Consider the following 72,089-nt stretch of genomic DNA (forward strand, 5'->3'; position numbering starts at 1 on the left):
TATCATCATCTATGGGCTGATAATAAATATCCGTTATATATAGGGTTGGTTCCCAAGGGTTTAAGAAATCATCTTGACCTAATTTCTTGTTCCCATTGACAAGAAGTTTTATGGTGCCGTCATCCCCTAAGCCCCTTAGAACTCTCCATTTGCTTCCATTTTTCTCCCTCAAGATTTTTTAGAGGACTTTAAAGGATAAAGACATGACTCTTCAATTTGATTCTTTATCATTATATTTATGTATTTACTTTCTTATATCATGTTTAATTGATAAAACTAAATCTTCTTATTCTTGTATTTTCTATATATGAGCTCTTTATATTTTAGAATTTATGCAACTTAGAATTTTACAAGAGCTAACACAAGTTTCATAATCAGCCAATAAATCCAATGGCAACACTAGAAGCATTTCATCTGATGGCTATAGGACAAAGACATGCTTCTCTCTTCAAATTACAAAATGAAAGAAGACTCATGAACACAAAAGAGTCCTCCTTTTATAATTTAGATCAATTTAAGTAAATATATTAATTTTAATTAAAATTATTATATTAATTTAAGTCAATCTAAATTGAACAAGAAAGGTGCTCTAAAGTAGTGTTTATTTGTGAAGTTCGAGTAATTTTGATTCATATAACATTTTTGACCAAATTTGTTACATGAACATAAATTAACTTAAATTGAAAAAGAAGACCATTAAATTTCTCCAAACGTCTAAGGAACATAACAGATATTATTTGTGATATCTGAATCTATATAATTTTTTTTTATCAAAAAGTTATATAAATGTAAACTAGTCTATTTTTTTTTTTAAAAAAACAAAACATAAAATGATCTTTGGACTCCAAAGAGTAGGAGTGTGTTTTGTGAAATTTCAATAATATATGTTTACGTGATAGTTTTGAGTAAAATTATTACATTAATTTAAATTTATAAAATTTAAAAAAGAAAGAGAGTTTAGTGACAAGATATGGGTTTATATTTGAGATTTGAAAATTTGAGTCCATGCAATAATTTTACTAAAATTGTTATATGAACTCTAAAATGTTCAAAATTGCAAAAGCAAAGAATGTAATGTCCAATGAATATAAGAACGCAATATTTAATATTTGAGTAATTTGAGACAAGCTAACAATTTTGACAAAATTATTATATAAACTAGTCTAGTGGGTTCATGAAATAAAGCACAAGAAGTCCATATTTAAGATTTGGGTATCTAAATTTTAAATACGAGCAAAAGTTTTTGAAAGTGGCGGTAATGATCAAGTTAAGCACGTTGCTAACATGCACTTTCGATCCAATTATTTTAAGTGGTTTGGTGAGGGTGTGATAGTTGAATGAGTTTAAAAATGTAAGTTGATAGATAAAAAAAAATAAAAAAAAAAATCAAAGCATCCTCTTTTCCAATGAGAGCATCTTCTTTTCTAATGATAAATAAATAAAAAACTCCACACGCTTTTAACTTTTCGTCCAATTTTTTTTAATGGAGACCAAAGAATATGAGGTTGGTGGACTGCTCGTTACGAGTATTTTTTAATTTATCCTGATGATCGATAAAATTTTTTTATGAGGTCGAGTTGATCATCCTAAGATTAGTCAGTGTAAGATAGATACCTAGTAATAACTTAAAAAAAAGATGTATGGCTAAATTAAAATTTTATATGAATTTCTTCTTGTTTCTCCTAACTCTAATTCCTAATAGGTGCAAAATGTCTCATTGGGTGTCTGACTTCTTTATGCAAAGGGTCATTATACTAAGAATTTTTTTTTATATGATTTATCTGTCTATATCTTATCATGAGTCTGGTGATATTAAACCGTTTAAGATGAATGATATCATCTTTTTCTCTAATAGAATAATAATAGAAAGACTTAACATAGAAATAGGATATTGATTTTAATTATTGAAGAATTATCATATTTGAACATCCACCATATTTGTCATTGATTAAGATCACATATCATATCTATAATTATCATATTAATTATAGTATTTTTCATATATTATTTTACCTATAACAATTTATTAATAAAACAAACAATTATTTTATCTGTACTTTTCTTGTTCTCTATTCTTTGCCTTTATGTTTTAATAGATAATGCATTAAGGGTGACAACAATTCCGTTTTACGTGTGGCATTGTAGAGTCATTTGTCATATGTCGCCAACGTAGATTGCCTCTACTAGGGTCGGTCTCATATCAAAGAACATCGGAGATTGAGGCTGAAGAGAGCCCGATAGGGATCCTTTGTAGTCTGGGCACTGTGACTATGTGGATAGAAGAGGCTGGGGCTTGGTGGGATTCGATGATTTAAAGGGCATTGACTGACATATGATCGAGATGCGGGCGACAACTTGAGCGGGCAATCTTGCATCAGAGAATGTTGGAGGTTAGGCCGAAGTGAGCCCACTCTATAGCTAGGATCCTTTAGAGTCTGGGCACTTTTATGACCATGCAGATATAAGAGGTTGGGCTTGATGGGGGTCGATAATTTAGAGGGCATGAAGCGACATATGAGACTGAGGTGTGGGCAACTATCTGACTAAGTATACTTGGGCTGCTTCAGAAATCCTAAAAGAAACTTGTAGATGATAAATAATAAATCATCATTAAACATTAGCAAAATCTAATAATTAATAATGGGAATAAGACAATAAATTATAGTAAAAAATGATTATATTTATTCAGATATTTTTCATAATTCGTCTTAAAATTATGTGAAGGAAGATAAATTATAAGATTAATTTATAATTGATTGTCAAATTAAGAGTTAGAAAAAGGTTTTTTTCCAATAACATATGTCTATTAAAAACTGAACTTTTATCTCATTGTTTAATCCACAACACAATATAATAACATGAGCCAAAGTCATTGAAACTGACTGTAATGATCAAATTAGGCAACTTGCTAACATGTTGGTCCAATTATTTTAAGCGGTTAGGTGAGGGTGCGATAGTTGAATGAGTTTCAAGATGTAAGTTGATATATAAAAAAAATAAAAGCATCCTCTTTTCTAAAGAAAAATTAATAAAAAAAAAATCAGAGCATCCTCTTTTCTAAAGATAAATAAATAAAAAAATGTCACGCCATGTCAACACTTGCGCAATTTAAGGCATGTGGCTAAATTGAAATTTTATATGAATTTTCTCTTTTTTTCCACTAACTCTAATTTAAGAATATGTTTTGGAGAAGTAATCGACATGAAATTTTCTCAAATGATTTTTAAGAGATCATAGTTTTCCTATTATTGATAGATAAATTATAATTTTTAATGTATTTATAGGGTTTCTAAATTGTCAATTTGTAACTAAAATCAAATTAAAAATAAAAAAGTTCTATTAAGTAGCATTTGTTACAAAAAAAAAAGGATCGAATTTTATTCATTTTTATACTGAATTTAATAATTTTAACAATATTTGCATTTTTTTTAAAAATAAAATATTTGTTTTTGGTTACAGTTTGCAAAAATATAAAATCTAATTTTATTTGTTAATGCATCAAAAAATGTCTTTAAAAAAATTATTAAGTCAATATCAAATATAAATCTAAAAATAACTGAGTTAAAACTTCATTTATACTCCATTTTTTAAATATATATTTTCAATAAATTTAATTAATCTATTTTCTCAAATCTATATATCTAAATAAAGGAAACCGTAAAATGTAGTTCTACAGAAAGATTGTAATCGAGATGAATTTTTATGACAAGAAAAAAATCTGATAGAATTAGGAGATTTTTTTTCTACGTCATTAATGCGTAAGCAGAACTTTAATTTCTACTTTTGGCGTTCGAACTGTATGACATTTAACGTGAATTTTCCAATAACAGAATATTCCTTTTTCACATTCCTAGGTTTTTATATTATATAATATAATATAATATATTATATAAACATGGTCCATTTTACATATTTAACTTAGAAATATTAAAATAATAATATAAACATGTGGATCTCGTAAGGTGGCGGAGATAAACGGGAATTCGCGACTTAAATCGTGCCCGGTCGAAGACCCTAGCGTAGACGCGTGCGCCTGGCCGTCCGTTGTTCCATCGACGGTGCAGCGCCAAGTAAGGGCGGCCTTGATGGTGACGTCACCCGAACTGTCGGCGTTGACAACTTCTTTTTCGGCCAGTCTTTGAAAAACAACCAGCGGAACCTCCCTGGCTTCTCTCGCTCTCAATTCGACCGCGCTTCTTATTCGCTCTCATCTCTCTCACGCTTCGGCGAATGGCGATCGCGATGGAGATCGAGGGTTTTCTGAAGGAATGCGAGAGGTCGGGCGACGCCGCCTACGCCGCCTTGAAGTCGCTCTTGGAGAAGCTGGAGAACCCCGGTACGCGATCCGACGCCCGCGTCTTCTTCGCCCGACTTCAGCAGCGCTTCGACTCTGAGGACGCTGGCGAACAATGCTTCCGCACCTACCACTTCCGCATCCACGACGTTCTCCTACACGATTTCCAAGGTGGCATTCGGCATTCCCTGTCGATTTAGCTTTTGATTTCTGATCTGTTTGCCTCATTCGCGATTGAAGCTTGATGCTAGAGAAATCCTTTTGTTTCGTTGTTTTGTTTGCCGTACCAAGCTAGATCCTTTTTAAGTTTGTTTTCGATTTGTGTGCTTTATAGTCTTTATGATGATTTCGATCGTTCCTTCGAATCAACATGAGGGTCATGATTTTATGGTCGCATGTGTAGGAATTAGGATGGAGTCGATAGGAAGTACAACTTTCTGAACTAGTTCGATAGCGGGTGGTGAATAAACCTTTTCCCTCCTTCGGAAGCCATCTAACCGAGGGGATGGGAGGAAAAAGACAGAAATAGGAGAATGGATGATTCGGCCAATTTGGTGGAAAGACACCCTAGATGGGGTGGGGCTTGGTGTCCCTTGCAGTAGCCATCACTAGAGGTGTCAATTGGACGCATCTTAGAAAATGTGCCGGGACCTCAACCTGTCTTGTGGTGGACAGGCTCTGTTAGTTTTTAAAATCAAAATGTGAAAAATCCTAAAAATAAAACAATCTTATTTCTGCAAAATTGAACTTCAAATATCAAAAAATATTTTAAAAATCTAAAATAAAATTAATTTTGTTAAAAATTAAGAGGAAAATATAAAAAATAAGATTGGGAAAAATATAGGGTAATAGATAGTTCAAATTTCACTTATGACCAGACACTCCACTTTGATCTCCATAATCCATGCTCAGCCATGGGGCATCCTCGTTGGTGAGGTACAAATGCATAAGAATGCTGATTTCACAAAGGAAAGCGTCATTTAATGAATTGAGTACAAATATAGAGATGAAAGTTGAGTGTTGCTTGGAAAATAATGGGAGAAATTTCAATTTTGACAAATCTCTCTACTTTGATCTTTATAGTTTATGCACAACTCTATCTGTCAACACAGCTCAGCGTGAAGCTTATGGAGATCAAAGTGGATCATATGAAGATTAACTCTAGATAAGGGATGAGGTGCAAGACATTAATCAAGAAATTTTAAAACTTTTTACAGATTTTTAGGGAATTTTAATAATTTTAGGGCCCAAACCCCAAAATACACTTCCTAATTTTAGTGTTTTGGACTATCATAAAGACAATTGGCCATTTGGTACCTATTTGATAGGGGTAGGTGAGGAAAAATATTAGTGGGTTGGGTACTAGGTCCTGCTTGGTTTGACCAACGTGCTAGCAGGCTTGCCATGCTAGGCTAGGCTTAGCTAGGTCTGTGCCTACAAACATAACGCTTGACAAAAACCTAGTTGTTGCTCAAGCATGACCCAAATGCACAGGACCCATCTATGTTTGGGTTATGCCTAGTCTGCACCTTGACTCAATTTCCATCTATGGCTTTTGATAGGTGCTACGAGGAGAATCTTCGGTAGAAGTTTAGTTCAAGGGTGCAGACTGAATGCTAAGAACAACAAGGTTTCCTTTGAAGAGAAATTGCGGCTTGAGGGAGCAACAATAGCGATGTGTAGATAGTGAGCAAAGACAATGACAATTGCTATGGGCCCATCTCTGTAGAGAGATCATGACTAGGGAAGTAATGACGATGATGCCTCTACAGAGGGGATCATAACAAGAGAAGGAACAACAATAATGACATAGTATAGATGATGGATAACATAGAGAAAAATAATAGAGAGAAAGGGTAGAAGGTGGCAAATTTATTTCTCAGTGATTCTTTGCATGACATGCTTTCCTCCTTTTATAAATTCAATTATAATCCTATAAAATGTGATTGTAAAGTTTTTATTCTTTTGGTTGCCGTGGTTATCTAGTCTTACCATTTTCTTTGTCTTATTGTGTTTGTCCTCCACTAGATTCAGGTACTGGTGTCAATCACTAGTTTTAGCTTTTTGTATGTGATTTATTAATGAATGATCCTTTGGGTTCTTGGTATAGGTGACCATATTTTGTCATGGATGCCCTTATTTGGTGTGCTAATATGTGTTCCTCTTTTAGGGATTTTATCTTTGATTGTTGTCAAATTTCTTGCATATTTACTTGTGATCCAACATGATAATAGGACCCAACACGAATGATAACACAGTAGAGACAGTGAGCAACAAAGAGAAATAAGGGACAAAGACGAAGGGGTACAAGAAGATCAAGTTGTTTCTAAATCAGTGCTTTGGAAGACATGTTTTCCTATTTTTGTAGATCCAATCACAACCTTGTCAAATTCATTTGCAAATTTCTTGCTCTTCTTGTTGCCATAGTCTTCAGATCTTACCACATTGTTGATTGTCTCATTCTTCCTCTGGACCTATTCCTCCACTTGATCTATTTGCACTCATTGCTTGGTCAGGCTCATATCAAAGGTCATACCAAATTTATATATGGAACTATTGAGATGTTACATTAGTTTTGACCCAAATGAACTGATCTTTCCTCATTCATTCTTTATTTGGTTGATTCATAAATTGAGCACTGCACACACAATGCCATTTAAAGATTGGTTTTTCAACCACGATGGATGCCTAACATGATATATTCATTTTCTTTTAACTCAACAGTCTGTCTTTAACTCTTTCAAGTTTTGTTTACAAAGATGGATGTTTTGAGTACCAAATATTTTACAGCTTTAAGGTTGCAAGGTTTCTGGTCACTGTCTGCTTTTCTTTGATTCAAAAGTTGAATTGACCTTTGTTTTGAGGGAAAAGGAATGGAACAGAACAAATTGATAATACTCCCATTAGATGATCAAATGCCTCACATAGGAAGTAACATTCTTCTTCAAGTTTACCTTTCTTGAGAAATTTGCGGAGAGCTAAGTACTGTTCAGGATCCTTAATCTTTTTGTTTAAAGCCAAGAAGGTGTAAGATATTTCTGATAAGGCGGATTGTCAAATTTTGAATGATTTGGCATGATGGACTTTCCATCATTTCCTCTTGGATTTTCAACACTAGATAAAACCAAGGAAGGAATAAAGAGAGACTAGGAGGCTTCATAATCTTGACATGAAATCAAGTCAAATACCTTGTCAAGCAAGGTAACAGAGGTGCCAAGGTAACAAAGGCGCCACTGCTTATTGTGCAAATGAGCTACCCCTTTCCAAGTATTTTTATTATTCTGTTTCTTACTTTCTGTTTTATAATTATATTTACTTTTCATTCTTCCAGTTTGCTACTTGGAATCATATATTTTTCTAGTATATTACGATCATTTGCACAATCTATGTACACTAATGCATTATAAATATATGTGCATATATATTTACAAACCTCTCTTCTGTTTTCATAAAAAATAGTTTAATGCTGTTTTTATAAAAAAAAAAACTCAGTAAACATAGTCTAATATATGTGCACAATCCTCTGTTTTTGCAAAAGCCTCTCTCTTCTGTGCATACTTATACGTGAGTTTTTTCCCTCATAGCTAGCATGATTTATTGTATTTTCTACCCTTCAGGCAACCAGAAGAGAAAGAAATTGACCATGGTGGAGATCCCTAGCATTTTTGTTCCAGAAGATTGGTCTTTTACATTCTATGAAGGCATTAATCGTCATCCTGATTCCATGTTCAAGGACAAGACTGTTACTGAGCTTGGTTGTGGGAATGGATGGATATCCATTGCACTTGCTCAGAGATGGTCTCCTTTAAAGGTTTGATCTTTTTTTCCCCATACATCACTGAGTGTTCAGCTCTGCTTCTTTATGAAAGATTTAAAGCTCCTTCCACGCTCTTGTTATCCTAGATGCTTTCTAAATTCATTGATATAATTTAATGTTTAACATCAAGCATACCTTGTTAGAATGGGAAGCCTACAGGTACTAAATTGCAATCATGTAATTTGGCATCTTTTAGTTTGAACTTCAAACATGCGTTCTTTGTGCATCTAGATTATTGTCAAGGTTGGAAACATCTAATCTGGAATATTATCCTTGCTAGTTGCAACCATGGTGGACCTTTGGTAGCCCCCGCGGGCTGGATCAACCGGTTAAGGCATGGCATCCTTGCACAATGAGTTGTAGGGTCGAAGGTCCACGGACGCGCACTGGATGAATAATCTGGGCCGGCTGTGTTAAATTCCGGAGACACCACGCTTTACCCGGGCCAGCATTCACCGCTGATTTACCTCCTCCTAGGATCCCTGTGGGGCAAGGCCTAGGGGGCCGCTCGGCGGCAGGACCCGCCTTTGCACAATGGTGGACCTTTGGTATCCATAAAGGGGAAACTCTTTCGCATGTCATATGCTTATAAGCATACGCTAGCAGACAAATATGAAATAAGCTACTATGGAAAATGTTTCCACTCTAAAAAGATTGCTTAGATATTGATAGTTGTAAGCACATGAAATTTTCCCTCGGTGTGCCTCAATAAGAAGTAATAGCTAGTAAATGAGAAGTTTGGCATTTTTTACCGTTCTCCTTGTGCGTGCTTCAACTATCGTATTTTCCTTATAGTCTGATTAATTTTCTTCATGAAAACCACCTACATAAGTAATATATCCTCCTACAGGTTTATGGTCTTGATATTAATCCGAGAGCTGTCAAAATATCATGGATAAATTTGTTCTTAAATGCACTAGATGACAATGGAGTCCCTCTCTATGATGCTGAAGGAAAGACTCTACTTGACAGAGTGGAATTTCATGAATCGGATCTTCTAGGTTACTGCAGGCAAAATAAGCTACAACTAGAGCGTATTATTGGGTGCATTCCTCAGGTACTGAGCAAAGTTTCTATGATATAAAACAAATATTTTGGATGTTTCTAGTTGCAACTGATGTAATGACGCACAATTACACTATTACATAGAACATGAATTATGTCCACATTCCTTATGTGCTAGTCATTATTCCAAAGGCTAGTAGCCGCCCGTGATTTACCTCCTCCGTGTTGGTCCTAGGACGGGTTGGCGGGGTCGCTGGGGGCGAGCGTATTCGCCTTTTGCCACCATGAATTATGCCCACATTTATATTTTTATAGTTAATGGTACTAATTTTCATGCGATCATTTAAGATACTATAAACTAATTTAAACAAGAACTCCCAAGATCTTAGATTAGTCCATAATTCTTTGTGATTCTAACTTTAAAATTATCATCAACATTTTCACTCGAAATGGTAACATCACATAACTCACTTTAGCATGCACTCTGGAACTACTACATACTGCATTTATCTGATTTTTTTTTTTTTTATTCTATATAGATGTTTTGAGGCTCTTATTATCTGTAGTCTTGTTTATATTTCTTAACAGATTCTAAATCCAAATCCAGAGGCCATGTCAAAGATGATCACTGAAAATGCAAGCGAGGAATTCCTGTTCTCATTAAGTAACTACTGTGCTCTGCAGGTCAGAATCCATCTTTTTTTCCCTTCTCATTAAGTAACTACATGGCAATGCTACGCTTCTTTGCAGGCTCACTATTTTTTAATGTGATATTAATTTTAACCTTAAAGTGATGAAAATGGAATTGTCGTTAACCCTTTCCAACATCTCATTCACTAGAGATTTAAGAGACATAAATGGCACCATCCTTGTGTTATTCAATATTGAAAGGGAACTTTATGTAATTCTATTTGACAATATAAACGATGTCGTGTTAGATAAAAGTTTAGACTACTCTTTGTCTATGTTATTGTCCTAATTATAAATACTAGTGGTGTTATTGTAAATACCATTAATTATATGGTTCGAAGTGTAAATTTACATTAATAAATAGTAAACATAGGTAGAAGGAACAATTATGGGTAAGAAACCCTAATTTCCTTCATTATTCTAACATGCATTTAGAGCCAATATAGTTTCTCATTTGTGCAAACCACCCGACTAGAGCCTTTTCAAGAGCTTTTTCTTCCTTCACTCTTCTAACAACCTTCACACCCCTACATGCACACCTATGTGATCCTTGCGCGTATGCTCAAATTATGCCTCGTAAGTATGCTCATGAATAGATCTATGCGAGCGTTATGCATTAATGACACCCACATCGCGTTGTAGATGTTCCCCTTTTGATGTAGGATCAGCAGGAGCATCCCATCTTCTGGAGGACATAACTTTTGACTCGGGACTCGGAATCAGACTCTGTTAGTGGCCACACATACAAAATTAAAAAATCTATGTTTATTACTTGGAATTCATAACCGCCAATTTTCGGGCTCAAATTCTACCATTTAGGCCCCTTTTTGAGCCATTTTACTATTTTTAGTAATTTCTGTTTTATGATATTTAGGGTATTTTTTGGTATTTCTAATATTTAGGGGTTAGCAGCATTCTGTTTTATTAATTTCTATCTATTACGAAATTTTGTTTTCTGGTAAGCTTGCTTTCCTTTCTCTACAAGATTGGAATTGAGCTCTAAAATTTACGATTTCTTTCATTTTGAGTCTTAGGATCCAGGATCTATATAATAACTATCAGCCCGCCAATATTAGCAAAGTTTCTTTTTTTTTGAGTTTCTCTTTGTTCTAGGTGATTTCTCTTCTTGCTTTCTCCTCAAATTTCACCTTTTCATCAGCCTGTAGTCCAATGTCACCTTTCCATGTGATCTTCTCCACAAGCCTCCTCACTACCAAATTTATCAAGTGTTGTCCCGATGAGTATGATGTTTGCTGTATCCCTCATCACTGCCAGATTTAGTAAAGTTCTTCCTTGATGTTGAATCTTGTGGACTTACTCTTGATTGAATCTATTGCCTTTTCCTGTTGTAATATTCCTTCATTCTTCTTCAGCGAGTCACCAAACTTGGACAGTTAGCAACACTTTCCTTTGTTTTTGGAAAAACTTGCTTATTTCTATTCAGCATTGTGTAGTACTCTTCTAACTGCTCACGATGCCAGAATTCTGGTATATCAGAGCTTGTAAGGACTAAGGAGTGGGTTGATGCTTAATTGCTTGCTCTTCTTTGGAGGTCCATCGATCCTAGCCTCATAAACATCTTCCGATGCTTCTTCAACTGCAAGACTTGCACTAAGCTAGGGGTATGTACTGAGGGGACATCTCTTTAGCCTGCAATTCTATTGTTGTCTCTTCCAACTAGGGAAGTCTAATATTGACATGACCACTTATGTGTTTGGATCTAGGCCATTGCTGTCAATTTCCAATCTATCTTCCTCTTCATATTATATTTTAAGGATATGTAGGATCATTTCGACAAGTCACCATTATGTTTTTCATAAAGTTCATTGTAAGTTAGACCCTATGAAGACTATGATCTTTGGAGGCACCTTTTTAATGATTTTCGCTTCTATTTAAATGTTTATATGATGATGCTTAGGGTGTCTACTACGTTTCCACTACTATTCGGCACCTCAGTAGACACTTCTTTGGTAACTCAGTTTCCATCCAGAGTTACTTATGGCAATGGAAGAAGATTCCAGTGAAGCAGCAAATGGTCTTGGTAGATAATAGAAGTCATATTAGTGGATAGGATAAGCTCAAATCAATTGATTGTAGGGAATTTGTGCGTGTCAAAGAGGTCCTCTCCTACGCCTTCCATGACTGTCCACTAGGCCATCCTCATACACTGCTCATGTGCAACAGTTTAAGTCACAGTTTCAAAGAATTTCTTCTACTGATATCTCCTTTGGCTCTAGTTCTACTTCTACTATAGAAATTCTTGGAAGAGTATCCCTGCCTTCTTTAGTTCCAAGTGATTATAGATGTCTCCTCTTAGTCGATTGTTGCCTTATCTTATTGCGGTACTCTTGCTGCATTTGTGGCACATTCCACTAGGATTTTATTTAGATCCTTGACTTAGGTGTAATAATGTATGGGAATATCAGGTTGCCTACTAGTGTCATGCTTGCCAATCAAGCTTTCATATTGCTAAAAAGCATTGGGCAGTTTTCTGTTTCTACACTTGGCATTTTTCTCTATTCTTTAATGATTTAATTTCTTTTTAAATTTATTGTCGATCAAGAGACAACTTCTCACACCCAAGGGCATAGCTACATGGTCAGTAATTTAGCGAGTAATTTAGCGACAAAAATTAAATTTCGTTGTCAATTCCATCTCTATACTTATTTAACCTATTTAATTAGCTAAAAAAACTTAATTCCCTCGCTATTTTAGCAACAAAATAATTTTTCGTCACTATTTTAGCGACTCAATTAAGTTTCCGTCACTAATTAACTTTCTAATTAATGTTTTTATTCTCGATTTTTCTTCCCAGTGCCCTAAAATCTTCCTCTCTGATCGACCTCCTCTCCAATCTCTGGCATGCTCCTCTCCTCTCCTCTTCGATCTCCGGCACTGGCATGCATCTCGTCGGTATGCACGATCTTCTCCCCTTCTCTCTCCTCTCTTAGTGATTGCTTGGTGGTGGCCTCACAATGAGGTCTCACTTTGGCCACAACCTCGCAGTGAGGCCTTTCCTTGGTTGTGGTCTTGCAGTGAGGTGGCGAGGTTGGGCGTGACCTCAGTAGTGTGCCATAGTCATCTTGAATTCACCCCCCTAATGCAAATTCTGGCTACGCCTCTGATCACACCCTAGGGGTGATTTCCACTTACCAGGAGATACCCTACTTAATGACGGTTAATCAAAGATACCAAGAGTCATATGAACAAATAACTCAAGATAATTAAGAATTTTCACAAATTTTATATATGTACAAAAATAAATCTCTACAATACAATGAAAACTGTACAATAGATAAAATACTCAAGAAATAAATAAAAATATACCAAAATGAAAATCAAATCAGCTGAGCAACTCTATGTACCAGTTGAAACCGATTGATATTAAAAGGATACTTGTGCCTAAGAAATTAGAGATCAAAGAAAACAGACAATAAACACAAATTGCTAAGTGAATAAATAGAAAAGATGGACATGAATTTAATCTCGTTTATGAGGTCAAGGAACTACAATAGGTAATAATTTCATATTACAACTTTAAATTCTTTAGCTTATACATATATAGTAAATATGTCTATATTCATCTATTATTTTCATTTTATTTGTTTATTGATATTTAGAGTTACAACTATTATTTCTTAATTATTATCATCTTCTATGTTCAATTAAAATAATTTTCAATTATTATTATCTAATTAGGATCAAGGTTTAAAATCTCGACATGTGCATGGACCGAAACGATACAGTTTCGGTATTATATCGTGCCATGCCGATATAATTTTGATATTTTTAAAATATATAATATATTAATTAAAAAATAAAATATGTAACATAAATATTTAAAATATAAAAATAATCTTTTAAAAAAGGGAATAAATATGAAAATAGATAAATAAAAAATTATTATATTTTTTTAGAATTAAAATAAATAAAATATATAATTAATTAGATAATTTTATTAGGGTTAATAAAATCTCTTTATATTATTCCAATCTTAGCTAGAAGTTGATTAAAGTAATCAACCCACATTTAATTAAAAAAACACCCAATCCACTCGCGACGTGAGAAACATCGCTCGACTGTAGCACGACGCTGAGTTCGTGTGACTCCATCACGACCATGGGATCACGCGACTCCGCTAGTGCGGTTGTAGGGTCGCGCGATGCCTCTCTTCTACCGTGGGGCCTAGTGCTTGGGTTGTGCCGGTGTTGGTGCCGGTCGGTGAACGGAATGAGATGTTTCACTTGTTTCAATCGGTACGACACAGTATTTTAATCTATGATCAGGATATATAAATGTCACTAATGATATAAGTATTAGTCGTGGCAAAAGGCGAATACGCTCACCCCCAGCGACTCCGCCAACCTGTCCCAGGGCAAACACGGAGGAGGTAAATCACGGCCGAAGTATTAGTGTATATAGATGACATTAATGATAAAAGTCTAGTAAATCCATTATCAACAAATCCACTAAGAAGTGGTACACAATAATATAGCACTAGCTCGCAAATAAATACGCGATTGCTCTCTACCACATGTTGGTATTATGAGTTTTCACTTTTTAATATTTTCTTTTCTCCATTTTACATTTTTTTTATTGTGCTTTAATTTTTTTTTACCACAATTATTCTATTTGGAGTTCACATCTTATCGATTAGTCTAAATGGTCAGCCTAAATTAATATTTTAATATAAATTATGTTAATTTAATTAGGTATCATCGTATGATTTGCAAATAAGATTTACACAATATGAAAATACAAGAATACATCTAAAACATTAAGTTGTATGGAAGGTTAATTAAGTAGATTTAAATATACCTATGCATAAGATAATTTTGAATAATCTATTTTGAATTTTAAACTAACCCTTCACGCATTGATTCCCGTATAAACCCATATGTGGATATGAAAGACTACAACAACAACCAAGACTTTATCCCACTAAGCGTGATCAACTATATGGATCCTCCTATGCCATTGGATCACCATTGGATCTGATCCCCTATTATATCCTCCACTGATTTAATTATTTTAAACCCATTTCATTATTTGTAAATATTATTTTAGTTATCTTTTTTTTAAAAATAATTATATAAGCATATATAATCTCATTTTATTTATTTATTCATATATAATTGTTGCGAAAGATGATTACGCTCACCCAGATGCCCATCTCAGCTCGGTCTCAGATTATTTATTCATACATAATGGTGGCAAAAGGCGACTACGCTCGCTCCTAGCACCCTCGCCAACCCATCTCAGGGCCAACATGGAGGAGGTAAATCACGGGTGACTATTAGCCTTTGGAATAGTGATTGACACATGAGAGAGACATTTACCTCGGCTATGTCGAGATTCGAACCCCAGACCTCATGGTGGCAGCATCTCATGCGCTAGCCACTAGACTGTCCTGAGGGGACAGATTTTTTTTTAAAAGTTATTTATTCATATAAAAAAGAATGATTAATCAGGCTTGGTAACGTCAAGCTTGGGGTGACAGACCCGACCCCACGGAAGTTTTCCACTGACCACCAGGATAAATCGGGAAGCGCTTGTAGTGGACAACCCAGGAGCCCAACATCCTTTAGTTGCGTGTCCTATTTGGAGGAAAAATTCCTCCAAATACTCCATAGCTAGGGCTCAAACCGCAGGTGCTTAGGTGACAACCTGGATGTCCTACCGCTGCACCATAGCCCCGGGGGGTCAGACGATGTTTCTTTTAGGGTTCAGACTTCCCTCTTGGGTTATAGTGTTCAAAATTAAAAATTTTAGATGCTCACATTATATGTATTTAGTGTTTAAAATTTTAGCATTTAGGAGTTGGGTTATCATGGGTTTAAGTCAATAAGATTTTTCCTCTAGGGTTCAGACTTCCCTCTTGAGTTATATAGTATTCAAAATTAAAAATTTTAGATGCTCACGGGGTATATTATATATATTTAGCGTTTAAGATTTTAGGATTTAAGGGTTGGATTAGTAGGGTTTAAGCCAATAAGATTTTTCCTAAAGGGTTCAGGCTTCCCTTTTGATTTATAGTATTCAAGATAAAAAATTTTATATTTCACGGGGTATAATGTTATTTTGAGGAGTAATGCTATTTTTTAAAAAGAAATATTGATGTATATATAAAAAAATTGGAATCCAAGCGCTTGGATCAATGGGTGCGCACGAGCATGCAGTGAAACGTTCGCGACTGATCAATGCTCTCTCTCTCTCTCTCTTCTCTCTCTCTCTCTCTATATATATATAAGATTAAAATTTTAAAATTTGGGTTGTGGATTATATGGGTTTAGGGCTCATGACTTTCATGGAATCGTAATTAAGTAGGCTTTTGTGTGTTAGATTCCTTTCCATAAAGAAATATAGAATGTCGTTCCGTGCTGCCCGACATAGACGATTTTTATTGTTCCGCTGGCCGGGTGAAACCTGCACACGAGGAGTTCTCGTCTCGGCGACGTCGGAGGAGTCATGGACGCCTCTGGCGGCGTCGGAGGAGTCGCGCGACACCTCCGGTGGTGCCGAAAGTGTCGAGATGCTTCTGGAGGCGTCTCGCGACGTCTCCTGCGACGCTGGACGCGCCCTGCGATCCTTTCAGCGCCGTTGGACGCGTTCGGTGACCCTTTCGGTGTCGCCAGACGCGTCTGGCGACTTTTCGCGAACACGTTCGGTAACACTTCCGGCGCCGTCGGACGCCCTGGCTACAGACTGCGGGCAGCGCGGGCCATGGTTTTGGGAAACAATTAATTATTTTATTTAATTAATTTAAACAACTCCTAACGATGTGTGATATTTCAAACGAACTTTTATAACTCCTAATTAAATTATCCTAATAAAATATATATAAAAAATATATTTAAAATTAAAATAAATTTAATCAATTTTATTAATTATATCCTGAAAATTTATTTTTTAATATTTTTAAATTTCATTTAAAAATTTAAACAAATATAATAATTCTTATTTATATTCTAATATATTTTTTAATTATTTTGTATTATTTTAAATTTCATTTAAAAATTTTAAAAAATTCTTTAAGAATTCTAAATTTTTTTAAAAAATGCTATTTTTTTAAAATTCTAATAAATTAGATTTATATTCTGATAATTTTTTATTATTTTATATTCTTTTACTTGATATTTTTTTACTATTTAAAATATATATTATTTAATTAATAGTTAATTTATATAATTATCTCAATTTTGGTAATTCGAGTTATTGAGATATCAATTTTATTTAAATAAAACTATTTTTTATTATTTTTTTCTAACAATATTAAGTTGTTCAATAATTGAGAACTTATACAAAATCAATATACAACTTATTTTTATATATACCATAAACATATTTATCTTATAATTACTATATATAAATAAAAAAAATACCAAAATCATATCGGCATGACATGATACGATACCGAAATCATATTGTTCCGGTTTGAGGTCGAAACCTCGGCACGGGTCAAAATTTTAAACCTTGATTTGGAGTACTTGTTTGGTTATGGTTTATTAATTTTTTCCTCAATGAAGAGTAGAACTCATATTTATTTTTTCTAAAATTTAATTCTACAAAAGGAGCACCACTAAATCTCTTGTTCTTACTTATTCGGCTTATTTGAGAAAAGAATTCTTTGGAGAATTTTTCTTTCTCAAACCATGGGCCAACCCAAGTCCGTGCCAACCCGTGGGTTGGCCCACCTAAATGGGTGATAAAATTCTAACCCAATCCGATTAAATTATTTAGAGGGGTGGGCCAATCCGACGGGTCCAACCCAAATTGATGGCTCTACTTCAAATCTACAATCGAGGTGCTTCTAGTTATACCTTTGTCTATTTTATCACCTCTTAGCCTTAACTGATGTGGATCTATATTAAATAATTCTCCTAGGGACTCCATTGCTCACTCAATATCACCTCTTGATCTAGATCCAACATATGGTTTGGGTCTTTTTTTTGTTCAGTGGAAAAGTACTCACTTTTGTGCTACTTTTCATCTTATATATTATTCCTATATTTTTTACATTATCACCTAGCTATTTGACCTTCATTTCTTCTTTGGCTTCTTACTCTGTTATTAAGGCTTATTAGGGGACCCTCACATCTAAGGTAGAAACGAGCTTAAGGTTGAGGAGCGACATTATAATGTTACTTTATGGAAAGTCTACAATAGGTTGCATTTACAATGAATACATCACCTCCTGTAATTATAGATCTCTAAAGTCTCAATTGGTGGCTAAGGGATACAACAGATTAGATTGTCACTTTTTTCTTGTGGTTAACATTGCTTTAGATTGACTCTTCCTTATCTTGACAACCATTTATTGTAAACCTTCATTTGTTGCTCATACGGTTATTGTTATAAGCTGAAGTCATCCTTGTAGCATTTGAAGCAATCCCTAGAGCATCTTTTGATAAATTATTATTCTCCTTTAGGTTGGGATGATGAGAAGGGACTCATATCACTTAATATTTCATTTTAGCACTCCATTTGAGAAGGCTGTCCTTCATATCATTAATCTGAATGATATCGTATCATTATAACTTGTGATGCCTCTATTCACTAGGTCAGAAGCCTATTTGTATTAACACTTTCAAACCAATGATCCAGGTCATTTGAGATATTTTATTAGCATATAGATGACCCACTAAGGGGAGACATTTATAGCTCCTAACAAAGATATACATTTAATATACTGGAGGAGACTAATATGCTAGAAAATAATCCATATAATACTTCAATGACTCCAAATGTCAAATTGATAGTAGGTAGTCATTAACTTATCTAAAAGATATTGAAAACTAAACTATCTTATAGTTACAAAACAACTACCATTTGTAGTGAGCATGATTAGTTAATTTCTTATGGCTTTATGTTATGATCATTTAGAGGATGTATTTAGAATTCTATAGTAGTTGAAGAATGCTGTAGGGAAAGATAAAGGCTTTCCATATTTGGACAATGACCGTCTTTAGATTGCTGGGAACACTATGTTGTCCAGAGAAATGTTTCCATAGGTGGAAGATCTATATTGGGTTGTCGCATCATTCTCAGAGGAAATTTTATATCCTGAAAGACCAAGAAGAATTTTTTTTATAATAGATCAAGTGCAGAGGTGGAGGGTTACAACCCTAGCTACATATGGGCTAATTTGGGTTAAACAACTAATGCTTGAATTAGGATATGCTCTTAAAGAGTCAATCAAGTTGTACTATGAAAACCAAGCTATCATGCACATGACCTCTAATTGAACGTTTCATGAGATGTCAAAGTACATAGAGATTAATTGCAAATTCATTGGAGAGAAGGTGTAATCTAATGAATTAACCGACTTTTTGTTAGCTCCTTGGATTAAAATCTCCGAAACATCTCATTTCGCCAGCGGACAGGCACTGGCACCGACACAAGCACGCCTCCGGTGTTGACGCTCGGTGACGAATCCGGACATGTTGCGTGGGTCCAACCATGCCTCCGAACCTATTGTGCATGCCCATTGATGCGTCCGGATGTGTCACTAGGGCCTAGCAAGCGTCGTGCGAGCCACGCGAGCCTGTGATCGTGGTGGCACGAAACAGGGAGCAAGGGCGTAAAATTTTAACTTAGGTTAATTAAATAACTTAGATTATTAACTCCTAGCTGATTAAGATAATTTAAATATGCTTAATTAAAGCATAATAAAATTATCCTATTAATTTAATACATATATTTTACAAAAATTATTTTATTTTTATTTTTAAATATTTAGATTAAATTTTTTATTTTTAGTTAATATATTTTATAACTAAAAAAATATCGAAACTATATCGGCACGATATGGTACCAAAACTGTATTGTTCAGGTTCGAGAATGAAACCTCGGTACAGCTCGAAATTTTAAACCATGATTAGCTCTAGAGACTTTGCTAACTGTGTTCTTGAGACATACTAGGATCAAGTATATGATATATCCATGATAAAATGGTTTTTTTTTAGGATATCTTTGAGACAACTTGAGGAAGGGTGTTAGAGTCATATAATTGTAAACACTAGTCTCCTTTATTACAAGGTTTAAAGTATAATTTGATATTGATTAATAAACATAGGTAGAGGGACTATCATGCGTAAGAAATCCTGTTTTTTCTGTATGCCATTCATTGAAAGGATTTTTTTTTATTATTATTAGAAGTACACTAATGGAAGTTGGGGGCATGATTGGGAACTAAATTTAAGACAGGAAGAAAAAATATATATAATTGGAGCATTTCAACAATCTATGGTGTGCATATAGCTATGTTATTGTGGATTCATTGTTTACACAAGCTATGGGTGTGTATACATGAAGCCATTTGTGTTAATTGGGAGAATGGATCTCTGATAATGAATTATATTAAGTTGGTTGAATTTTGAACCAATTTGCCTATTGTAGCTTACATAAGGATTATGCCTATTGTGGCCTTTATTCACTTAGTTGGACTAAGGCTTAGTTGTTGTTGTCTCGTCTTAAATATGCTTCATATTTCATGCAAACAGACGTTGAACTTAATGTTCTCAGATGTGTAAATAAGATTGGACATAAAATAAGTACAATATATCTTCCTTTACTTTTTTTTTTAATATTGAGAAATATTTCCACAAGTCCTCTCATCTTGTACGTACTCAATGCCAAGAAGTCCCTTCTTATTGCAGATATTTTGATTTTACAACCTTACAATTAAACTCTTAATTAATTGATTAGAAATTGGTATAGATATGCCCATGTGTCAGACAACTCAGTATTTTTTTTTCCTTTCTATGATTCATATTTGAGTATGCATATTATTTGCTGAAGTTAACATGATATACATTTATGTATTTATTCACAAGATTTCATTTATTTGGTTCATGAGGAATGATATACCTGATAGAAAACTTCCATAAATGGTAAGACATCAGTCTTCTAGAATCCTTGACTTCTTCTCAGCACTAGTTATGTCTGTAAGATGTTATCTTCAGAAAGTTCTGGAACTATTGATATGTAGCCTCCACTCCAATGTACTTTGAGAGGCTTGAAAAGAGATGGGGGCTGTCTGTATAATTGTGCATTATATGCAGATGTTTAATTCAGCATTTTTAACTACATACAGCATGCATAAAAGCATTATAACTCAAAGTAGATCTCGTTTCTTCTTGCTTTAAGTTCTTGTGCTGGTTGAACTTTTTTTTGTATTTATTTCCTTGTATATTAACTCTTAACACAACCTAATTCATTAGGGAGTCCTTGAAGACCAATTTGGCCTGGGTTTAATTGCACGAGCTGTTGAGGAAGGAATCGAGGTCATAAAACCTAATGGCATCATGATATTCAATATCGGAGGGCGTCCAGGGCAAGTTGTTTGTAAACGCTTGTTTGAACGTCGGGGTTTCTCCATAACAAAACTCTGGCAGACAAAAATTATGCAGGTATAAGCAATTGAAAATTCCTATCATGCCTTGTTGATTGTAGTTATGAAATACAGACACCTAGAGCTATCCTTTGAGACATGCTTTCTACAGTTTATATCCACTTTTTTTTTCCATGGTTTACTTTAGGTAGTAAGTATTCATTCTGAAAACTCAACTTTTTTTAGGCTGCTGATACAGATATTTCAGCTTTAGTTGAAATTGAGAAGAACAGCCATCATCGTTTCGAATTTTTTATGGGCCTTGTTGGTGATCAGCCAATTTGCGCACGCACAGCTTTTGCGTATGCAAAGTCTGGCGGTCGCATTTCACATGCTTTGTCAGTTTATAGTTGTAATCTCCGTCAACCAAATCAGGTGCACAATTTGTTCATATTTTATGAGAGAAATTTGTACTGCACATGTAACTGCAATCTGATTCTGAAGTGTGTTGGCAGGTGAAAATCATATTCGATTTTATAAAAAATGGATTCCAGGAACTCAGCAGCTCCTTGGATTTGTCATTTGACAATGATTCTGTTGCTGATGAAAAGATACCATTTCTAGCTTATCTTGCTAGTGTACTAAAAGAAAATACATTTCTACCATATCAACCTCCAGCAGGAAGTACAGATTTTAGGAACCTTATAGCTGGATTCATGAAAGTCTACCATCGTATTCCAATAACTGCAGATGTAAGAACTAATTTTCTACTTAAGTTTCACAGATTGTTCTTATTATGGTCATATTAATGTGTAATTTTGCAATTCAACAATATGAATGGAATGCTGCACTTGGGTAGCGTGGAATCATACCTTAGAATATGACAGCAACAAGAACCATGAATCTCAAATGCTCAGGATCAACTATATCAATATTATCCCACTATTGGACAACAATATATTCATTTCTCCTCCTTTTTTGAATTATAGAGGAAATGTAGTTTGCTCTATGACATTAATAATTGATCTATACGTTTTGGAGGTCTTTCTCAATTTTTTTATGTTATGAATTGTGAAACCTTTTGTCAAGGACAAGTATCCAACGCCAAATATCTTCTCACGGATTTTGAAAGGACTCAAACTATGGCCACAATGATTGCAACCCATGTGAAACAGAGAAAAAACATTCTTAGGGAGTTATACATGTCATTTCTCATAAATTTTATGGGAAAAGTCTGATGTCTTGAACAACGTAAAACATTGTGGATGACTATTATGTCTTTATATGTTATGTTAGTGCTTTCCAAGATTCATTGACTATGTTTTCACCACAAACACATGTCAAGATCAACATCAAACAAAGCAATTTTATTCTTGACATGTCCCAAGCATTGCCTCTTTCCAATTTGTTATATATTGTAGGTGTTCCTTCTCCTGAGAAGCTTTCAGTGGAGAATCCAGTTTTACCGAACTGGCATTGCCACATTACAATTGAGGATCATGTGATCAATTTCCTTCTCTTCTTCTCCATGATGGTCACCTTTATCTTGAATTAGAATCCTTCCTCAACAAGTTGGATTTCATGTTAAGAGAGAGAAGCCAACCAGAAAGAAAAGGATTTCATTGATAGTTTACATTTCCTTGGTGGTATAGGCCATACATTTAGTACCCCTATAGTATTGTTAGCCGACATAGCAGTATAGGTACTTGATTTAGAGAAACACCATATAATCTCATCCTTAATGTTTGTGAGTTCCATCTTCAATTAATGTAACTAGAAAATGCAGACTGAATGATAGTATTGATACTATAAAGACGACATTCCTGTTTGCAGTTGCATCCATTTTTGATATCCTTGCAAATGGAAAATAGTGGCTAACTGGATGAATTCTGGAAAGATGAAAGTTAAGTAGGATGAGTTAGCCCAAGTCTCTTCCAAAAACTTGATTATCTCCATTTGACTCTATAAGGAAGGCAAGTGGGAAAAAGATTAGAGGCCAGTATGGTGGCTTACCAATTATGGTAATGCTTGTATAAAGCCCCTTGTCCATCCCACTTTTGCCTAGGCCATTAGGAGGCTAGTTGGCAATTTGACTATGTTTCATCCAAGGCACAGTGTATTTATGGTGTCTTTTATCCAAGTCTTTAAAATGCATATGCAGACTCACTGCACAAACACATGCAAATGACTAACATATATACAATAAAGTGTATGATTGGCACATCATATTCATATTTCCATAGAAAAATCTATAAGTCAATCATACAATCCAAACCCCTTAAAATATAACAATCAATATTGATCAACAATGTAGAATATATATATATATATATGGCATTTAACTTTTTTAAGCTACAAACTAATAAATAGAATAACTTAGGATTTCAAGTCAATTTGGTACGATCTAAATTGGTTCAAATGAAAACGAGATTTTCTTTCTCAATTGCACATCTAGGTAGCATATACCATGTGCAGTCCCTTTCAGAATCTACCTAGGTGGCCACATATGTGGACTTGGTGAAGGCTTTTTATAACTGTGCATTCCATCATTGCCTGGAATAACACATCAAATCATTTGTAAATGCAGTCCTGCTAACCACCTTTGCCAGAACCTATTGAAATAGCTATGATTAAACCACTTCCATTTGCTTCCATAGCTATCATGAATTCATCGATTGCCAATATCATTTGCAAATTCAGTCCTGCTAACCACCTTTGCCAGATGGCCTATTGAAATACCTATGATTAAATCATTTTCATCTGTCTTTTGCATAGCTATCATGAATACATCAATTTCCAGAATCAATATAAAGGGAGAAAGTGGGTCTCTCTCTGCAGCAGTTAATTGTTGTGAGAACCATTTTCCATGGATGTTATTCATAATAGTTGTTGATATACCAGAATGCAAGATAAAAGTTATTGGATGCAAGGAAAAGTTTCCAATTTCCCTGAATGCTTTAATTGTATTCTCTCTTAGCTCCATGATGTAGGGAGATCTAACTTGTTGAACTCAATTTTTTGATGTGACATTATTCTTACAGACTTGAATGCTAGATACAAATTAATCATTTCGATATTAATGATGTATGCAATTCCAATTGTTCTGTACTTGAGTTCCCTTTTTCTGTTGTTGACTTTTTATGCCTTTGTTCTCCTGTTCTTTGTTTTTCTCCAAAATGCTGTCATACTAATTTCATATGTTCTTTTTGTTTACAAGAATGTTACAGTTTTCCCCTCAAGATCTGTGGCCATTGAGAATGCTCTTCGAGTATTCTCTCCACAACTTGCTATTGTCGATGAACATTTGACCAGGAACTTGCCCAAGCAATGGCTGACATCTTTAAAAATTGAGGTTTGATTTTGCATCGACTTTAGCTCTTGCATCACTTGCTTGTGCTTGTACAAATTCTCTTGTTGCCTCAAATATGCTAAAATGCATTAAAAAAAATCTGAACATTAAGAATGCATGTTTTCAACCTTAGGCTTAAAATTCCACGTATCATACTTCTTGTTTAGGATCAGTGGTATTTAAAGTTTGTGATCAAATGTATCATTTGTTCCATACTCCAGGATATTATTTAAACTAACATGAATTATGTGTTTTTCACATTTGTGGAATTTCAAGTCATTTATAAAATATCTAGCAACATGCTTGAGTCTTTGAACCATATCAAAACAAATATTTATAAGAAGAAAATACTTAGACAGTGCTATGGGATTGTGGAGAAAATAGATTTGTCATTTCACGCACGAATTACTGTAATTCTTATTTGTTTAAAGCAAGTGAAAATAAATCTCTTTGGGCTAAAATCAGCATGATTGAGTTAGGCTTTCTGCATGAAGGCCACATTGGTGTTGTAATTAGGATAGTCTGTCTTATGGTCATGGTGATTTTTGGTGTTAAAAAGTTCAACAAACCACAAGATTAAGGTATATATACTTGAGAAAGGATAGTGCATACTACATTATTATGCTACATGTTTGAACAGTAGTGTAGTGTCAGCTCAATTGCTATGGATATAATAAAACGAGATCAGAATTGATCATATGAGGGTCCAAAATAATTGAAGTGGCTAAAATGGAGATTAATGAAGAATCATTCATAACTAACCTCAGAGGTTTAATGAAGTATATTTTTGGCAACAAGTGGCTGCTTCTGGAGGATAATAGTTGCACATTTCATGAGGCTCCCACCATTATATAGTCACTAGGTGTTAGGCATACACAAAGTACATGAAAATAAAGCTATAATTAATCTGAATTTCATAGAAAAAGTTAGAGAGCGAAGATTTGTAGTTACTAGATCAAAAAACTTGAACCAATAGAACCAATATCTAGGTTATTGGTTGTATGTTTAAATGACAATTGTAAAGAAATTATATTCACACTACAAGGCTACACCCTGCACGTATGGCATCAGAGTCTAAAACTCTAAATATCCAACAATATACAGATAAATCATCTTATTCATACCAAACAAGTCAGTCTTACTTTGTAGTTACCGAAAGTCATCTCTAGGTTACTGGTTATTAATTATCAGAAAGGCAGAGACTGTTACAGATAAAAGCTTGAACTGCTCAAAATCTTTGAAAACTTAAAAGATACATTTTTGCTAGACATATTTAACCCAAAAAGCCTCATGGAATTGAACCAAAATTTGACAACTCTTGGATAAAAGGGTGTTATGCAAGACTCTAATATGCAGAACCTTCTATCAAACATATGTTGACTGCCTGATACTCTTGATACTCTCACCCAAGCCACATTTTTGACTCCACCATTGATCATATAAACATCTAGATTTATACATGTATCAAGTACTCATACACAAATCCAAATAACATGAACAATACTTATGAAGTTGGTATTGGATCTATTAGTGGATCAAATAAAATATGTCCAGTTACAAAAAAAAGACATTGTCTATAAGACAAATGAAATTGTATCTTCCTTAGTTTGACAATTTCCTCTTGGTATTCACACCTAGGGGTGTAAACGAGCCAAGCCGCTTGTGAGCTATTTGGGTGTCGGCTGGAAAAAAAATTTGTTCGAGTTCGTTCGATTAAGTTAATGAGCCGAGATCGAGCCTGATTTCGAGCTTGAAAACATTATCGAACCGAGTTCGAGCTTAATAGTATTTGGTTCGTGAACTCGCGAACATGTTTGTTTAGAGGCTCACGAACGTGTTCGTTAAGAGCCTCGTTTATCTTATTATATATATATATATATATATATATATATATATATATATATATATATATAAAATTAAATATCATATAAATAATAAATATAATAATATATTATTAATTATTATAGCTAATTATCTTAAACGAGCTTGAACTAAGCTCGTTTAATTTTTAAACAAGCTTTTTTCGGGTCGAGCTCGAGCCGAACTCGAGCTATTTAATTTTATTACGAGTCGAACTCGAGCTTAAGACGAAATCTTGAATCGAACTCGAGCCGAGCATAAGCTTAGGGATAACGAACTGAGCCCGAGCTCGAACCTCTTACTGTTCGGCTCAGCTCGACTCGTTTACAACCCTATTCACACCTATTTTTCTATAACCCTATCCAATGATTACTATCATCTGCATGTGTACAAAATTCTTGTTGGTGGATTGTGCCACAGTGGTGATACTTTTCTCTGTTCTCACAAATTACATGACCAGCATGCAATTCTGAAAGAATTGTTTTTTTCCAATTTGATTGATTAAATTCTAAATTTAGAATTGTCTGCTTAGTGGAAACTTTGGGTAGGTGACAGTTTGGAATCAGTGGAATCAGTTTTACAGCAGAGCGAGCAGGGTGGCTAATGCTTCACTATCACTTTAACTGCACTTCACTATTATCAATGCCAGTGATATTTGTATTACTGGAAGCTAACGGAGTTTATACAGGCCTTTTGACTATACTTATTTATTCAACATTTTTCAGGGAACTGGAGATGATCAAAAGGCCATTACAGTAATTGAGGCACCACGCCAATCTGATCTGATGATTGAATTGATAAAAAAACTGAAACCTCAGGTTGTTATCACTGGCATGGCTCAATTTGAGGCCATTACAAGTTCTGCGTTTGAAAATTTGTTGAATACAACTAGAGATACTGGGACTCGCCTATTTCTGGATATATCAGACTACTTTGAGCTTTCTAGTCTTCCTGGAACAAATGGGGTTTTGAAATATTTAGCTGGAAAATGTCTTCCATCACATGCAGCTATTCTGTGTGGCCTAGTGAAAAATCAGGTAAATGCTCATGTTTAGTAGCATTTTGTTCTTTAACAGTTAAAATTGCTTCGCACCAAGTATTTTTGTTGTTTGTAAGCATGCATGAATATATATCATTACATTTTTTAGATCATATCATTAAAGTTCTCACTTTTGGATTGTGTAATCAAACATTTCAGGTTTATTCTGATTTGGAAGTGGCATTTACTATATCTGAAGATTCCACCGTCTACAAGACATTATCAAAGACCGTGGAGTTAATGGAAGGACATACAGCATTGTTTAGTCAGTACTACTATGGCTGTATTTTCCATGAGTTGCTTGCATTTCAGCTACCTGATCGTCATCCACTTGCAGAGGTTCTCTTCCTCCCTCTCTCTTGTTCTATTTATATGACGCTTGCTCATGAATACACAAGACAAACACAACACAGAAATGCTTATAATTACTTGAATTGTTTTAAATTATTGTGCAAGAATATTATTTACTATGCTGTATTTAGTCTTATCTCGACGTGTCTTGTTTATTTTGCAGAGGGAATCTGATAACAGCAACTCAGTTAAGTTGATAGGATTTGCAAGTTCTGCTATTTCAGCCCTAAATACAGCAGAACTTTCTGTTAATGATGAAAAGAACTCTCAGTTGATTCACATGGATGTAGATCAAAACTTCTTGCCATTACCTTCGGTTGTAAAGGCATTCATCTTTGAGAGCTTTTCTAGACAAAATATGGTTGACTCCGAGACTAATGTTCGTCCTGCAATTGAGCAGCTGGTACAAAGTATCTATGGTTTCCAATGTGATTGTTCTTCAGAGTGTATATTTGCAAACTCTCATCTATCCCTTTTCAACAAGCTTGTTCTTTGTTGTATTGAGGAACAGGGAACCTTCCTTTTCCCCTCAGGCACAAATGGTAGTTATGTCTCTGCAGCAAAGTTCATGAGTGCAGATGTTGTTATTGTCCCCACAAAATTAGAAGTAGGTTTTAAGCTCGTGCCCGATACACTTTCAAGCTTGCTTGGAACATTAAGGAAGCCATGGTTGTACTTATGTGGTCCCACTGTTAATCCTACAGGATTGTTATATAGCAACAATGAGATCAAAGAAATTCTTTCTGTCTGCGCCAAGTATGGAGTCAAGGTGGTGATTGATACTTCATTCTCAGGTCTTGACTTCTGTGCTGATGGTTGGAGTAGATGGGATTTGCAAGCTTGTCTTTCATCACTTACTTGCATCAATTCATCTTTTTGTGTCTCCCTGCTTGGTGGGCTGTCATTTGAGTTGCTTACTGGCGGTCTTGAGTTTGGTTACTTGGTTTTGAATGATCCAACTTTGGTCGATGCTTTTTCTGCACTACCAAGCTTGAGTCGGCCGCATCGAACCATTGTGTATGCTATAAAAAAGTTGTTGGGTCTTCGACAGCAGAAGTCTCAATCATTCTTCCAAGTCATGGACGAGCAGAAAGATATTCTTAAGAGGCAGTCTGATTGCTTGATGCAGGTTGGTTTTAGAATTTCAAATTAATTCAAGTACTTAAACTGTGCCATAGGATTAACATACTTTGGTTGTCACTTTAGATGAGCTGAAATATCTAATATTTAAGCTTGATAAAATTGGCAAATGCATTGTCAAACCCAACCATATTATAATGCTGTCAGTGAAAATAAAAAGGGGTTGGGTTTGGCAATGCATTTACACTTTCAAAAGGGTTTGGCTAAATTTCCAGTGAAAATAAAAAAAAAGGTTAACAAATTGGCAACCTGAAACTGTGTACAACTTGGTTCTTACTATAGTAGTGGAGTTTCTCCATTTCTTTTGGTTGGTACCCATTAAAATCCCATAGCGAAGATTGTATAATATAAGTTTGAATTGGTTTAACTATGCATAATTTTTATAAATTTTAAAATAATTTGATATTTAGTATGTTTATTAGATGATGTATAATATATTATGAGTATAAATGTATAACATTTTTTACATCATTTTCTGGATTGATGGTATTACTGATCGATTTATTAGTTTTTAGTATATTTATTAAACTCTTAAAATATGTTATCAATAATCAATATAAAAGTGGAAGTTGCATTTATAACATGATTTAACCAGTTCATTGGCCAGCCATCAATCTGAAACCTTACAATCTCCAATCTAGTTTTAAAATCATTGGCTTACACCTAAAAAAAGAATATTTGAGAAACATTTTCAATTAAATTATTTTTAGAAAATATATAGTGGAAGCCTTTTTCTTTTTTATGGTGGTTTGGTACCTAAATTCTTGTCAATAACTCTCAAGGTTCTTGTCAGTTGAACTAGCCAATTGACACCTTCACAACAACAACAACAACAACAACAACCAAATTTCTATCCTATTAAGTATATGGATCTCCTCCTACGTTGCTGGGCTCAATCCCCCATTAGCTCAATCCCCTATTAGATCCTCGTCTATATTTAAATGAATTTTATCATATTTTATCATTGCAAACCAAAGCTTGTTTGGTCTTCCTCTTTCTCATGGTATGTGTACATTGTGTATATCTCTGTGCTCATCAAAAACACTCCCGTTTTCACTCCTTGACATAACTTTGGTAATTTTTCTTTCCTTGACAGACACTCAGAAACTGCGGCTGGGATGTCATTAGCTGCCACAGTGGTGTTTCCATGGTAGCAAAACCAACTGCTTACCTTGGCAAGATGCTTAAGTTAGATTGCTTCAACGCTAAGCTTGATGATACCAACTTCAGAGAAGCTATGCTAAAAGCCACAGGTCTGTGTATTAATAGTGGATCATGGACTGGAATCCCAAACTACTGCCGTCTCACTTTTGCCCTCGACAGTGCTGATTTTGCACGAGCATTAGAATGCATTGCTCTATTCAAAAAGTTGGTCCTGGAGAAATGAGTACCAAGTTGGCACTTAAGTTTTGCAGAAATAAATAGAACCCAGACAATTGATCAAATCTTGAAGTGAGATTCATAGGAGTCATGGTCTAGCTCCCTTCTTTTGAATATTTCTTCAGATAGTTTTGACAGTTCTCTCTCTAAATTTGGAAGTTTTACTTTGCTATTGGATTCTTCACTTAGTTTTTCTAGTGATTACATCCTGATGAGGCAAATTGGGAGAATGAAGTGCAATTTTACCTGTGCTGGATTATAGTTCAAACACGTTCTTGGACTGCAAGAATACATTCATACCTCACATGGCAGGTATAAAGCTGCAATATCCATTTATTGAACTATTGTTTCTGATTTAGATCTTGCAGAAAATGTTCATTGTAACGAAAGACACATTAATGAAAGAGAACTATATTTTGGCTCATACTCAGTGTGTTATTTAATCAAATGATGTCTATGGCCAATAAAATATTGGAACAATGAAAACATCTCCATTTTCCCTTGATATGGAAGATTCTATTTTTTTTTTTCGTTGTAATTCCCAATTATTTGAGGTGGGTCACATTGTTTTTTCTTTTTGTCATAATTGAATGAGCATTAGTCAGATTGTATATATTATAGGTTATTTAATCAATTCAGCATGTAACTTTGAACCTTTCCAATATTTCATCCAATGTATGAAGTGGCCTAATTCCAGCTCATGCAACTCTTTACCAAGCAAATATGAAAAGTAACCTTACTAGCTTCTGACTTCTGAATTGGGTCTCTTTGACATATATTAACTAGACTGCTTCAGGGGGAAGAATGAACTCAAATGTTATGGAGCTTGAATATTTCATAAGCAGTTGCATCAGGATGATCTGAATCCTACCAGCAACTTTAGAGAACATCATAACCAACAACAGAAATGTGAGTTGAATTCTCCAATTGTAACACTATAGCAGTGTAATTAGAATAGCTTGACCTTGAAATATATATCCTAGTCAAAGTTAATTTTTATTTTGATGTATGATTAAATAATTCTATTTAGAGTTTAGGTTAGTCACAATCCTAGGCACTTAATTTTTAAAACTAAGAGTTATGGCTTGTCAAACTTTTGTGATTCATTCAAATCGCCTCATCAATGTAGCTATTTGGATTTGTTTATATTCCTCATTTGTTTTTTTATTCACCTCATTATAATTTGATTTATATAGCCTATCTAATCTAATATATTAAGTATGCTTGTCTGTTCGACCTTATAGTAATCCTTTTCACCTTGTGTCTATCTCTCTTCCCTAATTGGCCCAGTTTAACTAATTGACTTAGTCGAATAAAAGGAAAGGAGTCTCAATAAAATAAAAGGAAATGATCGTTTCATCTTATATTGTTTAATTCATTTTTATTCCATTAACTATTAAGTATAGTCAAGGATGAATAAAAATGCAGATACAATAAAAAGATGACTTAATATAGTTTGGATACTTAGTCATCAAATTCAACCATCCTATTATTATCTGACATTATTTGCTCAACCAATGATGAGTAGCGAATTCTATCCATCTAACTTTTGCAATTTGAATTATTCAGTAGCTTTACTTAATCTACCTAGCTAGTCATCCCAACTTAATAAGACATCTCTGCTTTTTTATAATTTTCAATATATCATATTAAATATATAAAAATTTACTATTGATTCTACAATAAAAAAAATCAAATCTCATTGTTAATTAATTACTAGCCCACATGATTAATTCTGAGAGAAAAAATAGAATTTTAAATTTTTATCATTGCTCATAAACTAAAAACCTCTCATGCCCATAATAGCTCGAGCTTTTTTATTCAACTTTGTATTTTACAAACCTCTTTAAAAATCCATCCTATTCAGATCGTCTGATTGCGCTTCTTATATATGTCCAGTTCGCCTTGTCTAGCTAACTAGCTTGGCCTCATTCGATTTGCTTGGCTTGACCAATTCATCTAGCGCAACTAATTCATTTGATTCACCAAATTCAACTAATTTCTTGACCCACCAAGCTCAATTGATCTACTTTACTTGCTTAACTTTTCTAGTTTACGAGTCTCTCTTTGATTGCTCAACCCACTTAATCTCGCCCAATTCGTCTAACCCAAGAAGTCTAACTAGCTCGACTAATTTGAATAACCCAATCCATCTACTTGGCGTGATTGTTCTGCGCGACCAACTCACTCGATACTTGACCAACTCAATCAATTTGCACAACTTAATCGATGTAGCTAGCAGCTTGATTAAAACTAGCTTAAACAAAATTTGATATACTTGTCCAATCAACTCAATTATAAATAACTATTTGATTAACTTGCTCGACATATCGAGTCCACTCGACTTATGTGGTTAGCCTTGATTGATTTGATCGACCCGCCTGATTGACCCAACCATGCATCTCGTAAATTTAACTTATTTTATTTATCTAAAACTATATAAGGTAAAAAAATAATAATACATATTTTTCAATTTTTTAAAATATGAAATTGATTGAACGAAATATGAGTCGTTTTTGAATTGATCATTTCATCTCAAACCGATCCTTCTCGATCGCTATCATAATAATCAACACACTTCCTCTAAGGCATTAATCAGAAATAATAAACTTAACCTCCTCCTTCTAGACAACGTCACTCAAATGAGACGGTGTCAAAGTAACCACAATCAGTCGCTGACCAAGCCCCTCGCTAGCTCCCCTTGGACGGCCCTGACACGGACAGCTTAATTAATATACTTGAACCAATCCACGAACACATTTGCTTTATTCAAATCAAAAATCAAAAATCAAAAAAAGAAAACGATATAAATATTATATATATAATGGACCTTTTCCAACCAATACACCAAAGCTGCACCATATCATTTTTAACGTAACGTTGCATCAACTGCCAAGTCCAAGAGTGACCGAGTCTCGCCAATATCAACGAAGATCGATATCGTTTACAAGTATATATATCTCTATCTAGCTACAACCAAACCATTCGTGCATATTCATTGCAATTCATTCCATGCAATCAGCCGACATGGTCGAGCCGGTCGAGGTGCAACTCTGCAGCGACCTCGTTCAGCTTCTCCATCTCCCGAGTGACTACTGCTGCTGCTGCTGCAACTACTCCCCTTCTAAGAGGCCGGCCGCCGCGGCCGCGGTGTTCGAAGCGGGCCCGAGGAAGATCGCGAGGAGGAGGCCGTTGAGGCTGCTGATTCCGGAGCCTCCTCCCAGTGCTGCTGCAGTCGTCTCCGGCTTTGCTAATTGTGATAAGGAGATTGTTCATAATGAGTTTGAAGTCGAAGGGAAGGGGTATACTTTGGCATGGAGGAAAGGGCAGAATAAACATGTGATGGAGGATGGATACGAAGTCATTGGCAACATTAATGATGATCCAACACAGGTGATTAATTAATTATTAATTCTTCATTCATTTAATATATGGCTAATTAAGTTATAATAATTTGTAATTAACAAGTGCAATTAATTTAATTTGTCTTTTACAGGCATTTTTTGGTGTATTTGATGGACATGGTGGGCGTGCAGCCGTTGACTTTGTCTCCCAAAATCTAGGGAAGAACATTGTGTCAGCTCTTGAGGAAGAAGAAAACCAACCAGATTTGGCAATTAAAGCTGGATATTTGACTACTGACAAGGATTTTATTACACAGGTATATATACACATGATTCTAATTAATGCTTAATTAGTTAATTAATGCTTAATGATTGTAATGCAATCCATCTCAGGGTGTCAAGAGTGGAGTCTGTGTGGCCACTGTTTTATTGAAGAATGGTGAGCTACATGTTGCAAATGTGGGGGATTGTAGGGTTGTTCTAAGCCACAAGGGAATCGCGAAAGCCCTAACGGCCGACCACCGTGCCGGGAGAGAGGACGAAAGAGAAAGGATCGAAAACTTGGTAATTAAGAGAAACAAAATACTCCATTAACTTGCTCAATTATTCGAGATCATTCATGCATGTTATTAAGTATATATGTATGTATAATTGGTATTAGGGTGGATATATTACTTGCCGAAATGGAGTGTGGAGGGTCCAAGATTCATTAGCTGTGTCGCGAGCAATTGGCGATGCGAACATGAAGGAGTGGATAATCTCTGAACCCGAAGTGAACAAAATTAGATCGACACCGGAGTGCGAGTTTCTAATAGTGGCCTCAGATGGTTTATGGGATAAGGTATATATATATAGTTTGTTCTTTGTGAATTGGCATTATTTAGAAGATCCACATCTCAAATTATTTGTGTTTCAAATTGAATTTGTTCGATAGGTTGGTAATCAAGAAGCAATAGATGTTGTTTCGAAGCATTTCGACTCCGTAAAGGCGTGCAAAGATCTTATTAAGTTATCTTGTAGTAGGGGTAGCAAGGATGACATTACCGTCATGGTGGTGAACCTTCAACAATTTGTACAAATGAGAAATGTTGTAAGTTAGGGTTAAGAGAAAGGCATGTCATAAAGTAGGAAAATAGCTAAAGAATTTATGTCATCAAATTGTAAATGAAGATGATACGAAACTCGAGTGCTCGCCTCTTTGAAATATATATGATGAGGATTTTTTCTCGATTCAATCTTAATTAATTGTTTGTAACACATATATAATGTTCACTTCCTACAATAAAATTTAAAATGGGAGAAGGGGGTGAACCACTCAAGGAAGCAAAAATATGATTTTGTCCTAATATCATCGACTCCATATCAAAATATAGACAAGTAAATCAGATACGTAACAGACCTCAAGAGAGAGGCTATGCCGCGGTCATCAGTCTTATAATTTAAACCTATACCTAAGGAAGTAATTCTACCTCTTAGGAACCAACTACGCCATGTGCCATGGGTGCAGGAGGTGAACTACCACTCACAAAATAAATAAATAAATAACTAGACTGGGTAACGTCGAGTATGGAATGACCGGTTCAATTCTATAGAAATTTCCCACAGCCACTAGAGTAAATCAGGAAGCACTTGTGGTGGGTGGCCCAGAAGCCTACCATCCCTTAGTTGCAAGTCTTATTTGGATGAAAAACCTCTGCAAATATGTCGTAGCTAGGAATCAAACAATGGATATCTGGGAGACAATTGAGTGGCCTTACTGTTGCACCATAGCCCCGAGGGCATCAGGTGAACCACTCAAAAAAAAAAAAGATTAACCAGGAGGTGAACCAGTGACCCAAAGCCCAACATTCCTTAGTTGTAAGTCCCATTTGGAAGAAAAAGCAGAAGCCAACATTCCTTAGTTGCAAGTCCCATTTGGATGAAAAATCCATGCAAATACACCATAGTTGGAAATTGAACCGTGGGCACCTGGGAGATAACTGAGCACCCTTAAAGCTATTGGTACAGGTTGCACCAGAATCAAACCTAAGTTTTGATGTTGTCAAAGGTTCAAGTTAAGTTTTATTGTGCTTTAACAAGTTGATCAAGTGTGCAGGCTGTTTACTCAACCAGAAAAGTCCTAGTTGGAGGCTAGGCAGGAAAGAGTTAGCAGATCGTGGAAGCCAGGCGGAAAGACCAAGTGGGTCGAGAGGATTTGACACTTGACGGAGAAACTCGATAGGTTTAGAGGATCGTAAATCGAGGAAAAGTTTTGGGTGGCCGATCCAATGCTAAGCGGTAAAGTCCAAACATGTCTGGAGGACCATGTTTAGCAGGTAGGTTGAGGTAAACAACTGGAGGAGTGACAGTGAGGTCATTTTCCTGAAAGGAACAACGTAAGGTCGCTAATCCAACTGAAGAAATCAGGAAAGTTTCCAAGTTGAGATCAAGACAGTTCTATTGTCTAATATTACTCATGCATCAAATATAATATTACTGTGCTAACCTCTGTTTTGCAGGATTATATGTCTAACACTGTTTTACAGATTCAGCCTGATCAGTCAACCGAACGCAGGGATTGGTCGACCGAATCAGGTTGACTTAGACCAAATCAGAATCGAACAGAACACGACTTCCGATCTAAGCTTGATCTATCGACCAAACAAGCTGATCAGTCGATCGAACCCTGATGACTCAGCATAGATCAGATCGAGCCGAAGCAAAGAAGGAGACTGCCTGATCGATCGACCGAACAACAAAGACATTAATGGCGCATTAATGAAGAATCTCGACGAACGGGGAAAGCTCACCATTCGATCAACCGAACAGTGGGATCGGTCGACCGAACCATTAAACATCATTAATGTCCAAGGATCAGATCTCAGTAAAGAAGGGAGGGAGTGGGTTCGGTTGACTGAACCCAAGGATCATTCAACTAAACATTGACCATTCTTATAAAAGTGAAGCTCGAGGTCCGAGGCTCAACAATGAATCTGTTCGAAGTTGATCTCTGTGCAAGTTGTTGTTCGTACTACAACTACTCATCTTCATAAGAAAGCTATTCCTCTAAGAAGTGCCGACAAGCTGCATCCCTAATCTTCTATCAGTATATTTTTATTAGCTTGCATTGTACTTATTTACTTGTAAGATAGTAGGCTGTTACTATCTTACTCATCTATTTGTACGCACTACTTCTTTCTGAGGATTTTAGAAAGAAGAGTTATAGTGAATTGCCCAACGGTGTGATCAAGGATCGCGGGTCTTGGAGTAGGAGTCGATGTAGGCTCCGAACCAAGTAACCACTCAAGTCTTCTATATTGTTTTTCGTTGCCACTTTGTTATTTGTTTTACGAGTCGTTACAAAAAGAAAAGGAGTGTTTTTAAAAGAGTGATATTCACCCTCCTCTATCGCACTCTTTCGATCCTACAATTAGTATCAGAGCCGTGTTGCTCTTAAAGTATTTAATCATTTTTTGAGCATTTTTTAAAACTCTCTTTTTTTCCTTTAAAGTTTTCTTTACTCTTATTTCTTTTTCTAGCACTACTAATCCCAAGACGAGAGCCTTGGAAATTTATTTGTTATTTTTTTCTTTAATCCAAGGATGTTTAATTCCTGCCAAGAAGGGTACAGTACCGTCCGCTCTCCACTGTTCAAAGGAGATAATTTCAGCTACTAGAAGAACAGAATGGAGTGCTACCTCAAGTCTGATATCAAACTCTGGTTCACCATACTCAAAGGATACACTCCCCAGATGGTCGATGGAAAACTGGTAGAACCAGAAGACTGGACCCCTCCAATGATCAAGAAGGCACAACTAAATTACAAAGCGATCAACACCATTCAGTGAGCCTAACGATGGATGTAACAACCCACCCTTCTTACTACTACTCCCTAAGGGCGAATGTTACCTAACTACAACTCTCTATCTAGTGTCACTGACGCTATTAATAGAGTCAGTTAGATTTATCACGGTGCAGAGGGATTTCTACCAAAAAATTCCGGCAGAGTCTCCCCTATACCGGTGACCAAATCTATAATACACAAGATATATACACAGCCACATGCGGCTGAATCACATTTATTCACAACCACGCAGTAATAAATTCATATTTTAACCAAAAGACTAGTCTAATAATAAGAACTAAACACAATCTCCCAGAATGGAACATAATAAGCTACAATGCAATCAAACTCAATCATAAACTCATAAACTCATAAACTTCATAACGGAAGTTAAAGAAAGGAACTAGAGTATAAATTCCAATTAACTAAATCCTGCAGGCTTGCTATCAGCCTCTGGATCTCTCCATAGTCCAGTCACCACACACATCCATCATCACCACCACCCCGTCGCCTCTCTTTATATCTTAGCTTTTCCTTTATCTGCAGTAGGAGGAAAAAAAAAGAAAAGATCTATAAGCGAAAACGCTTAGTAAGTACTAATCTATCTCACAAAACTCGAAGTGCATAAAAAAATAATGCAACAATACTAAAACTGAAATGCTATAAGAAAAGATACATGTACTCATCTCATAGCAAAGTACTCATGGTATACAGGAATAAACTGAATACTGGAAGTAATACTAAACATGCTCACTAAACTGATAAAAACATAATGAAACTAATGTTGTATGCTTAGAATTAAAGAAACTAAACTTCTGTTGATTCTAAACATAAGTGATACTTGTTTCATTTACTTATAACTTCCTCTTTGAAATTAATCTTTTAATTTCACTTTTACTTTCTTCTTCTTTTTCTTTCTTTCTTTCTTTACTTTTCTTTCTTTGGGTTTTCTTTTCTTGGGCCCAGGCTTAGTACCAACTCATGCGCGTTCCCTAATAGGTTGGGGTTGCGAGCCACCAATCCTAAAAGAGCAGACCTCGGTCTACCAGGGCCAAGACCTCGGAAATGGTCACCTGGATTTGTTTAACGACAATCTCTTGGATGTCGGGGTACTAGCCTCTTGCTTTACTTACTTATTATCTTTCTTATTCTGGAAATTAAAAGGAAATGCCTTGACATTTAATTAAGCTCTTAATGTGCTTATAATCCAAAATTACTTTTCAAAATGGTTCAGAATTTCTAAAACATGGTAGTAGCATGGAAAAGTCTAATTCTGCATGCTTAAATTAAGTGGCACATAAATCTCAAGCTACATACTTTAAGATAGCATACATATAAATTCTTCATGCACAAAAATACGCTAAATCTGTACACATGCTTATCATCACTAAAACTTACTGAAGCTTAAAATATGTATAAACTTGTTGTAAAGAAAACTCATACTTTCACAAGGCAACATAAATCAAAACTTGTTGCAACTATCTGTAGTGCCACGGCAGTAACTAAAGCTCTAAACAAAACAATCTAATAAAATTGTTCTTATTCCTCATATAGCAATGAAATTGAATCTAAAATCACATGCTCAGTTCTGTACATGTTTGTATATAAATTCTTCACGCTAAATCATTAAATTTGCTACCAGAAACTAAAGAGGTAATAACAACATATTTTCATGCTCTCCATCTGCTATGGAAGAAAACCAAAAATTCCAGCAAACTCTAAAGGAGAAACTTTGGAATTAAACATTCCTTAAACATTCTTTACAGTAGCAATGAACTAAAAAGGAACCTATATTTCTAGCAACCATATCCGGTTACAGCAGGTTCCTAAGCAAGGAACTAAAATCCCTAACCTATACCATCTTTCCTTTCTTTGTTCCCATTTGAGGCTCACGTCAACAACCTCAAAACCAAATCCGAACTGCAATGGAAGCAAAGAAAACCAATCGAAGCTCGGAACTACTCGGCACGGCAAAAACCGAAGCAAGGAAAACAAATAGAAGCTCGGAGCAACTCCTACCGCAGGTGAGTAGTACTTACACTTGCTTTTAGGACTTACAACCAGAAGGAGAAATTTAGGGGTTCGGATGGAGCTTGAAGATCTCGGTCCCTTCTCGTCCGTGCGTTCACCTTGCCGAGAGTTCTCTCGGATGTGTGCCGAACCCTCGGAGGAAGAAGCTCGTCGGCCGCCGGAGTTAAGCCCTAAGCCGGCTTTCCTCGTTTCCACCGCGAGAGGGGAAGAATCGCGCCGCCGCTGTCGCGAGAGAGGAGAGGAGATTCGGGAGAAAAAGAAAAATAACCTAATCCCTCCTAACTTAACCTTTTATAACTAGGTCTAACTTTAAACTTTGGGTTCTCATTATAACTCAACTATATTCGCTTCGTACTTGGTTAACAAAACGAGCATAGCTCAGTTGGTTAGGCCGTGTCCGGTTGGGTCGGTCCGACCCGAGGTCGTGGGTTCGAGTTTCGATTTTGACAAATTTCTTTCTTTTTGTAAACATACTAAACGACTTCCAAAAATTACGTAAAAATACTCTAAAAATTTCTAAAAATCTCTAGAATATTTTAAAAGCATTTCCAAATATTTTTATGGACTTTTAGAACTTGAAATAGGGAAAATTGGGTCGTTACAATCCCCCATACCTTATAAAAAGTTCGTCCTCGAACTTAGAATAGCTCTGGATATTTCTGTCTCATACTGTCCTCCCGCTCCCAAGTGATTTCCTCGTGCTTCTGGTTCTGCCAGACGACCTTCACTAGTGGTACTTCTTTATTTCTCAATCTCTTGACTGCTCTGTCCACTATCTGTGTAGGTCTGCTCTCATAACTTAGATCCTCTTGGATCTGCACTGACTGAGGCTGAATCACTTGGCTCGGGTCATGGAGACACTTCTTTAGCATAGAGACATGAAACACATTGTGTATTGCTGACATGTCTTGTGGTAAGTCCAGCCTGTAAGCTACTTTCCCAATCCTCTCTATGATCAGGTAAGGTCCTACATAGCGAGGACTTAATTTGCCCTTCTTGCCAAATCTCATCACTCCCTTCATGGGAGCGACCTTGAGGAAAACTGAATCTCCTACTTGGAATTCCAATGGCCTACGGCGTGTGTCAAGATAACTCTTCTGTCTGCTCTGGCGTCTCAATTCTCTGTCTGATTTTCGGATTGCTTGAGTAGTCTCATCTATCACCTCTGCTTCTATCTCTTTTCTCTCTCCTGCTTCTTGCCAGCATATGGGTGATCTGCATTTCCTGCCATATAGTGCTTCATAAGGTGCCATCTTAATGGTAGCCTGATAGCTATTGTTGTAAGCGAATTCAGCTAAGCACAAATACTTGCACCAACTTCCTTTGAAATCTAGCGCACAAGCTCTGAGCATGTCTTCTAAAATCTGATTCACTCGCTCTGTCTGTCCATCAGTCTGTGGATGGAAAGCTGTGCTGAACTTGAGTTTGGTGCCTAGTGCATTCTGAACGCACTCCCAAAAATATGAGGTGAAGCGCCCATCTCTATCAGAAACGATAGATTTAGGAACTCCATGAAGTCTGACTACCTCTTTAACATATAGCTGGGCCAACTGCTCTATGGAGTGGGACACCTTGATGGCTAGGAAGTGAGCGGACTTGGTCAATCGGTCTACTATTACCCATATCGCATCATATCCACTGGTGGTTCTTGGAAGACCTGTTATGAAGTCCATGGAAATGTCTTCCCATTTCCATTCTGGTATTGGAAGAGGCTGAAGAACTCCTCCTGGTCTCTGGTGTTCTGCTTTGACTCTCTGGCATGTCAAGCAGGTACTGACATACTTAGCTACATCTCTTTTGAGTCCTGACCACCAAAACCTCTGTTTCACATCTTGGTACATCTTGGAAGACCCAGGATGCATGGAATATGGTGTACTGTGAGCTTCCTCTAGGATCTTCTTCCTCAGTTCCTCATCATTGGGCACGCAAATGCGACTCCCCTGATAAAGAATTCCGCTATCTGTCACTCTAAACTCTGAGTTGTCTTCTTTCTGTATCCCCTGCTTGATCTTCTGGATGTCCGGATCTTCGCTTTGCTTTCTCTGTATCTCCACAAGCAATGTAGACTCTAAGGTCAATGCAGAGAGCTGTCCTTCGATAATTTCAAGTCCAAAATCGACAACTCCTGCAGTGGCAGGGCTAGTGATGACAAAGACATCAGTGATGCACTAGATTTTCTGCTGAGTGCATCTGCCACTTTGTTAGCTTTGCCTGGATGGTAGAGGATTTCACAGTCATAATCTTTGACCAACTCTAACCACCTGCGCTGTCTCATGTTTAAGTCCTTCTGAGTGAAGAAGTACTTAAGACTCTGATGATCTGTGAAAATTCTACATTGGACTCCATACAAATAATGTCGCCAGAGTTTAAGTGCAAAAACTACAGTTGCCAGCTCGAGATCATGAGTAGGGTAGTTCTTCTCATAGTCTTTGAGTTGTCTGGAAGCATAAGCTATGACTTTTCCTTCTTGCATGAGTACAGCTCCTAAACCCATCTTGGAAGCATCGCTGTAGATGTCGAAACTCTTGTCGCTCTGTGGAACAGTCAGAATGGGAGCACTGATCAATCTCTTCTTTAGCTCTTGGAAGCTCTGCTCACATTTATCTGACCATTCGAATCTCTTGTTCTTTCTGGTGAGGGCTGTTAGTGGAGAAAAGTCCTCCACGAACTTCCTGTAGTACCCAGCTAAACCAAGGAAGCTTCTGATCTCTCTGACGTTCTTGGGTCTACTCCAGTTGTTGACCGCTTCCACTTTGGCTGGATCCACTTGAATACCTTCTTTAGAGATAATGTGACCTAAAAACGCCACCTGATTTAACCAGAACTCGCACTTTGAGAATTTAGCATAAAGCTGCTTTTGCTGAAGAGTCCGTAGTACTATCCTCAAGTGCGTGTCATGCTCCTCTGGGGTCCAGAATGTCATCGATGAATACAATGACAAATTTGTCAAGATATTCTCTGAACACTCTGTTCATTAAGTCCATGAAGACCGCAGGTGCATTGGTCACTCCAAATGGCATAACTACAAACTCGTAGTGTCCATATCTGGTTCTAAATGCCGTTCTGGGTATATCTCTTTCTTTCACTTTCAGCTGATGGTACCCAGAGCGCAAGTCTATCTTTGAGAACACCGTCGCTCCTCTTAACTGATCAAATAAGTCATCGATCCTGGGAAGGGGGTATTTGTTCTTGATTGTCACTTGATTCAAAGCTCTGTAGTCTATGCACATCCGCATTGTCCCATTTTTCTTCTTGACAAACAACACAGGAGCTCCCCAAGGTGAGTGACTAGGGCGAATGAAGCCTTTGTCCAGTAACTCCTGTAGTTGCTCTTGTAACTCCTTCAGCTCTGCTGGAGACATGCGATACGGAGCTTTCGAAATTGGACCGGTTCCAGGAACCAATTCAATCTCACATTCCACCTCTCTGTTGGGAGGTAGTCCAGGTAGCTCTTCTGGAAATACTTCTGGATACTCGCATACTACCCGGACCTCCTCCTGCTTGAGTCCCTTCTGCTCTTCTGCCTTTACTATGTATGCAAGAAAACCTGCACACCCTTTAGCTAACATCCAGTGTGCTGCTAGGGATGAGAGGAGCTCTTGGGTCTTCCTCCTTGGCACTCCGGTGAACTCAAAAGTTGGCTCACCTTCCGGACTAAAAATTACTTTCTTTCTGCGGCAGTCCATCGAGGCACTGTACTTGCTGAGGAAATCCATACATCGGAGCCACTGATTGGATTCCATGACTTCCCCAGAAGGTAGGGTTGTCAGGAACTTGGAGTTCATACTTTCTGTAGGCACCTGTAAACTACTGGCAAAAGGTATCGATACAAAAGAATGGGTCGCCCCAGTGTCAAATAGTACAGTAGCTATGTGCTGGAAAATAACTACTTGACCTGTTACGACCGTGGAGGCACTAGCCGCTTCTTCTTTGGTGAGGGAGAATACTCTGGCACCATCAAAGGCTGGAACTGGTGGGGCTTCTAACCTTCCTTGACTGATGTAGGGTCCCTCCAATGCCGCTCCCATGTGGTGCAACTGTGCAGGCTGGCCTCCATATTGCAATGGCTGTGGTTGAGGTGCTTTGAATTTGTTAGGACACTCTTTAGCCATGTGTCCCTCCTGACCACAGGAGTAACATCCAGTCTTAAAACGTGCTCCCTGGGTGTGTTCTCCCACATTTGGGACATGGAGGGAACTTGGTCCGCTTGTTCTTGTCCTCCTCTCGCCACCTCCTGTGTTCCACTCTTCCTTTTACCTTTGCCCTTCGCTTGCTTGACCGTGACTTCGCTTCTCTGTCTTGTCCTCTGCTTTCACCGATCGATGTTGAGTTCGCCGTGCTTTGATGTTGTTCATGTAATGTTCAGCGATTAACGCTCTCTTGATCAATTCTTCGCCAGGGCGATGAGCTCCACCGCTCACATTCTGCTATCGTGGTCTCGATTCGAGCATCACCGACTCGCTCCTTCTCATACTCACTAGCTCGGGCGGACACGAGCTACTGTTGAACTTCTTGGTCGCTTCTTCCACCGACAAGTCACCTTGTTTGAACTCTATAAACTCCTCGTAATGCTTGTTGGTAATCTGCAGTGGAAGAACTCTTCATAGAACTCTGACTGAAATCTGCTCATCCGATCACCGCTCTCTTGGTCTTTATCCTCTCCCACCACATACGAGCATCTCCAGACAGACGCACTTGACCTTCTCGACTTCGGCCAGCCAAGAAGCTCCATAGTGCTCTCTAGTGTTTTAAACCAAGCCCGGGCATCCTAGGGCTCGATCGTGCCTGAGAAGCTCTCTGGTTTCAGCTTTAGCCACCGTATAAGGTAAGCTTCGGTCTCGAGGTGCTGTGATGGCTCCCTGCGTAGCTGGTGGAGTCTCAGTTACCACTGGGGTCTCTGCAGTGACAGTTGGAGGAGGGGGAGGAACTGCTTGCTGGTTTGCCATCAGATTGGCAATCACTTGCTGCTGCTCTACTACCTGCCTCTGGAGCTGAGCAACCACTTCAGAAAGGTTGGGCTCAGTTGCTCTAGGCACTTCGTTCTCTTGAGCTGGTTCCTCAGTGTGAGTAGCACGGGGACGCCCTCTTCTTGCCATCTATTTATTCAAGGTAAAGGCTTGATATCTTACTTTAACCCTTCTAATCATACTCAATTATGAATAAAGAAAAGGGAAACTAAATCTTTCATCTTACTTAAGTACTAAAAAAACAAGTACTCTATACTACAGTTAATAATAAGGAAAGCAGAATAAAGAAAGGATTTAAATACTTTCTTACTTGGAGACGGCAAGGATGATGCTGATGTGTGTGTGATGCTGGAGAATGGAACACTGCTCTGATACCAACTGTAACAACCCACCCTTCTTACTACTACTCCCTAAGGGCGAATGTTACCTAACTACAACTCTCTATCTAGTGTCACTGACGCTATTAATAGAGTCAGTTAGATTTATCACGGTGCAGAGGGATTTCTACCAAAAAATTCCGGCAGAGTCTCCCCTGTATCGGTGACCAAATCTATAATACACAAGATATATACACAGCCACATGCGGCTGGATCACATTTATTCACAACCACGCAGTAATAAATTCATATTTTAACCAAAAGACTAGTCTAATAATAAGAACTAAACACAATCTCCCAGAATGAAACATGTAACACCCCAAATTTCATGATTTGGAGTCCCAAAAGACCTTATTAAAATCTAGAAATATTTTAGAAAAATTCTAGAGATTTTTAGGAATTTATAGAATATTTTTATGCAATTTTTGGAGTTCGTTTGGTATTTTTACCAAGAGGAAGAAGTTTAAAAAAAAAAAAAAAAAAGGAATATATTGAAGCCAGGTTTTGAACTTGCAATCTATGACTTCGAGCAAAACCAGCCTAACCAGCTGAGCTACACGATTTTTGTTAATCTTATATGGAGCGAAATTTATATATGCAGTAGATGGAACGTTTAAAATAAATTGGAGAAAAAGGGGCACGGACGGGAATCGAAGCCCAGACCTGCGGCTTCGAGCAAAGCCCAACGGACCAACTGGGCTAGCAGTTGTTATTTAATCAAATAAGGGTCGAATTATACTTAAGCCGTAGTTCGGAAATCAAAATTAATTAAAACGAAAAAGGGCGCTGCGGGGGAATCGAACCAGCAACAGTTTGATTTAATCAAACGCTGCTGACCAGGTGATCCAACGGGAATTTCGTAATAAAAAGGAAGCGAAATATTCTTAAGCTGTAACAGAAGTATTAGTTATAAAAGGACAAGTTAAAGAGAGAGTTAAGTTATATTCTTTTCTTCCCGAGCCCTAAACCTCTCCTCTTCTCACGCGACGGCGCGACTTCTTTTCGGGCGGAACCGCAGCAACTTTGGAGCTTCTCTCCGGCGACCGGCGAAGGCTTCTTCCGGCGAATCTTGCGCATCCGAGCTCTCCTCGTCAAGGAGAACACGCGGAAAGGAAGGGATCGTCGAGATCTCCACCTTCTCCGAACCCTAGAAGCTTTAGAGTTCTCTTTTCCCGTCGGTTGTAAGTCCAAGCAAATCACGGTAAGTCGCTTACTCACCTGCGGTAGGATAGCTTCGAAGTTCAATTCTTGTTCTTTTTTTTCTTGTTCCCGAAGCTCTGGATGAAACCTAGGGCTGTGAGTTGCCGAATGATGGAACGAGAAATGATTTGAGTCCTTTCCTATGAAGTTCTCAGTTTGATTTATGCCTTCCTCGATGTTATTGATTCAGTTGGGGATTTTTAATAGATTTCTATAAGAATTTGGATGTTGCAAGTTTTCTCTTTGCTTTGTTTCAGATTCGAGAAAGGTTGTGTAGAATTGGTGATTGTTTTGCTTACCTGTGTGGTTTTGATTCACGGATTGATTTGGTACTTCCTTGTATTTTTGAAGCATGCTGTGAAGTTGTCGCATTAGTAAATTTAATGTAGATACTTCACCTAACTTCTTAGGAGTTTTGGAATTATGGAACAATTAATGATGGAGTATATATTTTATCATGCACTAATAGATTTCATATTCATTAAGTGCAGATTTAGTTTAGTTTCATTAAGCAAGGTTTAGTTTAGTTTTTTTTAGCATGAACAACCTTAGTTTTGGGAGTATTCAGTAGAGCATGTGTTACTAGTTTTTCCCATGAAATTTTAGAACATCCACTTTGTTCTTACAGATTTCATTAAGCAGTATAGTGCAGATTTGTTAAGCTTAGGATGTAGATTTGCTTAAACTATTTAGTTTCTTTAGCAGTACGGATTCAAATTTAAGTTTTCATTCTATATATTAGTTTTCGGTTTGAGTTTATAGTTTAGTAAACCAGTTTAGATTATGTTGAAGCATGCTTAAAGATTTCAGAATTGTTTTCCTTTGTTTTAAATCTGTTGTAGCATGTTTGAAGAAGTTAGATATGCTTTCTTTTGATTTGTCTCTGATTTAGCATGCTTATAGAAGTCAGATTTTCTTTCCTTTAATTTAATTATGTTGTAGCATGCCTATGTTCTTTTTAAGAGTTTAAGAAAAATATAAGAAAGATAAAGAAAAGAAAGAAAAAGGCCGAGGCCTTAAGTATATCCCAAAGTCAAGACTTTAGGGATTTTGGCATACAAGGTGCTTAAGAAAATGCCGAGGCATTATATAGAAGTATTAAAAGATAACAAGTATTTTACTTTTATCAGTGGCACTCTGTTGGCATAGTCGTCCCTAGGTTTAGATAACCTAGTAGTAACGGCTCGGCCGACGGTCGACGGTCGACGACCATAGGGTCGCCAAATGGGCCGCCAAATGGGCCGCCGAATGGGTCGGGTCGTTACAAAAGTAAAAGCACAGTTGCCGGGCCCAAGAAGAAGTTGATTATTATTTTGAAGTATTATAAGTATAAGTTTTTGAACAAGTAAGGCAAGTTTTTCATAAACATAAAGTATTAAAGATTAAGTTAGAACAAATGAAATAAGATTCAGAAGGTGTTTAGAATTCAGTAAGTTTAGTCCTTTATGCTAGCATGATTGTATAGATTTACTTTACATGTTTAGCCTTTCAGTATGTTTCTTTCACTAGTAGATGAGCATGAGTAGATTTCCTTTTGAGTATTCAGTTTTAGCATGTTTTTACTTATATACATGCATATCGAGATTTTGTGAGTTAGATAGCGCTTACTAAGCAAATTTTGCTTATAGACTACACTTCCTCTTACTGCAGATACAGGAAAGGAAAAGATATAGAAAGGAAGGCGACAAGGAGGTGCGGATGGATGTGTGATGCCAGGACTATGGAAGCCTTGGGACTAGGAAAGAAGTTTTAATTTTAGTTTCCGCATTTTAGTTATTGTAAACATTTGAGTTGTATTTTAAGTTCATGTCATTTGAGATTTATTCTGTTTAGATTGCATGTAGGATGAGTTCAGTTTAGTAAGTAGATAATTGTGTGTTTGATACTTATTTAACTGCGTAGTTGATTGATATGTGTCCCAGCCGCTTGTGGCTGTGTATATTATGTCATGTATTAATGATTATGGTCACCGGTACAGGGGAGACTCTGCCGGAATTTTTCGGTAGGGTTTCTTCGAGGATTTTAATCATACCGGTTAAGTAGAGTTAGTAGTTAAGTAACGGTCATCCTTAGAGAGTAGTAGTAGTAAGAAGGGTGGTCGTTACAGAACATAATAAGCTACAATGCAATCAAACTCAATCATAAACTCATAAACTTCATAACGGAAGTTAAAGAAAGGAACTAGAGTATAAATTCCAATTAACTAAGTCCTGCAGGCTTGCTATCAGCCTCTGGATCTCTCCATAGTCCAGTCACCACACACATCCATCATCACCACCACCCCGTCGTCTCTCTTTATATCTTAGCTTTTCCTTTATCTGCAGTAGGAGGAAAAAAAAAGAAAAGATCTATAAGCGAAAACGCTTAGTAAGTACTAATCTATCTCACAAAACTCGAAGTGCATAAAAAAATAATGCAACAATACTAAAATTGAAATGCTATAAGAAAAGATACATGTACTCATCTCATAGCAAAGTACTCATGGTATACAGGAATAAACTGAATACTGGAAGTAATATTAAACATGCTCACTAAACTGATAAAAACATAATGAAACTAATGTTGTATGCTTAGAATTAAAGAAACTAAACTTCTGTTGATTCTAAACATAAATGATACTTGTTTCATTTACTTATAACTTCCTCTTTGAAATTAATCTTTTAATTTCACTTTTACTTTCTTCTTCTTTTTCTTTCTTTCTTTCTTTACTTTTCTTTCTTTGGGTTTTCTTTTCTTGGGCCCAGGCTTAGTACCAACTCATGCGCGTTCCCTAATAGGTTGGGGTTGCGAGCCACCAATCCTAAAAGAGCAGACCTCGGTCTACCAGGGCCAAGACCTCGGAAATGGTTACCTGGATTTGTTTAACGACAAGCTCTTGGATGTCGGGTACTAGCCTCTTGCTTTACTTACTTATTATCTTTCTTATTCTGGAAATTAAAAGGAAATGCCTTGACATTTAATTAAGCTCTTAATGTGCTTATAATCCAAAATTACTTTTCAAAATGGTTCAGAATTTCTAAAACATGGTAGTAGCATGGAAAAGTCTAATTCTGCATGCTTAAATTAAGTGGCACATAAATCTCAAGCTACATACTTTAAGATAGCATGCATATAAATTCTTCATGCACAAAAATACGCTAAATCTGTACACATGCTTATCATCACTAAAACTTACTGAAGCTTAAAATCTGTATAAACTTGTTGTAAAGAAAACTCATACTTTCACAAGGCAACAGAAATCAAAACTTGTTGCAACTATCTGTAGTGCCACGGCAGTAACTAAAGCTCTAAACAAAACAATCTAATAAAATTGTTCTTATTCCTCATATAGCAATGAAATTGAATCTAAAATCACATGCTCAGTTCTGTACATGTTTGTATATAAATTCTTCACGCTAAATCATTAAATTTGCTACCAGAAACTAAAGAGGTAATAACAACATATTTTCATGCTCTCCATCTGCTATGGAAGAAAACCAAAAATTCCAGCAAACTCTAAAGGAGAAACTTTGGAATTAAACATTCCTTAAACATTCTTTACAGTAGCAATGAACTAAAAAGGAACCTATATTTCTAGCAACCATATCCGGTTACAGCAGGTTCCTAAGCAAGGAACTAAAATCCCTAACCTATACCATCTTTCCTTTCTTTGTTCCCATTTGAGGCTCACGTCAACAACCTCAAAACCAAATCCGAACTGCAATGGAAGCAAAGAAAACCAATCGAAGCTCGGAACTACTCGGCACGGCAAAAACCGAAGCAAGGAAAACAAATCGAAGCTCGGAGCAACTCCTACCGCAGGTGAGTAGTACTTACACTTGCTTTTAGGACTTACAACTAGAAGGAGAAATTTAGGGGTTCGGATGGAGCTTGAAGATCTCGGTCCCTTCTCGTCCGTGCGTTCACCTTGCCGAGAGTTCTCTCGGATGTGTGCCGAACCCTCGGAGGAAGAAGCTCGTCGGCCGCCGGAGTTAAGCCCTAAGCCGGCTTTCCTCGTTTCCACCGCGAGAGGGGAAGAATCGCGCCGCCGCTGTCGCGAGAGAGGAGAGGAGATTCGGGAGAAAAAGAAAAATAACCTAATCCCTCCTAACTTAACCTTTTATAACTAGGTCTAACTTTAAACTTTGGGTTCTCATTATAACTCAACTATATTCGCTTCGTACTTGGTTAACAAAACGAGCATAGCTCAGTTGGTTGGGCCGTGTCCGGTTGGGTCGGTCCGACCCGAGGTCGTGGGTTCGAGTTTCGATTTTGACAAATTTCTTTCTTTTTGTAAACATACTAAACGACTTCCAAAAATTACGTAAAAATACTCTAAAAATTTCTAAAAATCTCTAGAATATTTTAAAAGCATTTCCAAATATTTTTATGGACTTTTAGAACTTGAAATAGGGAAAATTGGGTCGTTACAATGGAAGAGCTAAATCAAGTCGGGCCCTACGAAGATGCAAAACAACTCTAGGACCATCTGGTAAAGCTGCACGAAGGAACCGACGAATCTAAGGTTGTAACGACCCACCTTCTACTGGCTAAGCTGTGAGGCCGATCGTTACATTATGTTGTGCTAACTATTCCATGACCATCATTAAGTCTAAGTGCGAAAGCTGTACTAATTAAAATTTTGCTAGACTATTATCATTTCTTAGCTCTATATGTGCTAAGGGGTGCAATCTGAACTATTCATGACATATATTACATCCCCCAATGGTCAAGGAACTTAACTAAGAGTTTCTTGCTGATATCAGGCCTCCCAATCGATCCACGGATCGATTGAAATGTCCGGATCGATCCATTGATCGATCTAAGTGGCTACTGTATGCGGAACTTAGGTTGGATCGATCCAGTGATCGATCCAGCACGCTACTGTGCTCGGGCAATATTCTGGATCGATCGGCTGATCGATCCAGGCTAACCAATCGATCCAGTGATCGATCCCAGAGCCTTCTGTTCGCGACAGAATTTGCTGGATCGATCGGCTGATCGATCCAGAAGCCTACTGTTCGTGGTACGAACTTCTCAATCGATCGGCTGATCGATTGAGAAGCCTCCAATCGATTAGCCGATCGATTGGGGTTTCTGATTTCGTACCAGAAGTCTGATTTCAGCACTTGTTCGTGCCAAAACTTCCCATGTCAATTCTCAACTAAATGTAAAACATTCTAACATCACACAAATAGTATTTTAAGCATGATAGGGTGCATGACTAACTAATTCATAGCAATTAACATACTAAGGTGCAAAACAATAAAATGCTAAAAGGTTCTAATGCTTAAAACAAAACTTGCTAAAATTCTCTAAGATCTTTATTCCAAGTTCCATCCACACACATCTTCGTAGCATTGCCCTCCAGCCTCCGCTAGTCCATCTTTCCTTTACCTTTATCTACAGTATAAGGAAAAGAAGTATCTGTAAGCTTTCGCTTAGCAAGAAACCATCTACCTCACTAAAACATGCAATCGATGCAAATCATGCTTTGAAAACGTGCTATTTGAAAAGAACATACTGAATATGCTAAACATGACATGACATACAACACATGGAAATAAAACTGATCATAGCAATAGAACTAATCATAATTTATCATGTTGTATCAACAGGAAACTAAACTGATATAAAATTGAGCTAAGCTAATACTAATCTGATGCTAAAGCTGATTGAACTTACATGACTAATTTGTGACGTTTGAAAACTATATTCATAAGTAGATTAAAATAATAATCAAGCTGCTGTTTGGGCCCGACAACTGTACTTTGCTGTGCGCGCATCCCTAACTAGACCCGGGTTTGCAAGTCCCGAATTTAGTAGGGTTACTAGGTTAGCTGAACCTAGGGACGACTATGGGAGCCCAACCCAATGGATATCTAATCCTGTACAGTGCCACTGAAAAGTAAAATACTGAACATAGCTAATATTTCTTGTCTTGCTTTTACTAGGTTATCTAAACCTAGAACTAGGTTGTCTGAACCTAGAGGCGACTGTGGGAGCCCACCCATTGGACATCTAGTCCTATAAAAGCTGTAGCAAGACCACATGAGCTGTAAAATGCTTCTATGGCATTTATCTAGGCTATTAAAATGCCTAAGGTGGCATTTACCTGAGCTAAACATTTAATCGAGCACTCGGTGTGCACTAATGCACACCCTGTGTGCCTAAAACCGCATATAATTAAACTAATGCCTAAAAATCATACGGAAGCTACTTATACTGCAGGTGAGGGGTTTCTTACCTCCTGTGCTAATTGTCTTACGATTCTAATCGCTAGTTTCCCGGTGGAGAAGATCCCTTCGACGATCTCCTTGCGTCTACGTGTTCCTCTTGCGGAGGGAAACGTTCTCGTGCTGGAGTCGTCGCCGGAAGGTGCTCCTATGGTCCCTTGGAACGAAACCCTAGCTTCCTTGTGGTTGGCGCTGAGAGAAGAAGAAAAGGGGGGAGGTGGCGTCGGTGAGGGTTTGAGGAGAAGAAATCCCAATCCAAAAATAAAACCCCACTTAATAATTTCCTATTTATATTAAGTGGTAATTCCGGCCCAACTTGAATATAAATTTAATTGTTTCCCTTTCCTTTCAGCACGGCCCTGCTGGGTTCACTTGGTTACTAGAGTCCGCTATAAGTTGTAGGACCCAATAGGTCTCGGGTTCAATTCCCGCGTAGGCTATTTTACGACTCCCTTTATTTTTGCTACTTCCGCTACTCTAAAAATTCCATAAAAATATCCTAAAATTCCAGAAAAATACTAGGATATTTCTAATAATTATTTTGAGAATTTTTGGGCCTTACAAAGGTAAACAAAAGATATTTATTATTAAATAATTTATTTAACATTAAAATGCTTCCTAGAGAGACGACCACGCAACTACATGCTCAGTTAAAAGATATTCTCAATGACCTACTTCTAATCGGACACAACTTGGAGAACCGCGACACGATAAGGTATGTACTAAACACTTTCCCGAGAAACACCTTGTGGGCATCAATAATAGATGCATACAAGGTTTCAAGGGATCTTTCAATTCTTAAATTAGATGAATTATTTTGTGAATTGAAATTGCATGAACAGTCTAACTTGAGTCAAGTTGAGAAAGGTGTTACTTTGTATGCAAGGTCAAGCACAGAAACCAAGACCAAAGCCAAGATTGAACTAGAAAGTGAGACTGACTCAGACTCAACCAATGAAGAGGAACTTGTCAACATGGTCCAAAAAATACTAACAAGGAAGAAGTTCAAAAAGAGCACCAAAAGGACACCGATCAACCAGACACAAAATAAATCAGAAATGATTTGTTACGGATGCAACAAGAAGGGGCATCCAAAAAGGAATGCCCTAACCGGAAGGAAGAACATCCCAAATCAAGAAGGAAGAAGGCCCTCAAAGCGACGTGGGACGAGTCATCCTCCGAGGAATCTGATGCGGAAGAACCAAAGCACTCAAGCCATCTTGCATTTATGGCAAGAAACGAAGATTCTGATTCCAATTCTGAGGAAGAGTATAAGTCCGATGTTGGTACCCCAAGGTTGTTTTGATGAACCCTCCTTCTAACTGGCCGCCAACGGTCCTAACATCCGAAACTAACACTGAGTCCGAAAGAAGCCATGGATCTGTATCCGTTTCTAAAGGTCCAAATATGGTAACTTTTTATTTCAAGTCAAACTTAAAGTAGTTAAATGTTTGTTTAAAAAATTAACAAAATACAAAAAAGAAAATAACTTTCTACTTAAGGAAATAAACCACCTTAAGGAGCAAGTTAACTTAAGTGACTCGACTAACCAAGTTCAAGTTGGAACTTCAATTCAAGTTGCAAAACTTGAGGAAGAAAATTCTAACCTGAAAAGACAAGTCGAGCGACTCAAGAAAACGTTGAAAAAGTTTGAACTGGGATCCAAGTGTCTAAACATGGTACTTGGATCGCAACGAGCCATGTACAACAAATTGAGATTTGGCTATAAACCAAGTAAAACAAACAAACCATATTTATTTTTAATTAATCAAAATGTTAGAAGTCAAGTCCAAGAATGAGTTCCAATAAAATGTTTAACCAAACCAATTAAACGAAATTTCTATTTGATCCCTAAGAGTCAGATTCACTACTTAGATAGACCATATTTAAGATATGACTCAGGGGAAGCAATTAGAAAAATGGTTCACCAACTTGATTAACAAACTTTACATGCTTAGGATTAAGTTCACTTTCTGCTTAGAACAGTTAGTTAAAAATGTTTGCCAAACCCTATAACATAGCATCAGAATGGATTGAGATGATAGTACATCAAGGAAGCTTTGTCGAATGCATGTCTAAGCTGAATCTTGTATATTCTACTTGGTGCACTAGACTTAGTGCCTCTGACTAAAGCTACCCCAGTCAAACATGGGCTAGTTAGATCAAAACTTAGTATTAAATTTTTTGGGCAGGACTATTTTGGAAAGTATTCAGCAAGTGGTCCACCATTGATACACAAGAAGGTCATATGCCTCACCACTTAACTGAAAACTTATCCTTAGAAAGCTTACTTGATTAACCCAAAGCTAAATTTGAATCTAACATGAGTTCAACAACCTTTCTAAAAATTATTTTAAAACTTAGTTTAAAATTTAATTAAAAATTAATTTAAAAAACACTTAATTAAAAATTATTTTAAAACTTAATTAAAAATTATATTTTAAAAAAACTTAATTTAAAATTATTATTTTAAAACTTAATTAAAAATTATTTTTAAAACTTAATTAAAAATTATTTTAAAACTTAATTTAAAACTTAATTAAAAATTATTTAAAAAAAAAAATTAATTTAAAATTATTATTTTAAAACTTAATTAAAAATTATTTTTAAAACTTCATTAAAAATTATTTTTAAAACTTAATTAAAAATTATTTTAAAACTTGATTAAAAATTATTTTAAAAACTTAATTAAAAATTATTTTAAAACTTAATTTAAAAATTATTTTAAAACTTAATTTAAAAATTATATAAAAAGTTTTTTTAAAATTTTTTTTAAAAACTTAATTGAAAACTTAATTATAAATTTTTTTAAAAACTTAATTATTTTAAAAACCTAAAACTTAACTTAAAAATTATTAACTAGACTTATTTAAATGAATATAAATTAAACTTTAAACTTAATCCAAACTTAATTTAATTCCTAAACCCAAGTAACAAATTAATACACTTAACTTTAAATAAACCTATATTCAAACTTAAAATTAAATCAATATTATAACTTAAACCTTAAATTTTAAAATACAACCTAATAACTAAACTCACAACATTTAAAAATCCTTTAACTAAACTTTGGTTTAACTCCTACATTATGTGTAGAAATCCAAAGCTCTGGATAAATGGATCTTGGATAGCGACTGCTCCAGATATATGACTGGGGGCCATCACAAATTCACCAATATTAAGTTCAAAAACCTAGGATCAGTTGTCTTTGGAAATAACGACAAGCTAAAGGTAATTGGTACAAGTGAAATTCAATTATAATTAAATATATCAATTAAAAAGGTTTTGTTTGTTGAACATTTTCATTATAACTTACTTAGTATAAGTCAATTATGTGATTCTAGATTTAAAGTAAAATTTTTTATCTTCTAAATGTCTAATAAGTTATGCTAAATCAACCAATATATTGCTAAAAGGATCTAGAGATAAAAATATTTACTCAATTAATCTACCAAAAATATTTCCCAAGTGCTTTCTAACACATCATGAAGAAACATGGTTATGGCATAGGAGATTAGCTCACACCCATATTAGAAATTTATTAAAATTAAACAAAAATGGATTAGTTAAAGGTCTACCAAAATTAGAAAATCCTGAAAATAAAATATGTAACCCTTGCCAACAAGGAAAATAAATTAAATCAATTTATAAATTAACTAATCAAAATAGAACTAATAAAATACTTGAATTATTACATTTAGATTTATTCGGCTCTCATGGAATAAAATCACTAAATGGAAGTCTTTATTGCTTGGTAATAATAGATGACTACTCTAAATACACTTGAGTTAAATTCTTAACTCATAAATATGAAACTTTTGAAATATTTAGTAATTTCTACAAACAAATAGAAAATGAAAAAGAAATAAAAAAAAAAGAAAATAAGAAGTGATAATGGAGGAGAATTCAAGAATCAAAATTTTACAAACTTTTGCTTAGAAAATGATTATCATCATGAATTTTCATGCCCAAAGACACCACAACAAAATGGTCTAGTAGAACATAAAAATAAAACTTATAGAAAGCTTCAATAACAATGTTAAATAAATATAATTCACCTAAATATTTTTGGGCTGAAGCTATTAATACAGCTTGTTATGTCCAAAATAGAATTATAATTAACAAATTTTTGAATAAAATATCTTATAAAATTTATTTTAATAAAATTCCAAACATAAAATATTTTAAAGTATTTGGATGTAATGTGCATATTTTAAACCTTAAAGATTACTTAGGAAAATTCACCTTAAAAACTCAATAAGAAATTTTTATTGGTTATTCTTCTACAAGTAGATCCTATAGAGTTTATAATAAATCCACCTTAAAAATTGAAGAAACTACTAATGTAACTTTTGATGAAAATATTAATAATATCATAACTAATAATCAACATAGATCCATAAATCAAGAAGAAGATGAACACTTAACACAAACCAAACAACATGAAAAATCTAACTTACGAATAATAAAATCAAACCCTAATAATCCAATTGCACAAATCATAAGTAATCCTGAATTAAGGTTTAAACTAGATCAGCCTTTAGGAACTTAAGTCAAATAGCACTAATATCTAAAATTGAACCTAAAGCCATAAATGATGCATTGTCCAAGCCTAACTGGGTAATTGCAATGCAAGAAGAGTTAGGTCAATTTGAAAGATATCAGGTTTGGGATCTAGTACCTCCACCAAAAGGAAAGATAGTTATTGACACCAAATGGGTATTCAGGAATAAGTTAGATGATCAAGGAGAAATCATAATGAATAAAACCCGACTAATTGCCAAAGGGTTTAGTCAAGTCAAAGGTTTAGATTATGATGAGACTTATACCCCGATAACTAGACTTGAATTAATTAGGATATTGCTAGCTTATGCAACATACAAAGGATTCAAATTATATCAAATGGATGTTAAATCCGTATTCCTAAATGGTCAAATTAAAGAAGAGGTCTATGTAAGTCAACCACCAAGTTTTGAAGATCTAGAAAACTCAAACCATGTCTTTAGGCTAAAAAAGGTACTATACGGATTAAAACAAGCACCTAGGGCTTGATATTGTGACGCCCGACCTTCTACCCTTACCTCATATAGGACAGACGTTACCCTTTTCTGTATATCTTAAATTTTGTCATTCTTACATATTCTATACTACTCAGTCCATAGGTTTACTCTAACTCATTCCGACTGATAGGACATGACCTGGAGCCAAGCAGAGTTGCACGATCATGTGAATCCATACGACCGTGTCCCCTTGACCGAGAGAAAGGGGTGCACGGCCGTGTGAATTCACATAGCCGTGTCCCCTTGGCCGGAATAAAGAGGGGCACGACCGTGCCCCCTTGGCCGAGAGGAAGAGGTGCACGACCGTGTGAATCCACAAGGCCGTGTCCCCTTGGCCGAGAGGAAGAGGTGCACGGCCGTGTGAATCCACACGGCCGTGTCCCCTTGGCTGAGAGGAAGACGTACACGACCGTGTGAATCCATACGGCTGTGTCCCCTTGGCCGAGAGGAAGAGGTGCACGACAGTGTGAATCCACACGACCATGTCCCCTTGGCCGAGAGGAAGAGGTGCACGGCCATGTGAATCCACACGACCATGTCCCCTTGACCGAGAGGAAGAGGTGCATGGCTGTGTGAATCCACACGGCCATGTCCCCTTGGCCGAGAGGAAGAGGTGCACAACCATGTGAATTCACACGACCGCGTCACCTTGGCCGAAAGAAGGAAGTAGGGGTCCGTGTGAATCCGCACGGCCGTGACACGGGCCGTGCGGAGGTCACACCCCACTCTACAAAAGGTTTGTTCTCCCCTTTGTACTTATCATTGCCACTCCAATTACTGCCAAACCTATAAATTTATCCTAAGCAACTAGTGATAGTATTTCATGTAAAGCGGATAGGAGAAAAATAGTTTAGCATTAGTTCTAACATATTTAAATATTCACAAGTTCCCAGATCTTCTTCCATTGTTCCGTCACACACACACAAAACACCGCTCCTGCCGACTCCTCCTACTCGAGCTTTCCTTTACCTTTATCTGCAGTATAAGGAAATGCAAATCTATAAGCGGATGCTTAGTATGTACCATCTACTCACAAAACAAGCATTAAAACAAGAATAGACTTTTCAAAAATTGCTTATGAAAACACAAACAATGGAAACATGCTTTTCAAACTTCTTGGGGAAAACACAAACACACACTTGATAGTAATTCACGTTAAAATGCATAATTCAGAAATATGTGGATGACATGTATTTTTAAACAGGGTTTATCATGCAAAACATCAGCTTAAAAGAAACATGCTAGTAATGTAATGAAAATAGGAATCTTGGCATATTATAGATGTCCTCATTGCTGCACTTTATAACTCAGGTTCTCAAACTTAAAAGACTTCCACTAAAGCAAATAACGAAGTTTGAAAACTTTATATTACATAACTAGTGAAATTAATAATCAACTTGGTTTGGGCCCGACATTGTACCACTTTGCGCGCATCCTTAATAAGATCCGAGGTAGTTAATCCCGAACCCATTAAGGTACTACTAGGTGATCTAGGGGCCTAGGGGCGATCTAGGAGCCCACCCATGGACCTTGTGTCCAGTACATGCCACTTTAAAGTAAAATACTTTCTTCTAAATATTGCTTTCGTATACTTTGCACTTACTTGTCATTTAAACAAACACCTTATGCGCGCTTAATCCCCCATACTTATAGGGAAACATTTTAGGGCACTTGAATATGCTTCTTAGTCCCAAATTAAATGGGAAGCAATTCAAGATATGCTAACCATGCTCTTAATCCCAAAACTTAGAGGGGCATTTTACATATCATGGCTTATATCTTCATTAACATGCATATTTCTTAATCATGCATACAACCATACCAACCTACAATAAAGGGGTTCATACATGCATAATCGAAGCAACTTATACTGCAGGTGAGTAGTACTTACATCCTTTCGCTAGATCTTACTATTATAAGGTGTAGGGAAGATCAACCCTCTCTTGTATGCCTTGATCTCCAAGACGCCCTTCACGTGCATAAGAATCCTCGTGAAAACTCTCCTCTTAGATCCTTCCCTTGAAGAACTTAGATATTTGGAAACCCTAGTCCTAGATCTTGGCCGAAACCACCAAGGGAAAAGGGAGGATTCGGCTAGAGAGGAGAAGAAGAAGATGACAAGCAAGGTTTTCATCTCTTCCATTCCTTTTTATACTAAGTGGAGGTTGAAGCATCTCTCCACATATAATCTACATATAATGAATAATTTTCTATTTCTAATGTGATGCTTTACCACCACCTAATGACTACTTAAACTAATCTGAAATAAGAGATCTAGGGTTCAAATCCCAGCCCGAGTCATTTATATATATATATATATATATATATATATATATATATATATATATATATATATATATATATATATATATATATATATATATTTTCTCTTCTTCTATTTCTTTTTGCTCTTTTTTGAAAGGAATTTTACGGGTGTTACAATCCCCATACCTTATAAAAAGTTCATCCTCGAACTTAGAACAAGTGTGGATACTTCCATCTCATATTATCCTCGAGTTCCCATGTTGCCTCTTCATACTGTTGGCTTTGCCACAACACTTTCACTAACGGTATCTCTTTGTTCCTCATTTTCTTAACTTCTCGATCTATTATCTGTAGGCCGACTTTCATAACTGAGATCCTCTTGAATTTATACCGGCTGTGACTCAATCACTTGGTTTACATCGGGAACATGCTTCTTCAGCATTGAGACATGGAATACATTATAGATGGTCGACATCTCCTGAGGTAGTTCCAGCTCATAAGCTACCTTGCCAACCCTTCTAGTAATCCGGTATGGCCCCACATAACGTGGACTCAACTTTCCTTTCTTTCCAAACCTCATCACTCCTTTCATAGGAGCCACTTTGAGAAACACTGAGTCCCCAACATCAAATTCTAATGGTCTACGGTGCACATCCGCATAACTCTTCTGTCGGCTTTGAGCAGTTTCTATCCTCTGGCGAATGCTCTTAATAGCTTTGGTGGTGTCCTCGATAAGATCTGTCTAGAGTCCCATTTCTTTCTTTTCACCACCTTCATACCAACAGATAGGGGATCTACATCTCCTCCCATATAGAGCCTCGTAGGGTGCCATTCCGATAGTAGCTTGATAGCTATTATTATATGCGAATTCTGCTAAGCATAGATATCGACATTAGCTCCCTTTGGAATCTAAATCACAAACTCGTAGCATATCTTCCAGAACTTTATTTACTCGTTCAGTTTGCCCATCAATTTGAGGATGAAATGCGGTGCTAAACCACAGCTTAGTGCCAAGAGCTCTCTGAACACACTCCCAGAAGTGTGAAGTAAAGCGACCATCTCTATCTGAAATTATAGTTTTGGGAACTCCATGCAATCTGATAACCTCTTTAACATACATTTACACTTGCTGTTCGATAGAGTAGGATATTCTGATAGGTAGAAAATGAGTAGACTTGGTCAATCTGTCCACTATTACCCAGATAGCATCTAATCCATTCGTGGTTCTGGGTAGTCCTACTATGAAGTCCATAGATATATCCTCCCACTTCCATTCTGGGATTTAGATAGGCTGCAGAACTCTGCTCGATCTCTGATGTTCTGCTTTAACCTGTTGACAAGTCAAGCAGGCAATGACATATCTTGCAATGCCTCTTTTCATTCTAGACCACCAGAGGCATCCCTTTAAATCTTGGTACATCTTGGTGGAACAAGGATACATAGCATAGGGCGTTCCATGGGCTTCATCTATAATTTTCTATCGTAGTTCTTCTTGGTTAGGGACACAGAGGCGATCACCATAATATAGTATCCCACAGTCTGATACTCGGAACTCCCTATTTTCTCATTCCTGTATTCCCTACTTGATTTTCTGCATATTAGAATCTTCATCTTGCCCTTTCTGTATCTCGTCAAGCAGGGTTGACACTAGTGTCAAAGTGGAGAGTTGCTCGGTAATAATTTCAAGCCCAAAATTTACTATTTCTTTCTGTAGGGAATGGGACAAAGCAGATATAGACAATAATGTTGCACAAGATTTCCTACTTAGTGCATCTGTCACTTTTTTTGCTTTCCCTGGATGGTAGAGGATTTCATAGTCATAGTCTTTGACCAGCTCTAGCCATCTCCGCTGTCTCATGTTCAGGTCTTTCTAAGTGAAGAAATACCTAAGACTTTGGTGATCTGTGTAAATCTTGCACTGAGCTCCGTATAAGTAATGCCTCCAAATCTTGAGAGCGAAGACTACCGCTACTAACTCAAGGTCATGAGTAGGATAGTTCTTCTCATAATCCTTGAGTTGTCTCGAGGCATAGGCAATGACTTTGCCATTCTACATCAGTACAACCCTGAGCCCCAATTTAGAAGCATCGCTGTAAATATCGAAGCTTTCGTTATTCTCTCGAAGAGTCAGGATTAGAGAACTGGTCAGTCTCCTTTTCAGCTCAGTGAAACTCCTCTCACAATCCTCTGTCCACTCAAATTTTCAGTTCTTTCTGGTAAGTACTGTCAGTGGGGAGGCGATCCTTGAGAAGTTCTCTACAAATTTCCTATAGTAGCCTGCTAACCCAAGGAAACTCCTAATTTCACTGACATTTTTGGGTTTATTCCAATTACTCACAGCTTCTATTTTTATCGAGTCCACCATAACCCCATCTTTGGAAATAATGTGACCTAGGAAGGACACTTGATCGAGCCAGAACTCGCACTTGGAGAACTTTACGTACAACTGGCTCTGCTGAAGAATCTGTAGTACTGTCCTCAGATGTTCAGCATGTTCTTCCTAAGTTCTGGAGTATATAAGGATATCGTCTATGAAGACGATTACGAACTTGTCCAAATATGCTTTGAATACGATCTGTTCATCAGATCCATAAACGTAGCAGGAGCGTTCGTCACTCCAAAAAGGTATAACTATAAACTCGTAGTGCCCATACCTCGTTCGGAATGTCGTCTTCGGTACATCATCCTCTTTCACTTTCACTTGATGATATCCAGACCACAAGTCTATCTTTGAAAAGACCGTGGCCCCCTTTAACTAATCAAATAGATCATCAATTCTCGGCAGGGGATACCTATTTTTAATGGTTACTTTGTTCAGCGCTCGGTAGTCCACACACATTCGCATGGACCCATCCTTCTTCTTTACAAACAACACCAGATCCCCCCATGGTGAGTGACTAGGGCGAATAAAACCCTTGTCAAGAAGCTCTTGTAGTTGTCCCTGAAGTTCTTTCAATTCTTTTGGAGCCATGCGGTAGGGTGCCTTTTGTTAGTAATTAGTCCTAAGAGCCAATCATGAGATGATTAGGCCTTTTGGTTACTAATTGAGTTAGACTCAAATAAACCCACTCATTGGATTGAGTCCAATCCGAATTAGACACATTGGATTAATGGGTTAGACTCAATGGGTTAGACTTATTGGGTTATTGGATTAATGGTTAATCTAATATAATAAATCCAACCCATTAAGAGGAATACAAAGAGATAAAAACCCTTGGTATTCATTAGATGAATATAAGTAGGTTTTTGTCATTTATTTTTCATTAGATGAATGAGATGAGAAAAGGTGACTCTTGAGATTCCATCTTCTTCCTCCTCCTTCCATGGCCGATTCTTGATGTTTGGCCGAACCATGCTTCTTGCTAGCACAAGAAGATGGTTCTTCTCTGAAGGCTTCGTTCATGCGACAAACAAAGGATATGTTCGTGTGGATACCATAGAGACGCGGACGGTTGAATGCGCTGAGATCTGGATCTAAAGAAAATGTTGTTGTCGGGATTGCAAAGGGCACGCAACAAATGTATAATCCTATCATGTAGCTTAGCATAGATTATTGCCATGAAAATTGTTTCTTCCCTTCGCAGGATCCAATGGATAAGAGGATCTAGTATTTTTTCCACTGCGCTTTCGCGTGTTTAGCGCGCTAGATCCCAACACCTTTGAGATTGGATGGGTACCAGGGATGAGTTCAATCTCAAATTCAATTTCCCTATATGGAGCTAAGCCTGGCAACTCATCCAGAAACACTTCTGGGTAGTCACATACGACTCTAACTTTCTCTAACTTTTGGTTTCCTTCTTGCTGGGTATTAATCACATGAGCTAGAAACCCGACACATCTATCGGCTAACATTTTCTGAGCTTTTATGGCTGATAAGAATTTCTGGGTTCTCTTCCTTGATTCTCTGATGAATTCAAACTTAGACTCTGCCTCAGGTTGGAATAGGACTCTTCGCTTACGACACTTGATGGAAGCACTATACTTGCTCAGAAAGTCTATCCCAAAAATAACATCATAATTAGACATGTTCAACATTATCAGATCACTGTACAGTTCTCTATTTGAAATTTTGATTGACACAGCACGTAGCCAGTGCGTAGATGTCATTATCTCTCCCGAGGATAGTGTCGTTAAGAATTGCCCGCGTAGGACCTCCGGGGGTATACCTATTCTTTCAGCAAATACCATGGAGACGAACGAATGGGTTGCCCCAGTATCAAATAGCACAGTTGCATATAGACTAAAAATGCGTATCTGACCTGTGACAACAGTGGAGGCGTTTACTACATCCTCTCTGGTAAGGGAGAAAACTCAAGCATTTGTAGAACTTAGTGGAGCCTCAAGTCTGGCTTGGCTAATATGAGGACCCTCCAATGCGACCTGCATCTGGCTTAATTGTGTTGTTTGCCTCCATACTGAGCAGGTTGTGCTGGAGGTAGGTTGCTCTTGGTCGGGCAATACTTGGCCATATGCCCTTCTTGACCACATGTATAACAACCACTAGTGCCCTTGCGACAGATTCCTGTTGGTGCAGTGAGCACCAGATGATCGAACCTGAGTTTTGATTATGGCAAAGAGCTCAAAGTTAAGCTGTGGTGTTATCTAACAAGGTTCATGGAGCTTGCAGGAAAGTCCTAAGTGATACTTAGGCAAAAGCCCTAACTGTGGTTAGGCAAGGTAAAAACCCAAGGGGGTGGTAACCCTAGGTCATAGGGGGTAGTAACCCTATGCAGAAAGTCTTGGCAGGTCGAAGGCTTCAGGCAAAAGTCCTAGGGGGTGGTAACCCTAGGTGGAAAGCCCTGGTGTCGCGAACTAGGTGAAAGACTAGACTAGCCGGGAAGCAGATGTCCAGCAGAAAGTCTGGAAGTTTCGAGTGCTGAGCAAAAGTCCAGTCGATTTGGAGGATCGCACTGGCATCACAGAGGGAACAGTAGGTGTGGGGTCGACCTAGGATTTCCGGTTGGAAACCCGAAGTCAGACTCGGACAGTCCGGAGACTGTCATTATCACTTCTATTATATTTTATGTGCTAACTTTGTGCTGCTGGGTATATTTGGGATTAATGTATCTTGCAAGGACCAAAGTGCAAAGATTAACCTCGGATGAACAGTGTCCGAGGCGCCTCGGGTGCAAAACCTAAACTGGCTGCGAAGCAAGCTTGGAGGCGCCTTGAAGGAAGCCAAGGCGCCTTGGATAGCTTGATGAAGGTGCCTTGGAGAGGCTGAAGGCGCCTTGAACCTGATAAGGTTCGACCAGTTCAACCCTTATCTCCGCGGCTGACTCGGCTCATTCAAAGCGCCTTGGTGAACAGTAGAAGGCGCCTTGAACACCCTTTATAAGAGATCTCGACCAGCAGCTCAAGACAAGAATTCCAAGCGATCCCTATATGCAATTAGCTGCTAACGAAAGGTTCCCGAAGTGCTGCAACTACTTTCCGACGACCCTGAGCTCCAGAATTCATATTCTCTAAGTGTTGTCGGTATTTTTAATTACTATTTTAATTTGTACGTAGATTTTAATAATTCTCGTGCTTATAGTTGTTGCGCACGGAAAGCGATCAAGGATCACGGGCCTTCGAGTAGGAGTCGTCACAGGCTCCGAACGAAGTAAATCCACTGTGTTCATCTGCTTGTTCTTTAATTCCGCTGCATTTGTTTTTACTCGTACGAATTCGAAAAGTGTGAAAGCCGCGAGCGCTATTCACCCCCCCTCTAGCGCGTCTCGATCCAACAATTCCAAGATGCATCTTTCCACACGTGGGACATGTAGCATACTTAGGCTACTTGTTTACGGATCCTCCCTTTTTATTACTCCACTGCTTTCTCTTGGAGCTCCCCTTACAGGTTGAACCTTGGCCTTGGGGTTTTTGGGTGCCAGAACTCCCTTGACTTTTATTTTCAATTAGTACTAGCTTCTGTTGCTGATATTATTCAGGTAATGTTCCGTGATCAGGGCACTACTAACCAGCTCTTCTGCAGTCTGCGGTCTATTTATTCTGCCAGCCACATTCAGAGCTATCTCTGGCCTCAACATCTTGACCATTAGCCTTACCCTCTCTCATTCTGTGCTGACTAGTTCGGGGCATAGGCGAGCCAGCCTATTGAATTTCTTCACGGCTTCGTCAACTGATAAACTTCCCTGACGAAATTCTGTGAACTCATCATAATGTTTGTTCGTGACTCGCATATGACAGAATTCTTCAAAGAACTCAGTCTCGAAGTCAGAGCAGGTCATTTAATTCACTATTCTTTTTACCTTGACCCGTTCCCACCACATTCTTGCATCTCCAGTGAGGCAGAAGGAGGCACACTTTATCTTTTCTACCTCCGGCCAGTCCAATAGCTCCATTATGCTCTCCAGGGTTTTGAACCATGCCTGAGCATCCCATGGTTCATTGGTGCCAGAGAAATTCTCTGGTTTCAATTTCTGCCATTGGATGAGGTATGCTTCTTACCTCACTACCTTTACTGGGGCTATAGGAGTAACTGATGGAACTTTGATTGTAATAGGTGCCACCATATTGGCTTCCGGTGGGACTACCGGAGAAGCTTGCTGATTAGTAGTCAGGGTGACAATAACCTGCTGCTGCTCCGCCAATTGTCTCTGTAGCTGAGCTACTACTTCTAAAAGGTTCGGCGGTGGTGCAAACTCATTCATCTCTGGTTGAGATTCATTAACTCTTGGCTGTCTAGCAGGCCGTCCTTTGGCCATCTACATATTCACAAACCAACAGTGAGACAATGCGTCAGCCCATCATCATTCTTACTTGATGCCCTTAATATTTACATGTATAAGCATGCTTAATCTTAACAAATAGTTCTTATTAATCATAACAGAAATAAAAATGCATAAAAGTCGTGAGAAGGTACTTTCTTACTTGGAATCTGCAAGATCAATGCTCGATGTGTGTGACAGGAGGATGGAACTTGCTCCGATACCAAATTGTGACGCCCGACCTTCTACCCTTACCTCATATAGGACATACATTACCCTTTTCTGTATATCTTAAATTTTGTCATTCTTACATATTCTATACTGCTCAGTCTATAGGTCTACTCTAACTCGTTCCGACAGATAGGACATGACCTTGAGCAAAGCAGAGCTGCACGGTCGTGTGAATCCACACGATCGTGTCCCCTTGACCGAGAGAAAGGGGTGCACGACTGTGTGAATTCACACGGCCATGTCCCCTGTCCCCTTGGCCGGAATAAAGAGGGGCATGGCCGTGTGAATCCACACGGCCGTGTCCCCTTGGCCAAGAGGAAGAGGTGCGCGGCCGTGTGAATCCACACGGCCGTGCCGCCTTGGCCGAGAGGAAGAGGTGCACGACCATGTGAATCCACACGACCGTTCCCCCTTGGCCGAGAGGAAGAGGTGCATGGCCGTGTGAATCCACACGGCCGTGTCCCCTTGGCCGAGAGGAAGAGGTGCACGGTCGTGTGAATCCACACGGCCGTGTCTCCTTGGCCGAGAGGAAGAGGTGCACAATCGTGTGAATCCACACGATCGTGTCACCTTGGCCGAGAGCAGGAAGTAGGGGGCCGTGTGAATCCATACGGCCATGACACGGGCCGTGCGGAGGTCACACCCCACTCTACAAAAGGTTTGTTCTCCCCTTTGTACTTATCATTGCCACTCCAATTACTGCCAAATCGATAAATTTATCCTAAGAAACTAGTGATAGTATTTCATGTAAAGCGGAAAGGAGAAAAATAGTTTAGCATCAGTTCTAACATATTCAAATATTCACAAGTTTCCAGATCTTCTTCTATTGTTCCGTCACACACACACAAAACACCGCTCCTGCCACCTCCTCCTACTCGAGCTTTCCTTTACCTTTATCTGCAGTATAAGGAAATAAAAATCTATAAGCAAATGCTTAGTAAGTACCATCTACTCAAAAAACAAGCATTACTACAAGAATAGGCTTTTCAAAAACTACTTATGAAAACACAAACAATGGAAACATACTTTTCAAACTGCTTGGGGGAAAACACAAACACGCACTTGATAGTAATTCATGTTAAAACACATAATTCAGAAATATGTGCATGACATGTATTTTTAAACAGGTTTATCATGCAAAACATCAGCTTAAAAGAAACATGCTAGTAATGTAATGAAAACAGGAATCTTGGCATATTATATATGTCCTCATTGCTGCACTTTATAACTCAGGTTCTCAAACTTAAAAGACTTCCACTAAAGCAAACAATGAAGTTTAAAAACTTTATATTACATAACTAGTGAAAATAATAATCAACTTGGTTTGGGCCCGACATTGTATCACTTTGCGCGCATCCTTAATAAGATCCGAGGTAGCTAATCCCAAACCCATTAAGGTACTACTAGGCGATCTAGGGGCGATCTAGGAGCCCACCCATGGACCTTGTGTCTAGACATGCAACTTTAAAGTAAAATACTTTCTTCTAAATATTGCTTTTGTATACTTTGTACTTACTTGTCATTTAAACAAGCACCTTATGTGCGCTTAATCCCCCACACTTATAGGGAAGCATTTTAGGGCACTTGAATATGCTTCTTAGTCCCAAACTAAATGGGAAGCAATTCAAGATACGCTAACCATGCTCTTAATCCCTAAACTTAGAGGGACATTTTACATATCATGGCTTATATCTTCATTAACATGCATATTTCTTAATCATGAATACAACCATACCAACCTACAACAAAGGGGTTCATACATGCATAATCGAAGCAACTTATACTGCAGGTGAGTAATACTTACATCCTTTCGCTAGATCTTACTATTATAAGGTGTAGGGAAGATCAACCCTCTCTTGTATGCCTTGATCTCCAAGACGCTCTTCACGTGCGTAAGAATCCTCGTGAAAACTCTCCTCTTAGATCCTTCCCTTGAAGAACTTAGATATTTGGAAACCCTAGTCCTAGATCTTGGCCGAAACCAAGAAGGGAAAAGGGAGGATTTGGCTAGAGAGGAGAAGAAGAAGATGAAAAGCTAGGTTTTCATCTCTTCCATTCCCTTTTATACTAAGTGAAGGTTGAAGCATCTCTCCACATATAATCTACATATAATGAATTGTTTTCTATTTCTAATGTGATGCTTTACCACCACCTAATGGCTACTTAAATCAATCTTAAATAAGAGGTCTAGGGTTTAAATCTAAGCCCGAGTCATTTATATATATATATTTTTATTTCTTTTCTCTTCTTCTATTTCTTTTTGCTCTTTTTGGAGGAAAGGAATTTTACAGGTGTTAGAGATATGAAAGACTGTCTAGCCTTCTAAATTCAAAAGGGTTTAAAGAGGGTCAAATTGACCCTACACTTTTCATAGAAATTCTTAATTCTAATATTTTCATAACCCAGGTTTATGTCGATGACATAGTGTTTGGGTCAACCAATTCAAAATTCGTAAAAGAATTTATAACTTTAATGAAAACTGAATTTGAAATGAGTTTAGTTGGAGAATTAAATTATTTCCTAAGACTTCAAATTAAACAAACTAAAGAAGGCAACTATGTACATCAAACTAAATACACAAAAGAACTACTTAAAAAATTTGGTTTGGAAAACTCAAAAGAACTAAAAACACCTATGGCTAGTAATATTAATCTAGATAGTGACCCAAATGGTAAATCAGTTGACTTAAGAAATTATAGAAGCATGATAGGTAGCTTACTATATTCAATTGCAAGCATACCTGACATATTATTTGCAGTAAGTATGTGTGCTTCTATCAAACATGCGTAAAAGAGTCTCATCTATCTTATGTTAAAAGAATAATTAAATATTTAAAAGGAATAATTAATGTAGAAATATGGTATCTTAGAATATTATATTTTGAATTAGTTGGCTATTTTGAGTCAGATTATGCCGGCTGTAAGCTAGATAGAAAGAGTACAAGTGGAAGATGTCAATTATTAGGATCTTCTTTAGTTAGTTGGTTTAGTAGAAAGTAACATTGTGTTGCTTTATCTACTACTGAAGCCGAATACATAGCAATGGGTGAATGTGTAGCTCAATTACTATGGATGTCCCATACCTTAAAAGATTTTAATCTAGATTATAAAAATGTAAAAAACCTATATTGATAACATAAGTTCTATAAATATAACTAAAATTCCAGCACATCACTCTAGAACTAAACACATAGAAGTTAAATATCATTTTATTAGGGATCATGTCTCTAAAGGAAATATTAAACTTAACTATATTGAATCAAAATTTAACCTAACTGACATATTTACCAAACCTTTACTTGAAGTTAAATTTAGTAACTTAAGAAGAAAATTAGGAATGTGTTTTATAGAATAGGTTTCTTAACACATTTTTGAAATTATTACATAATAGCTTTTCAAAATTATTTTTGTAAAATTCTCCTTTTACAATTTTATTTTCAAAAATTATTTCAAAATATTTTATCTTTTTGGAGTAGTTTAGGTCTTACCGTAGAATTGCATGATCCTATAGATTTAGCAGCCAACATCTCACAAACACAATAGGATACCTTGCTTATGTATTATGAAACTTAAAATGATGTGAGATGCTTAGGACTTAGCCTAAGATTTTAGATGCTTATATCAGTGCATCGTTATAAATCTAAGCTTTAAATAATACATATTGATTAATTTGAGTTACCTAGCTAGTAACAAATTAGTTAGACTCAAACGCTCAAATTGACCAACCTGAGTCAGTAGTTGCTATCTTGTGGTAGTTGTACAAAAGTTGGACATTTCATCATATGGACATTTTTTTTTAGTTTTTAAACCATGCTTGTACTTTTAGGTACTCTTCAATATTAGGGGGAGCTTCAAACTTAATCTTTCACAATTTTCAAATTTTCCTTTAAAAATTTTAGAAATTATTTTTCAAAATTTTATCTTTCCTAAAATTTTCAAAAATAATTTTAAAATTATTTACTTTACAAGACTCTCAAATTTTTTTTCAAAATGTTTCCCTTACAAATTTTCAATTTTTTTCTTTCCTTAGCAATTTTTCAAAATTTTACTTTTCCTAGAATTTTTTATAATTATTTACTTTTAAAATTTTCCTTTAAATATTTTTTTTTCAAACTTTACCTTTACAAAATTTTCAGACCCTTTTCCTTTATAACTTTTTAAAATTTTGTTTTAAAACTTTTAAGAATTTAAAATCTTTTTTTGTCTTTACTTAAACTTTCAAAATTGTTCTTAAATTTTGGGATTACTTTAAAATTTTTTTAGGATTTTTCAAAGTTTTCTCTTAATGTTTTCAATTTTATCTTTGTTAACTTCTCCTTATTAAATTTTCCTCTTTAATTTTGAAAAACATTATTTTCAAAATTATACTTTTTCAAATGTATACTTATATTTTAAAAATTAAAATTTTTCATTTAAAAATATTTTTGTCCTTTCAAAACTTTAAACTTATTCTTGATTTACAAACTTCTTCTTTGAGATACTTATTCAAAACCATTTGCTTCATAAATATTGATTTTCTTATGAAAAATTCAAATTTTTTTTTTGCTATGTTTCTAAACTACACTACTTTTATTTCACACTTATTTCCCCTATTTTTGATATGTGTCAAAGGGGAGAGATAACAAATTAAGGGGGAGAGATAATGGTTTCAGGAGGTGTTATTTAATTCAAGGAGAGTTAAAAGAAATAAATGCTTATTTATTTATTTGTTTGAATATATTAACTTTGTTGGATCGCGGCGGCCGGCTAGAAGGGGGGTTGAATACCCTGAAAATAAAAAATAAAACCTTTCTCGAACTTTATTAAACTAACACTTGCATAAAATCGAAAGGCAATAAATTAAAACAGAAAAAGAAGAGGCACCAGATGTTTACTTGGTTACAACCGGGGAGGTTGTTAATCCAAGGAATGGAATGCACTAGAATATCTCCTTCTGACGGAAAAGCCTCTTTTAATAATGAGAGCACAAAAAGAAAGAAGCTAATCTAGAAATTGAGCGTACAAGTGTTGGAATTACAATTTCTGATTTGATTCAAAGCTTCTGGACCAAGGCTATATTTATAGCCTTGGTCAGGGCGCCCCGAAGGGGTTCCGGGCGCCCTGGGGGGGGATAAAACTTTATCCCCCAACGTCCAGATCGCGATTGACGCAATCTGGTAAAAAAATTCAACTCCGGGCGCCCGGAGGGTTCTGGGCGCCCCGGAGGGTTCAGGACGCCCCCAGAGTGTTTCGGGCGCCCGGCAGGGTTCTGGGTGCCCCGGTTGGGAAAGTCAACTCCGTTGACTTTTTTCAGCCCGGATCTTCTGCTCCGGCTCTATTTACCTCAGACCGAGTCTTTCGCTCGCTTGGGTGATCTCTACCATCCGGAATAGGGCTCACCCGAACCCAACTTCCGGTCTTCTTGAGTAGGCTTCCGCTCCGGCTTCTCCTCCCTCGCAATCACCGCGTGCTTCCTTCTCGTCCGCCAGCGTACTCATCCGCAGTCTTCCTCCCTCGGTCGCACCCCATGCCGACCTTCTCGCTAGCTGTGTCTCTTGCTCTTCGAGCAGTCTTCCGCTCCGGCTTCTCATCCGTCGGTGTACTCTTATGCAGCGCCTCATCCCTTGG

The 72,089-nt window shown here is 36.9% G+C and overlaps 2 protein-coding genes across 2 annotated transcripts; both read left to right on the forward strand.

The window, feature by feature from the left end:
• The first annotated feature begins 4,160 nt into the window (after positions 1-4,160).
• On the forward strand, positions 4,161-30,762 carry LOC121984194 (methionine S-methyltransferase-like). Its single transcript, XM_042537016.1, has 12 exons — positions 4,161-4,465; positions 7,912-8,105; positions 8,962-9,168; positions 9,705-9,800; positions 21,029-21,217; positions 21,385-21,573; positions 21,654-21,890; positions 24,356-24,490; positions 27,073-27,384; positions 27,546-27,725; positions 27,901-28,866; positions 29,974-30,762. Exons 1-12 carry the CDS (start codon positions 4,231-4,233, stop codon positions 30,262-30,264), a joined length of 3,231 nt encoding a protein of 1,076 aa, XP_042392950.1. The 5' UTR covers positions 4,161-4,230; the 3' UTR covers positions 30,265-30,762.
• Positions 30,763-33,250: 2,488 nt separating this feature from the next.
• On the forward strand, positions 33,251-34,782 carry LOC121987268 (probable protein phosphatase 2C 77). The gene is made up of 5 exons (XM_042541148.1): positions 33,251-33,650; positions 33,754-33,918; positions 33,995-34,165; positions 34,263-34,442; positions 34,536-34,782. Exons 1-5 carry the CDS (start codon positions 33,270-33,272, stop codon positions 34,698-34,700), a joined length of 1,062 nt encoding a protein of 353 aa, XP_042397082.1. The 5' UTR covers positions 33,251-33,269; the 3' UTR covers positions 34,701-34,782.
• Positions 34,783-72,089: the final 37,307 nt, after the last annotated feature.

This window comes from Zingiber officinale, chromosome 5B, assembly GCF_018446385.1.
Source record: "Zingiber officinale cultivar Zhangliang chromosome 5B, Zo_v1.1, whole genome shotgun sequence".
Lineage (NCBI taxonomy): Eukaryota > Viridiplantae > Streptophyta > Magnoliopsida > Zingiberales > Zingiberaceae > Zingiber > Zingiber officinale.

What these genes read in the sequence shown, in the direction of transcription:
- LOC121984194 (XM_042537016.1), top strand. Translation starts at nt 4,231, where the DNA reads ATGGCGATCGCGATGGAGATCGAGGGTTTTCTGAAGGAATGCGAGAGG. An exon ending in AGAGATGGTCTCCTTTAAAG is followed by an intron (nt 8,106 to 8,961) that starts GTTTGATCTTTT and finishes ATCCTCCTACAG; the next exon opens with GTTTATGGTCTTGATATTAA. An exon ending in TGACATCTTTAAAAATTGAG is followed by an intron (nt 24,491 to 27,072) that starts GTTTGATTTTGC and finishes AACATTTTTCAG; the next exon opens with GGAACTGGAGATGATCAAAA.
- LOC121987268 (XM_042541148.1), top strand. Translation starts at nt 33,270, where the DNA reads ATGCAATCAGCCGACATGGTCGAGCCGGTCGAGGTGCAACTCTGCAGC. An exon ending in ACAAGGATTTTATTACACAG is followed by an intron (nt 33,919 to 33,994) that starts GTATATATACAC and finishes AATCCATCTCAG; the next exon opens with GGTGTCAAGAGTGGAGTCTG. An exon ending in GAGAAAGGATCGAAAACTTG is followed by an intron (nt 34,166 to 34,262) that starts GTAATTAAGAGA and finishes AATTGGTATTAG; the next exon opens with GGTGGATATATTACTTGCCG.